The sequence below is a fragment of the Diplotaxodon limnothrissa genome, linkage group LG7 (assembly GCF_057381915.1).
Source record: "Diplotaxodon limnothrissa isolate DT_005_m linkage group LG7, D_limnothrissa_male_GT1.1, whole genome shotgun sequence".
NCBI classification, from domain to species: domain Eukaryota; kingdom Metazoa; phylum Chordata; class Actinopteri; order Cichliformes; family Cichlidae; genus Diplotaxodon; species Diplotaxodon limnothrissa.
The window spans coordinates 20,229,823-20,300,489 of NC_140602.1; the positions used below are offsets into that span (position 1 = coordinate 20,229,823).

At 40.7% G+C, this 70,667-nt stretch overlaps 5 protein-coding genes across 6 annotated transcripts; 4 read left to right on the top strand and 1 right to left on the bottom strand.

The window, feature by feature from the left end:
- Positions 1-1,258: 1,258 nt before the first annotated feature.
- Positions 1,259-8,820, top strand: ppp1r3ab (protein phosphatase 1, regulatory subunit 3Ab). Its single transcript, XM_085359415.1, has 4 exons — positions 1,259-2,051; positions 2,597-2,661; positions 2,770-2,858; positions 3,612-8,820. Exons 1-4 carry the CDS (start codon positions 1,270-1,272, stop codon positions 6,537-6,539), a joined length of 3,864 nt encoding a protein of 1,287 aa, XP_085215541.1. The 5' UTR covers positions 1,259-1,269; the 3' UTR covers positions 6,540-8,820.
- A 1,261-nt stretch (positions 8,821-10,081) lies between these two features.
- On the top strand, positions 10,082-16,413 carry samtor (S-adenosylmethionine sensor upstream of mTORC1). The gene is made up of 5 exons (XM_085357646.1): positions 10,082-10,303; positions 12,819-12,960; positions 13,084-13,212; positions 13,566-13,680; positions 13,987-16,413. The coding sequence occupies exons 1-5, from the start codon at positions 10,144-10,146 to the stop codon at positions 14,617-14,619; spliced, it is 1,179 nt and encodes a 392-aa protein (XP_085213772.1). The 5' UTR covers positions 10,082-10,143; the 3' UTR covers positions 14,620-16,413.
- A 1,832-nt stretch (positions 16,414-18,245) lies between these two features.
- tmem168b (transmembrane protein 168b) lies at positions 18,246-22,415 on the top strand. Its single transcript, XM_085357648.1, has 4 exons — positions 18,246-19,719; positions 19,821-19,963; positions 20,111-20,385; positions 20,971-22,415. Exons 1-4 carry the CDS (start codon positions 18,595-18,597, stop codon positions 21,516-21,518), a joined length of 2,091 nt encoding a protein of 696 aa, XP_085213774.1. The 5' UTR covers positions 18,246-18,594; the 3' UTR covers positions 21,519-22,415.
- Positions 22,416-25,382: 2,967 nt separating this feature from the next.
- ptdss2 (phosphatidylserine synthase 2) lies at positions 25,383-48,972 on the bottom strand. 2 transcript variants are annotated; one of them, XM_085357650.1, is made up of 13 exons: positions 48,856-48,972; positions 48,013-48,347; positions 44,222-44,323; positions 39,666-39,748; positions 35,325-35,392; positions 34,537-34,671; positions 32,915-32,965; positions 32,557-32,670; positions 31,648-31,766; positions 31,439-31,553; positions 30,547-30,692; positions 29,380-29,565; positions 25,383-26,350 (listed from the first exon to the last, which is right to left on the bottom strand). In XM_085357650.1, the coding sequence occupies exons 2-13, from the start codon at positions 48,216-48,218 to the stop codon at positions 26,197-26,199; spliced, it is 1,479 nt and encodes a 492-aa protein (XP_085213776.1). In that variant the 5' UTR covers positions 48,219-48,347; positions 48,856-48,972; the 3' UTR covers positions 25,383-26,196. The 2 variants fall into 2 exon arrangements, with proteins under 2 accessions (XP_085213776.1, XP_085213775.1); XM_085357649.1 differs by having other exon boundaries at positions 48,013-48,972.
- A 6,605-nt stretch (positions 48,973-55,577) lies between these two features.
- On the top strand, positions 55,578-57,250 carry LOC146628210 (cyclin-dependent kinase inhibitor 1C-like). Its single transcript, XM_085357651.1, has 3 exons — positions 55,578-56,243; positions 56,406-56,523; positions 57,075-57,250. Exons 1-2 carry the CDS (start codon positions 55,733-55,735, stop codon positions 56,519-56,521), a joined length of 627 nt encoding a protein of 208 aa, XP_085213777.1. The 5' UTR covers positions 55,578-55,732; the 3' UTR covers positions 56,522-56,523; positions 57,075-57,250.
- The last annotated feature ends 13,417 nt before the right edge of the window (positions 57,251-70,667 follow it).

Sequence of the window (70,667 nt, forward strand, 5' to 3'; positions counted from 1 at the left end):
CTCATCTGCCTTTCTTTCAAGTTGACCTCAAAAAGATTTCTAGCTATTAAAAAAAGTATGATCAAGAGAAAGAGCATGAGCTGCCTAGTTATTTTGAAATATAATGTAGTATAATATTATCTACATTCATTTACAAATCACTACCTATTATCCATTACCTACTGATACATAATGTTTACAGTAAACATCTGTCGGGCTGCCCTTATCGGATGTTTACTGAGTTACAAATTCTTAGAACATGTTTAAAAGGAACAAAGAAAAATAAATGAATGCATACAAAATACAATACTTGTCTTAAAAGTAAATACTGCTTCATGTTTTGTTCTATAATGATGCTGCTCTCCTCTGTCTCAGGTACATGGTTAAAATCACTTCCTGCTTTTTTCTTCTATATTGTAAAAAGTGTCAATAATATGTAGCATGACGCTTCCTTCCTCTGTATTCATGGTTTATTTTCACCCTACCTTCCACGACTGAGCACTGCAATAAAGGTATTCTGTCTGCATCACATCCTCTAACAGCCTGGACAAAAGCCTTGTCTCATACGAATCAATCAAGTGCTTACCATTCATTCTTATTCATTGTTAAACAATATGTTTTACTCACTAATACTAAGCGCTCACCACTTTTTTGGCAATTATGCAAATTTGTCACCTATAAGATAAATACAGGAAATATTACACACTAGAGCCATAAACTGTATCATGGTATCTGCCAATGTGATAGGTGGATAATAGATAAATCTAATGTGGAATGACTGTTTCTCACCTTGAGACTTTCACAGCTATTAAATTATCAGATATTCACAGATTTGAAATGATTTTAAACAGGATGCAAGTGCAATGGAGCCCGTTGTGGGCCAGAAGTAACAAAACATAAATAGTTTCCATGGTAAATCCCATGTGGCTGTAAAAATAACATTATAACTCCTTTGGGAGTCATGGATTCTACAAAGATGTCCACAAAATATTTAGACTTTGGGGTGGTTTTGTAATAAGAAACTTAGATGATTATCAACTTATAGTTTAGATTAGGTCATACAAGCCCTCAAAAAACAAAAAAACAAATACGGCACTGGGTCATACATTCTCTTCAGGAGAAGACTTAGACTACTGCACATAGTTTAAGTCCCTTCTGGCCTATTTATAGTGTTGGCCCTCGCAACAATGTCATCTGTAATTTGACTCCATCTGTTAAGTCAGAGCATGAATGTCAGTTGCCAGAAGCAGCGCAGTTCATTTTCACGCTGAGTCTCTCACAGAGAGCTTCATGGATTTTTGGGGGCAGCCAAGAGGGTCTGGGGCCTGTAACTTCTTAGGAGTCCCAGTCCTCAGCTCCTGGGACGTGGACGATGATGAGGGCGAGGTGGTCATCGGCCTCAGGCCTAAATCCTCTCCTCTCCCACGGAGAAAGAGCTCTGTGTCTGATGAGGACTCGGAGCCTGAGCCTCCCATGTGTGGCTCCAGGAGAGTTTCCTTCGCAGATGCCAAAGGCCTCAATTTGGTTCAAGTGAAGGAGTTCGACACGTGGGACGTGCCCAAACTGCCAGGATACGACACATCTGATGGGGAAGGCAATGATGAAGATGAATACATTCTTTCACCTCTTAATTTTTCCCTCCCGTTATTAACCGAGGAGCTACTGACCAAGGTCCAGAAGCAGAAAGTAGAGCTGGAAAAAATTGAGTTACTTCCAGGGACCACAATAGTAAAAGCGGTGGTGCGCGTCCTCAACATCTCCTTCACTAAGGCGATATATGTTCGAACAACTTTGGACTGCTGGTCCAGCCACTTTGACCTCCTGGCTGAGTACATCCCTGGTTCCAGCGATGGGCTGACGGACTGTTTCTCATTCACGCTCACTTTGTGGCCTCCATTTCGGGAAGAGGGGGCCAGAGTTGACTTTTGTCTGCGGTATGAAACACCTGTGGGGACGTTCTGGGCCAACAACGCCAACAAGAACTACGTGCTGTCATGTTTCCGCAGAACAAAGGAAAACGATCAGCCACAGAAGGAAAACGTGAACAAGAAAAGCTGCCTCAAGACAGCCAGGTGAGAATACAAAGTGATTTCATAAAACATTTTTAGGCACATTTTTTAGGTTTATTTAATTATAGGAATTGTGCATGGTCAGGGGAATGTCCATTATGCTTGTTATGGAAGATTGTAAAGGCCATTTCCTGCCTTGAATTAAATATCGACTATTCATTAAAAATGTCCTTTGCTAGTTAGTTTTGTAACTTAAGTTTTTTTGGTGATGACTATGTGAGGTCTATAATTTGAATAACTCATATAAATAGAAGAAATATGCTTCTTCTTCTTTTCTTTCTTTTTTTTTTTTTTTTACATTATAACCAATCTAGACTTTGTGAAATGGACAACAGTCACAGTTAGAAAATACACAATTTCACATCTCACACATATAAATACTTACAAGTTTTTAACAATTTAACACTTTTTAATCAAAACAATTTGTGTATCTCAGCACTGTCACCTTACGTGGTTTGTTGATTGACGATAATCACCTGAAGCTACGTGAAAAAGAAAAGCGAATTAACCCTGACTGATCGCATTTTTAATTAATTAACTTATTACAGTTCGAACTCCAGCGTGGAAAACAGTTCAGGAAAGGAGTCGTCAACACAGGGAAATATTGCAGCAGGTGAAAATTTTCCTTTTCCCCACTGTGAAATGAAGAAATGACCTGAAATTGAAGAAAACTGCGTTGATAGCCCAGCAGGATCATAGATAAAATGTTTCTTGTCTCCAGATGTGGCCAACAGTGGACTAGAGGGTGACACTTTGAAATCTAAGAATGATCAGTCAGGAATGTCAGAGGAACATGGACAGAAATTACTGGTGAGTGGAAAAAAAATGTTGCCGATATGACTGATGACGCAACAGTTCCAGTTCTGTCCTGACATTGTAAATCCTCACATGCAAAATGTTGTAAAGCAGGGGTGTCAAACATAAGTCCCAGGGGCCACAATCGGCCCAGCAAAGACTCCTATCCTTTTATTGTAATTCTGAACATTCGTTACAACCCAAAGAGTAGTGCTGACAGATTCTTTTCATTTTACAGCAACGTTTCTTTATCATGTAGAAAAAAATGAGATGTATTATTAATATTGTACCTTTTTTTTAATAATATCTCAGGGATTAAACATGTAGTTCACTGGTCAGGCCCACGAAACACTGAAGTGGGCCATAATGTAAGATGAGTTTGACATCCCTGCGTTAGGGTTAGGGTTAAGTTTTCTACATATATGATGTATTATTAGCAGTGTAAAGGCATTTAAAGGATCGGTATGACTGTGAGGTGCAGGAGGAGCAGAGAGCTTAACATGACCCTGGTGCACTTTTTCAGAGAGGGTCACATAACTGGAGTTGGGTACCACCAGTATAACATAATGTGCTGTGCACCTAAAAAAAATAAATAAGAAGTGATACTTGCAGTTTGTGCTTTCTCACAGTTTCAATTACATTTAGTCAGGCATGCTTTGTTTTTTTTAATGTCTTCTTGTTGTGAGAAATGCAGCTTTAAATTTTACCTCACTTGGTTTTCTTTAAGGGGCATGTTGTTGAAATGAATCTATCTGTGTTGGTGGACAGATTGAGAGTGGAGTAAACGACAGCCAAAGGAGTCGCAGAAAGGCTGCACGGATGGCCCGGGTGAGGGACTACTTTGCTCAAAGAAACGGAGACGCCAACAACGCAGATAGAGACGAATCACCTCCAGGGGTACCACAGGCAGCTCGAGAAGAAACCCCAAAGGAAAGCCATACAGATGTGCAACTGTTTGCTGAGAGCAACCGCAAACCAGAAGGTTCCCAAGCAAAGTGCAGCAAACCCCTCCTCAGTGTTTCACATGTTTTGTCACCAGCACTTGACCGAACATCTGAGAACGAGCCAGAGAAATCTGAGAGCATTGCTTTGGCTGCCTCAGTCACATTAGCAGAAGGTGAGAGTGCCACGGACATCCAAGATGACCTGTTTGATAATTTTGCTCAAGCAGAACAGCAACATACCAAATCTCAGGACAGTAGTCAGGAGGCAGACATGGGTCATGAATACATTAGCAGAACAGCAGTGAGAAATGAAAGCCTTGTTGGCCAGACCAGCAGCTTCACATTTGGCACTGTGGTGGCTCCGCTGTATCACCAGGTGTTTGGCAGAGTGGGAAGTGAAAGTCAGAGAGGAGCTGGCTGGGAAAATCCTGCACGGGCTACACTGAATATTGGAGGCTTACATCCTCACACTGGCATGAGACAGATTAGTTGCACTGTTTCAACAGATATTAAAAGTAACAATAGTAAAGCACTTCGAAATGTGATTAATAACCAGAAATCAAACCAGGAATGCACAGACATAGCACCATGCAATAATCGTGTTGAAGAAGAAGAAGAAGAAGAAGAAGAAGAAGAAGAAGCAAGTTTAAGTCTGACATTAAATGCAGAGACTCTGCAGGTTCTGGCTGGGACTGAAAATACAGACCGGAGATGCACAAGCACACTTAAGGGTTCACAAACTTGTTTAGAAGACACATTAAGCTGTCCTGAGACTGTAAACATTTTATCGCAAGCAGATTTGTTGAATCCACAAATACCGGCTGAGAGTTTACATCCCTGGGGAGAAGCACAGGAAGACAGTGTAACACATGACCCCCAAGGCCAAATTACAGCAGAAACAACACAGTGTCCACTCCCAGAGAATCCATGTACACATGATAAAACTAATCTGGATGAAACGCACGCAAAAAGCGATACACATGAAGTCAGGACCAGTCCGCAAACATCATTTGTAAAACTTGAAAGCTCTGGGGACCTGCTGGGACATGTTAATGAAGAACCTGACCAACAGAGCGCCGACTTAGAAGAAAAACGCCATGAATGTGAGTTAATCAAAGCTCTGTGTCCTGGTAACGCATCTTTTAGTGAGGTTAAACCATGTGAAGACTTGCATAAGTTGAATTTGCACCACAATGACAATTCAGTTACAAAAGCAACTGTTCCTGACTGCAAACTTGTGGAGAAATCAGATTTCACAACACCCGAGACACTTCTGGAAGCTCGAGGAGAAACTAACAACATGGGAGAAGGCAGTAAAATGACACACGGCTCACTCAAAGATGAATCAAAATCCTCTGGTGAAACTGAGGTAACAGGGGAGTTGGCTGAATGCGTGACTACAGAGACACAGGAAAAAACAGAGCATTGCAAAATCAAAGCTAAGGAGGAGGCTCTCTGTTTAGGAGAAATCACTGAAGTGAAGGACTGGGAAATGATGGTTAAAGAAGAAGAAAACAACATTTTAATACACGAAGAAGAAAGGGAGATAGTATATTTAAATCCGGGCGTCTGTGAAGTAAGAGAAAAAGAAATTGAAAATGAGGAATTTGTCAAGGGGAGGGCAGTGACAGGAGTAGAAGAGGACAGCGAAACAATCGGAGAGGCTGTCTCTGGAGAAGATGGTGCCAGTACTGAGGTAGAATGTGCTCAAGTCATAAAGATGAACAAAACAGGTGGAAGGGAAGAATTAACTGAGGAGAACCAAGTACAAGAAACAGAGGGACCAGTAGAGACAGAGCTGCACACAAAAAAACACTTTGCAGGAAAAGAGGTCAGTATTGAATGGGCACACATCCAAGAAAACGAGGAGATAAAGGGAGATGGGAAAATAAACTTGAATAAGGAAGGTGAAGGCGGAGCAGAGTGGGAGAAAGAACCAAAGGAGGGAAACGGAGAGGAGCTGGATCCACGTTACGAATTCCTAAATTACAGAGCAGTAGAGGCGGAGCTTGTAGAATCACATTCACGTGTGGCGAAACAGGAACAAAAAGATCCAGAACTGTGTTTGGAAGAGAAGTTAGAAATTACAGGAAGCAAGGATGGAGAGGTTTTATCTGCTCTGGTGCACAGTGGGCTGAAGGATGGCGACGAGAGCGTACCAGTGAAAGAAAGTATAGGAGAAGAGCAAAGTGCACACATTCAAACTGAAAAACAATGTCTTCACACCACAAAAGCTCAGTCAGAAGATGGAAATGGTTGTGCCGCTGCAGAGGGGGGCGCTTTAACGGATGAACCTGAAAGTGATCAAACAAGCCAGGACAGCGCTTCAGCAGAGTCGGACTCGGGCGATGAGGTGGAGCTGTACATGCACTGCCTGAGGGCCGTCGGCACAGGAGGATGGTCCCACGAAGACAAGAGCACTGTGAGCAAAAGGCCCCGTCTAAGCAGAACCAAACTGCTGTCTGCCACTATGCCGCCCATCACTGAATATCACGATGAAGAACAACACCTCAGTTGCCTTCAGGAGAAGCTTGAAGACAGCAATGCCGCTGTTTCCCCTGCAGAGGAGCGCATGGGTCAGAGTGTTTTGTCCTGGACAGACACGTTTTCCTGTAGCAATATTGCAAAATCACTGCTATATGCAACCCTGCTGGTGGTGTTTTTAGTTGTGGCATACCATTATGACTTTTTTGCCTGTTTGGGCCTCTACTTGATATCTCTGGTTTGGCTCTGCTGCCGAGAAGAGAAGTAACCAGTTAAAAATGACAACACAATGGGCTGAATTAAAATGTAATAATAATAATTAAAAAAAACAATATGTTTGATTTTAAAGGTTTTCAGAGTGTACATGGTACTGATGTGATACCCAATTCTTCTTCCAGTGATGACTAATGCATGATTTAGACTGATTTTTGCAGGAGATCTATGCTGTTACTTATACTGTAAACTCCTTTAACCCTGCACCATAACCTTCCGCGCAACCTGCTGCAAGCCCACCGAAATGTAACTACATGTCGGGGTGTCGCAGCATCGACTCGAACAGCGTGGATGGATGTGGCGTAGGGGGAAAAGGGGCTTCCGGTTACATCGTGAGTTAGGAAGTAGATTTCCAGCAGAAGTCCAAATTAAGCTCAAGAAGACACAGTTAGGCAGATATCACACACGTTTGCTGTCATAAGTCATTATTCTCAATGCTTCACTGTACATAAAACCTACATTACAATGGTTACATTGATCAGTTCTGCAGCTTTTTCAAGGTGAAATACACTACTCACTGAAGCTAATGAGAATGTTTAATTTTAATTTTAATTTTTCGATCATGCTTTAAAAAAATGAAATATTTTTCTGTTATACTACATTTATTTTTTAGTGTAGATGTCATGCGCATGTTTTTTGTTTTTAGGTGTAGCCTTAAAATCAGTATCCATGTGCAGGTTCATCCAGGTCAGGGTAGTCTTGAGAGACTAAGGAAAGGAAGGAAATTGGATTTCTTTGGGTTTGTGATGATGTTTTTCTAATCATCCAAGAGGCTTCTTCGGTTCTAAAAAATGGTAGAGGGTCCAAGTATTTAGACTCTGGTAAAAGGTATGAGTCATTACTGTTACCAGGGATTAAGGGCTGAAACCATTATGAGACCTTTCCCCAATCCATCATGTGACCGACTGAGGTCACCTGAGGTGAGGTAAATGGTTCTTAAATGGTGCTTTTCTGCTCAAGCTGTCAAAACACCGTATGCCACACCCATTCACACACACACATGAGTTACATCACTTTTTTCCTGCATCTAAGTGCTTTTTAACTAACATTTACAGTCCAGTGAACGCACCGGGAGCAACTCAGCGTTTAGTATCTTCTTTGGCCAGGTCACACTCACCCCAATGGTTTGAGTGGGGTCATTGAAGTTCCTGGGATGAATGAATAAACCCAGATAGAAATCAAGTCACTTGGACCCATAACTTTTGTTTTCAACTTTGACTTTTAGCTGTGCAAGCTGAACACAGCTGCTGTATGACTTCAGGGAAAAAAGGATTAGCGTTCCCTTTTAAAAAGAAACACCATAACATTTATAAGCCGGACACACAAAAGGTATAAACAGGGGCTTCTTTTTGATTTGAAGTGTTTCTAAATAAAGACAGGATGGTTCCGAGGTATCATGTGAAACACGTTGTAATGCTGTCTTTTGTCTGGAAGCTCACTGACTTTGTTTAGTTTGCAGCCATGAAACTACCCAGTTAGTTGACCTAAAAAGGTGTTTCTCTCAGAAGTAAACCCTTTAGAGCAATAGCAATGCAGTTTTATTAGCATGGCTGACATGTTGACTAAACCCTATACCTCTTGGATTGTTTAATAACTTTTACAAAGTGAAAGATAGTCAGGCAACTGTCGTCTTTGTCAGACTAACAGGTGCCTATCTGACCTCTTTTTAGGTGTTTTTACTTGGATACAATTTATAACTACAACAAAAGTTTAAATAAAGCTACAGTTGTCCTCACTTCATATGAAATCTGTGTTTAAACTGAAAATAAATAGACACCCTCTCCAGACACTTCATAAAGTACACTGTACTAAAATCAGGTTGGACTCCCCTTATCCCTTCAGAGCTGCCTCAATTCACAGATTCAACAAGGTGCTGGAAACACTGCTCAGATAGTTTGGTCCCTATTAACATAGCGTCACACAGTTAGTGTGGATTTGTTGGCTGCATATCTATGATGTGAATATTCTGTTGCACGCTCTATTGGACATAGATCTGGTAACTGTGGATGCCATCTGAGGTCAGTGAACTCACTGTCATGTTCAAGAAGCTGGTTTATAATTATTTGAGCTTTGAGCTCTATTATCCTGCTGGAAGCGTCCACTGGAAAATAGGAATACTGTGGTCATAAAGGGACGGACATGATCAGCCACACACAACAGGAAGGCATCTAAAATTTTATTCATGTTGTAGAATGTAGTCCCTGTGATAAAACTGTAGATTTCTAATATTTGTTATTACCTCGAGTCCATGTGGACATGGTTCTGCTGAACACAGATGTAATAAGTCCACTACCAATGTGGATTTAGTGACTATTTTATTTTCATTGGGGTTACACAGTGTCCACCGTAAGGCATTACCTCATATTCTGAAATGACTGAACATGCAGTTAATAATAGATGTTGTCCTGCAAACAGCATTGACATATATGGTATTTAACTTTTTCCCCTGTTGTTCAGACAGTGTCAGTTTGTTTTCATTAGCCAGAGTCAAATTACCATCTCAGACTATAATGCTCTCCATCAGGATTTTCCAAGCCAATTTCCAGAAACAATAACCATGGATTGGCATCACTTGTGGGTTTTCAAATTCTTAGCCTATTTTAGAAAACATTGCATCATCTTTTCAAAGGTTTAATATCTGTACAGCTTTAGAAATGATCCTTCTTACACTATCCCATTTAACAGGACAGAACATCCTCTCCAGTCACCCTGTCTTAAATCATGATGGGGGTTGGAGGCGGGGGACTAGATCCTATATATGGGTCTGTTATAATATAAAAATCGTTTGGCTTCATGCAAAGAAGGGAAATGATATATAAGGATGGCACGTTGAACTATGTTCACAGTGAGATATTTCTGGAAGTGCTCCTGAGCTTGTGCAGTGATTTACATGACAGTGCTGCCATAGGGCATCCAGTTTTGATTTTCAGCCTCTTCCCTTGCACACAGAGATTTCTCCAGAGTCTCATCACCTGTTGGTGATACTGTATATTGTGATAATGATGACGTTGATGTCATTTTGCATAATATACAGTGTCCCAACTTTTTCAGAACAAGGTTTGTATACATAATGCTAGCAAATTTATTTTACAGGAAGGGCTTCCAGTAGTTTCTTCAACACATGTCCAATATTTTAATTGGAGAACTAATAAAAGAAAGCAAACAACGACAAAAACACACAAAAAGTTATTCAGTTCAGTGGGATATTGTCTAAGAACATACATTTTTTGTAATATACTATCTTTGAATAGTTTTAGGGGTTAAACGAATAAATCAGTTGGCTAAAAAACAAAGTTTAGTTTTCTTTTGTAGATAAAAACTTTTGCAAAACACAAAACAACACTGTCTGATGTGTTGTTTACGATTTTTCAGCAATTTACAGATTTCCAAATGCACCTGAACGCTTCGCAGCACGCACGCCAGCTCAAGAATGCTTCCACGCCTGTGATTGGACGACGCGCTGTCAGTTTATGACGCGTGTATGCTCCAGGTAGCCAATCGGCTTCCCTGTTGTTGGCTCGTGCGCCGGTTCGCCGGTCGGGTTGCAGCCTGGAAAAGGGGAAACGACTGGCGGAGGGTAACATCGGTGGTGCGGTGCTATGGACCCCAGGGACAATGTCGAGACCGGGGAGACGGAAAACCAGTCGGAGCTATTCTACGTGCCAATTCCAAGTGAAGCACCGTGCAAGAAGGAGCAGGAGAAACTGTCGGGAGTCGTCAAAAACGTCCACAGAAAACTGCGTAGGAAATACAGGGAGGGTAAGCAGCCTCAGTGGGCCCCTCTGTTTCTCTGTGGCCCTGCAGCCTATGGGCTGATACTGTTAGTTATCTCACAAATGTTGAAGTAACGTTAAAAAGTTAGCGGTTAATCCGGTAATCACGGATTTGTAAGTTTTTTTTTTAATTTTTTACTTCTGATTAGCTGTTGTGGTGGCAGACTCCAGTCGACAGCAGCGGGTTGCACCAAGCAAGCGAGGCCTTGATTAAAGCTCCTTAGAAATAAATTGTGGCAGCTTACACAAGGCTCTTCTGCAAACAACATCTTATCTCTCGCTCTCAAACCTAGTCAACACACATGGGACATTTGACTGGTGAAAGAAAAAGAGTAACTTCCGATTGGCTCCCGGTTGTCAATAAAAGATAACTCTGTAGACTGAACAAACAGTTGCCGCAACTTATACAACCTAATTAGTGTTGTTTCTGAGATTTGCTACCGTTCAGAGCCAGACAGCGAAAATAATTTAATTAAAAGGCACATTGGGATAGGCCAGAACTCCCCCCCCCCCCCCCCTTTCTAGTGGAGGTTTAACTGTGTCTTGAAGGATAAAAGAGCCAAAGGAGATCTTCAACTGTGGAGCTGAGATTGGGGAAAAGAACCTCGTCTTACTTTTTGCCAGGAGAAAAACCACAAAGACGACACAGCAGGTTAAATCCTGTCTGTGGCTGTTGCTTCCTGCTGTTTCTTTGCACACACGTCATGTAAAGAAGGAAGTTTGTGCAAGTTTGTGGAAGGTGAATCATTCACTTTCTTTAAATTATTGGGGCCACTACATATGAGAGACAAGCATGAGTCTTCTCCTTTTTTATTTTTTGATAAATATTCTCATTTTGGTCACAAGGGAAAACACTGTCTCTTTGTTTACCACTCTGATGAGTTTTATTTCAGGCAATTTGCAATTTGGGGATGATTAAAGAAGCAACAAAGTGTCTGTTTAATAGCAGATTACTGTGATTTCTTTGATTTGTTAATTTGGTGGGTATTAATGTCTCTTTGTTTGGCAAGCCTTGAAACAACATACAAATAAAATGACCAAATCATTATTGGCCCTTTTTATGCAAAACACAATGCAACCACATGCTCTGATGTTTGTGTTCAAGTAGATGAAATGGGAGGAGGTAATGGATCTTTTAGTTGCAATCACTGTATCAGTTCATAAGCATCCAACCATCTGTCTTGCTTCAATTTAAAAAAAAAAAGAAAAAAAAAAAGGAAGTTTGGAAAACCCCGATCTCAGCTCATCAGCATGCATACGTAGCATCTGTTGTCTTATTTTACAGCCCAATCAGTGCGGTTAACTCCATGTTTGAGTTAGCAGTTGAAAGATATATTGATGAAAGATGTATTTTTTAACGTCCTCTGAATTTTAAATTTAACTACAAATCCTACAGAAGCTAGGATTTGTTCTGGTGATGACGTTGTGCTGTGCATAGTGAGGGAATCCATGTGGGAGGAGTGCACAAGAGGTAAATTTAAAATATCTAGAGGAAATAAATCTTTGGATGAGTCAATGGCCAGGACACAACGGTTTGCAAGATTTCTTTATATTTTCTTCTTCCAGTATAAACTAAGAATATGAATTAATCTCCTGCTTGAATGCATGGCTAGTTTGTTTCATTTGAACGGCTCTGAATCAAAATTATACAGTTGGCCATTTCACTGCTCAGAAATATGAAAGAAATCCTGGAAAGTTTTTTTTTTTTTTTTTGAATAGTTAAAATAGTGTCGTAGTAAAATGCAGGCATATTAAAATGTCAAGTCTTGGTGTTATTTGTGTATGCGCTGCCCTACTTTACCACCATAAAACACTGCATAACCCTGGTAGTGTATTTAAAATGAGCTTGGATTAATTTGTGGTTTGAATAAGACCTCAGCACTGGAGAGAGTAGCTGCTTGTTTTGGAGCCTAGAAGAGCATAAAGAAGTCATCCTGCGAGCAGATCTCATGATTGGTTAATAAGCGAAGCATGATCTGGTAGGCTTGGCATGGAATCACAGTGGTCATGTTTTGAAAGCACTGCTGTTTACCACCAACTCCTATATAGTTTTCTTTTCTCCCTTCTGGTCATGGGATTTTTCCCTTGTTGGCATGTTTGCTTGTGCTACTGGCTGTCAACGTCTGAGCAGCTGCAAATGGAAAATTTTGTGGACATAACTTTTATTGTGAAATGACTGTTTTGAGGGTGGGTTTGTTTTGTTTTATTTATTTATTATTTTTAGATGCACAATTCTGCTTCTGTGCAAGCAGAAACAAGTGAGACATAGGCAATATTGAAGTACCAGCAGTGACCTGAGATTTTTCAGCCGTTTTTTTCCCCCCCCTTTTTTCCAAGATCCGGTTTTGGTGATTTAGTGGATAACCAAAACTTGCAAGTAGGTTGTGAATGTTTTTCTGTCGTCATACAAGAGTAAGACTTGAAGTACTTGAAGCTGTTTTTTGCCATGTTTTGGATATTGCTGACCTTATTTTTAAGGGGGGTTTGATTTTCTCACTTAGTGGGCGACTTTGACAAGATCTGGCGTGAGCACTGCGAGGATGAGCAGACACTGAGTGAGTACGCCCTCGCCATGAAGAATCTTGCTGACAACCATTGGATCAAAAAGTGTGAAGGAGAGGGCCGGATTGAATGGTGTCGCAGGTATGAACGCCCCCAAAGGTCTTTGGGCATCTTTTAGGTTTTATAGAGCCTGGTGAAATCGGACTAATCTGAGCCTGTAAAATGAGCTTCTGTAAACGCAGTGTTTTGATGCCACTTCCACAGCGTCTGTCAAGAGTACTTTTTGGATGGTGGAATGAAAAGAGTGTTAGAGAAGGATCAGAAAAGTGCCACGCTTGCTATGGGTGTGGGTACAGCATCTACGAGTGCCCAGCCGTACAGCACCATCCCCAGGTAAGATGAAGTAAGAGTGTTATCTGTCATGAGTATGACAGATAACACTCTATATCATATATATCATAAAGTCTTTGTCCAAAAAACAAGAAAAATGAATTGCTACGACCTGCCCTCACTCTATAGTAATAATAATGTGCAATAAACATACACTGATTCTTCTTTTTATTACTTAAGTTACCGTGTTGTGTCGTGTTGTACGTAGTGCCGATGTGGGACAGTTTTCCAATTTCATTGTACTATTGTACTATGTATGACTGTGCAATTACAAAGAGTTATCTATAGTGTGTGTAATGCATATGATTTTGTGTATTATACTCATCAGGCATTGCATGTTGTTGTTTGTGCTACAGTTCGATTGCTCAGCTGGGGAAAATGCGCCTTCTTGATGTGGGAAGCTGCTTTAACCCTTTCTTGAAGTTTGACGAGTTCCTCACAGTCGGTATTGACATAGTGCCTGCGGTTGAGGTACGAGTGCATATTAATTCTGTTTTACATTTTAATTGACTATGTGCTTTTATACCATTTGTTTATTCACATGAAATGGATACAGTTTCCCACTTGGGTGTTTGCGTTATAAAGCAAAAACAACACCAGAAATGAGTCATGTCCTTTGCCAGTGCTGTGGTTAGACTATGTGAAGAAAATCAGCAGAACACAGAAAAAGTGACGCCCAACAGCTGCAAGTCATGAAAACAAACGAGCTGTGTAGAAATGTTTGCTGGCATAGATCAAGTTTGAACCCTGATTTCTGTTAAATTTGTGCTTTTTCAGAGTGTGTACAAGTGTGACTTCCTCAACCTCCAGCTTCAGCAGCCGCTCCAGCTGGCGGGTGATGCAGTCGAGGCTTTCCTCCGCCAGCTCCATAACCCCATCGATGCTCTGCCCGCTCAGCTTTTCCACGTGGTGGTCTTCTCCCTGCTTTTGTCCTACTTCCCCTCGCCATACCAGCGCTGGATCTGCTGCAAGAAGGCCCATGAGCTGCTGGAGCTGCATGGCCTGCTGCTCATCATCACGCCTGACTCTTCTCACCAAAACCGCCACGCCCTCATGATGCGCAGCTGGCGGGTCGCGGTAGAGTCGCTGGGCTTCAAGCGCTACAAATATGTCAAGTATTCTCACATGCATCTCATCGCCTTCCGAAAGGTGTCTCTGGCCACCACCAGTGACCTGGTGTCACACAACTACCCTGAGATGCTTTACATCCCTCAGGACTTTAATTCCAATGAGGAGGAAGATTGTGAAGACATCACAATGCAGGCGCGTTCCGAGTTTGAGGATGACCAGCTAGCTTGGGGCTTCACGGAGCTACCAGACACACCCTATGATTCCGATTCTGGGGAGAGCCAGAGCAGCTCCGTCCCCGGCTTTCATGAGTTAGAGGATCCCATCTTGCTCCAGAGCTAGGCTAAACCAGCAACCCTCCCGCCCTTTTCTCCACCTAAAGCCCCTTTCAGACATGGAAAGCATAACATCGCTGGCTTCAAAAGTCTGTAAAAGCGATGGAATTATATTTAGTTAATATTCCTAATGCTTTAAATCAAATATACCCCTGACAGTGAGAGAGAAGGCTACAGTACAAGCATGAGGTTTGACACACAGTATTATCAGTGTCAGCTTTTAGAAGTGTAACCACGCTTTTGAAAGTTTAATGCATCCTCTGGTCAGCTGAGCAGCTCACAATGAAGCACGGGACACATGCAGACTTGTGCCGTGCCCGCGCTAATGTTTCAAGGCTTGACCTAGAAAGATTGGCATTGCCGAAGAGCGACCAGGATGCTGATTGAGATGTGAAGCCGACACATTTCGATGCTGCCAGGTTACCGTAAATGGAGAGTGTGTCTGAAAAGGGCTTAATTGTCGTCTCCCCTCCAACTGCTGCGCTGCCAAATTTAACCAGCTGCATTCTTACCCCACTTCTACTCCTTCTCAAAACAATGCAGTTTGCACAGTGTGAAAGAAAAGTTTACAGATTATTCTCTCATATCCACACACACACACACACACACACACACACACACACACACACACACAAAAGATGGATATATTTTGATAAATAGTTAGGTTTTTTAAGAGTTGGAAATCGAATACCCGCAAGATCTCTGAACTCCCCGCTCCTCTTAATATCAAAAGTCAGCTTGTCTACATTCTGTACTCAGTCTCTGTTTGAAATAAGCTAGAGTCGCAGGCTGCTCTGTACAAAAAAGCCAAATACAGCAAACCTAAGCAGCGCGACGGGGGTTTGATTGCACTGGTGAGACAGAGATGGAATAAGTAGACGGGCGTGTTTGCTTCTGGCACATACAGCTCAACTTCCTGAAAACTTTTTTTTTTTTTTTTTGATGTTCATTTTAGTTTTCCAAGACATAAAAAAATTGTTTGGAAATAGATATCCATAGTCAAACAGTCAAACATTGGTGTTGTAAATTGTGGCAATGCCTTGGTAACTTGGCATTCTATGAATGATTTTGTGTATCTTTTACCAAAAAAAACAACAAAAAAATGGTATTTGTAGCATTTGAAACATTTTCAGAACCATACAGTAGTATTAGTAGGTTTACTAATGTGAAACGTTAAGTGTTTACTTATTGTGTTTAAAAAGGTACAAGTGCATAGTAGGTACAAGGTTTTTGTCTTGCTCTTCTCTTAAAGACTGACTTCATTCTGAATGATCTTTTTCCTGCTGTTGCATTTAATCTTTTTTTTTTTTTTGTCTTAAGCAGCAGATTGGTACAACACTGCATGTCAGTGACTTTACACCAGTTTCCTTTGACACAGTTTTACAACTTTGATGTGAAAATACAGCACTCCACAAAAGCAGATGCAGAGTTCCTTAGAAAAATCACAGAGAGAAATTTACACTCACTTTTGTAAAAAAGGTGAAATATTGTAAAATTTAGAAAGCGAGGTCGGATCTGAAAATGCTGTATGCTGCAGGGAGGTTTTAGCTAAGACACTACCAGGTGAAATGTTATTGTGTGTTCCTGCTGGTTCCTGAATAGACTAAATGTGTGGGTGTGGCTTAGACTGTGTGACTGAAGAAGTGAATTTCTAGTGTGTGGAATTTCTTTTGGTTGGTTTTTTGTTTTTGTCAGTGGCACTTTATCATTGATCCCAAAGGGTGTCACAAAATGTTGTTTCTTTTCACAATTTTACAACCAATGTGATAGGCCCACAAAACGATACCAATAATAACTATAAGGTGCCTTCTGTGTTTTTGTTTTGTCCATCATATTAGTGGATATGTGTTTATGTAATGCAGTGTGCTTTTGCCATTTCCATATCATTTTCTGGTTAATGCATATCTCTGCTGTTTTGTTTTTTCTTCCTGATTTTTAACAGGAGAAAAAAAATTCACAGTACATATTCAGACTTTAAAGGGGCGTGTTTTGTGATTTTTGTCTTCCAGTGTTTCTTTTGGCCTATTTGCATGATATGGATCATCTTCATTATCAGCATTTTCAACAGTGCAGAACAATGTGTCCTTACAGTACCATTGTATTTCTCTTTTATAAATGAATGTAAATATAAGGTGGCGGTGTGTGTTCCTTCTTTTGTGCTAAGATTTTTATATTTAAAAAAAAAAAAAAAAAAAATCAGTTGTTTACAACTTAGAACGTCCACGGCTCTCTTTTACAACTTGGTCAGAAGTTCTTCATCTTCCTCTGATAGTACTATACAGAAATAGTAGTTGTTGTTTGCTTTTTTTGTTTTAAAAAAAAAAAAACCATTCAAACCCCATGGCCGCAGAGTTTTTAATTAATAATATTAAAAAAGGAGTGTTAGTGTTTTTGTAAGGAAGGGATGTCATATTTATTTTACATTGTGGGCCCCGTACAGCCCACTTTGATGGGGCTAGACCGTCGAGTAGGCCAGAGCAGTGAAACTCCCCTTTCTGTCAGAGCAGACACATTTAACTAAACTTTTAATCCCTGAGATTATGATAATATAAGGAAAAAGTGCAATTTCATGATAGAATGTGTAAAATAACAAAAGGTTCTTGTAGCTTATTGCCCAGATTTATAAAATCTAAAATTATCAGGTTTATAAAATTTAACAACTTTATAAAGTCTCGTTTTGTTAATTCAGATTTTTTTTCAGACCCACTTTAGAAAAACTAAAATTTCTTCAGTAGATGGTGAAGAAATTGGTGATGTGATGGAATTTTTGGTAATTTCATTATTTAACTATTACATGCACCACACAAAGATGAACTCCTTCAAAGCCATCCAGTTATTGTCTTTGCCAGGCTGGTTCTGACCCTCGCACCGTATGTTTGACACCCCTGTAAAGTGATGGGAGACCTCTAATCTCTAAAGGGTTATCTAAACATATATGTGGTCAAAAGAGTGGCTGGTAGGGTCTCACATTGAGCCCACACAGAAATCAGAACAACTTAAGTGTGCTTTAAACAATGCTCATCCAAAGTCTCTAAAGTTGTAGTGGAGAGAAGCAGAAATGCAATTGTTCATCTGGTGTTTTAATAATAGTAGCAGAGTGCACTGACTGGGACGTTGGTCCAAAGTCTTCCATAAGCGTTCAACTAGGGTTAAAATTTTGGGAATATGAAGCTATGCAACTCACATAATTTTCATGCTCGTCAAACCATTTAGCGACCCCTCGTGCCCTGAGGATAGAAGTAAAATCATGGAAGAGACCGCTTCCATGTCCACAGGAAAAAGGCGATTACTAAAAAAAAAGTTAATTAAATTGTAAATATCTACAAGGGAAAATGTAGGCCTAAACCATGTCGGGGGAAAAACGGCAACAAACTGGATTTTCTAAATGCAGGGGTCAAATAATCGGATCTTCCTTGAATGTGTCATTTGTTAGTTCCTGCCAGCACGGAGAAAGTTTACTCTACTGTTTTGGCGGCGGGGGGTCTTATCTTAGTTTAACTGAGCGAACTCAATAAATAAATAAATAAATAAAAGAAAAAAAACTGCATCAACAATACGGTTTGGACGTTTGAACTTTTCAACACCAGTTCTGACCCTTTATGCTTACCGTAGTCTTAGCACAATCATGGCGACTGTCATCTGACTGAAAAGTTTTGATGTGAAACTTTTTGAACTGATGTCTTTCACAGTCCCGCTGGCTGGCGTCAGAATAACCCAACTGCGATCGTTTATAATCGTGCCAAACGTCAGATGGAAGAATACAAACAAGTGACATCCAAGATGTGAGTGTTTTGACCGCTGACACTAACCGTCCTGAAGATGTGCCGCTGAGGAGCTAACGCCAGCTAAGCTAGCTACTTTCAACAAGTTAGCCCGCTGGCTAAACCGAGTTTGAATGTCACAGCGGACAGCAGACCGGGTAATATCTGACTTAAATGCCATTTTTTAGTTTCAGGTCGTTGGTATTTAATTTAAAAGGAAAATGTGTCGTTTTCTACGTTACTGTGTCAGTCACTGCCTTCACGCAGCGATGACCCGGCTGGAGGAAGTCAACGGAGAGATGAGCATGTGGTCATCAGTCCGGTGGCTAGGCTACTTGTCCGGGCTTAACCTGCTCGTGGCCCTGTGCATAGGTCTCTATGTCCGGTGGGAAACAAGCGCGGAGTCCGCTCTTCTTGTCATTTTTGTTTTGGCCCTGGTTGTCCTTGGAATAGCCATTGGCCTCTACTACTTCAGTATGGAGAGGATGAGCCTCAACATCCTCCACCTGTGGTTCGGTTTTTTGCTGGGTCTCCTGTGTTTCCTCAACTCCCCCGCCCTGGACGTCGACGTCAGGGAGCAGGTTACCAACTACCTGCTGCTGGCCAGCGTGGCTCTGAGGACACTGTGGGCACTGCTGGAGAGACTGGTTGGATGTGCTAGGTATCGCCCTGCCTTCTTGACCTCCGCGGAGCGCCTGGAGCTAGCTGGCTTTGCGATCGCCAGCACCGCGCTGCTCATTCAGAAGTCCCTGAGCGTGATGGTGCTCGTGGTCGCTCTGGGCACGGTCATGGTTGCGCTGCGGATGAAGGCGCTCCTGGCGCTCGCCAACCTGGCCTGCTTCGCTGTCATCACTGCCGTGCTGTTCTTTAAGTCTCTGAACATTACCACCAACCCGTTCGCCCTCTCCTGCTTCTTCAGCCAGCTCATCTGCGACCCTCTGCTCGATGTCTACTTCAGCGGCCTCTCTGTGACCGAGCGCTGGCAACCGTTTCTGGTGTGGAGGGGGCTGTGGCGCCGGGTCTCCCTCCTGCCCCTGCTGGCGGTGGAGGTGAGCTTCATCGTCCTTTCTGCTGTGAGACTTTTAGACCAGGAACAGTGGTACCGCACGATCCCAGCCTTCGTGGTGTGTGCGCTCTTCTGGGGTATTTGCCACATGGTGTTTGTCATCACTGTGTGGGGTTTTCACTCTAAGCTCAGCGAATGCCAGAGGCTGTGCTGGTCGGAGGTCAGCGGCCTGGACAAGGTGATGGCCTCCAAAGGCATGCGACATTTCTGCCTCATCTCTGAACGCCTGGTGTTCTTTACTCTGGTGTCCACGGTAGCTGTGGGTGCTCTGTGCTGGCAGGTAGGTCTGTCTCAAAAATGCTTTACTGCTGCAGCACACGGGTTATTCTGTTTCCTGTTTCATTTTTTCCTTTACGTGACTCTTGTAAATTTGCTCAGCAGGCCAAAAACAGTTTGTTTGTGAGCACTTTCCTGCTCATTCTGCCCCTGGAGTCTCTGTTCCATGGACTCTTCCATGAGCTCGGGAACACCCTGGGAGGAACATGCGTGGGCTATGCAGTGGTCATTCCCACCAACTACTGCAGGTAGAGGACCAGCGTTGTATCTGAGAATTAGAAACCTCTCCAATTTAGACCACATTCAGATTCATGTTTGGATTTACATCATTGATATTCTGTGCGCACAAATGAAATGGAATTCTGAAAGTGGCATAATTCTCCTTCCTGTTACAGTCCTGACGGTCAGCCGATGCTGCTGCCTCCAGGCCAGGTGCACGAGTTGAACAGGCGCTCTACGGGTATGTTGAACAACGTGCAGCGCTTCTTTGCCCACCACCTGATTGAGACGTTTGGCTGTGACTATTCCACCAGCGGGGTAACCCTGGAGGCTCTGCAGTCCAAGATGAAATCCTTTCTGGACCTCCGTACCCCAGACGGCCCACGCCACGACACCTACGTAATCTTCTACAGTGGCCATACGCATCGCACTGGCGAGTGGGCGCTGGCAGGTGAGAGAGGCTTTAAGTTGAAGCAGTCATGATTGGGACTCGCTTTTTTCTAAACCTGCGTATGTATTTGAAGGGAAAAAAAGTTTGGCACTTTCCAAAAAGGAAACCTGGGTTGTTGTAAAAACATATATTTTTAACCAAGTATTGAATTGAAGTTTAATTTATTTGAGTATAAAATGCTGTTTTGTTTATTAAATAGCCAGAAATATTAGGAAAATGGATATTAATGCATACTACATCCTAAATGTACAATCAGTCATGCATATGTCTGTAGGTACTCCACCCAGAGGCCAATTTTTAACTAGCAAAAACCCTGGCAGTAGGATAATGCAAAAAAAGAAAGAAAAGAAATAGAGACCTCTCCCAGGCCTCTGGCAGAGGACCTGAGCTTGAAGGATTAACCGCCCCATTTTTTATTTTTATTTATTTATATATATATATATATATATATATATATATATATATATATATATATATATATATATATATATATATATATATATATATATATATATATATATATATATATATATAAATATATATAAATAAAAAAAAAAATCAGCTGTTTCATGCGCACATCTTTAGGTGGAGACACTCTACATCTGGATCACATCTTGGAGTGGTGGAGGGAAAAGAACACCAACTTCTGTTCCCGCCTTGTTGTGGTGCTCGACTGTGACAACTCTCTGCCATGGGTGAAGGCGGTTACGAAGGTGGAAAATCTGTATGTTGCCATCCAGGGAGCGACGCTCTCCAGAGCGGCGGACGTCGAGCTGCATGACCTGCCGCAGCTCGGAGACTTCACCTCCGAGTGGGTGGAGTACAACTGCAACTCAAACAGCAACATCCAGTGGTCAGAGAGGGGCAGGGCGGTTTCTGCTGCTTACGGCATCTCCAAACACTGGGGCGACTACACGCTGCACCTACCAACAGGAAGCGACGTCACCAATCACTGGAGCATGTACTTCCCCCGGGTTACCTATCCCGTGGTCCAGCTGGCGCTGTGGTGCGGCAGCCTGAACCTGCTGTGGACCTGCAGCGCCTGCCTGCGATGTCTCAAGAGACTCAAGCTCAACTGGTTTCCACCAGCAATACTGGACACGGGGCAGGGCTTCAAACTGGTCAGATCATAGAAATATGTGTGAACCTGTTTTTATTTGAAGAATATATTTCTAAAAAATATTTTCTAAAGTTTTTGTTTGTTGTTGTTAGGTTTGGGGGTTTGTTTGTTTTTTTTAAATTCTTTTTGTATCCCAAAGACGGGCAGCTGTTGGATTATAAGATTGTTAACCAGAATCCTTTCAAGTTACTTTAAAATAAGCCAGTTACTGATTGGGATGTTGATAGAGTTATTATTTAAAGTGTCTGAAAAGCAGTTCTGTTAATGTGTGACTGGATTCGAAGGTCTTATTCTTTCTTCCCCAGACATTAGACAAATACACAATGCAAGGTGAGACTGAACATGGACCCTATTTTGCACATTTTAGCACCGTATTGACTGTTAGATCTGAGCCACCTCAGTTTTCTGCACATTCACACAGGTGCCTTTTAGCTTCACCAAAACTCAGACTTGCTAGGCTGATTGTTTTTAACCTTAAACCAAAGAGTCGACGGTACGTTTTCAGAGGAGGATCTCAGGCATAAAAGCTGTTCTCTGCACTCTTCAGCTGCAGGTTTTGCTATTATTATTCTGTTATGATTAAATGATTCCTCGTACATTTTTCTGCACTCCTACAAATATTTTGTCACTCGTTGCTTACTGCATGCTTGAATGCACTGCTTTGTCTGTTCTAAAAAATATTTTAGAATGCCTTTTACCAGGTGATCTTTAAATCCACTCCTGCTGCTGCAGGGAGTCCTCGAAGACTTAATTGTACCAATGCACTACAAGCCAGGTACCGGAAGACCTGCAGTCTCTCTTGTAATGGACCACAGGAATTTGTTTTCTTCCTGGGGGTTTATTACAGTTCACTGAACTATGCAACTGTATGCCAATAGGCTGTGTGTGTGTGTGTATAGAAAGGGATTCATGGGAAGAAAACCTGTTGGAGCTATGCAATAAAAAGTCAAATATCACTCTAATGTATGAACTTGCTTATCTCCTTATATTATTTTTTAAAAAGGGGTATCATTTCATCCATCTCCTTAGTCTTGTCCAGTTCAAAGTTGCAGAGGTGCTGTTACTCATCAGTGCCATTGAGTCCGCTTGGATTCTGCTTATTTATCAGTTCTGATTACTGAGGTACCACTGTTGTTCTTTCCCAAAAGGAACCGATAGTCGTCAGGATATTTTATTCTGGTGGATTGGATAGTTTGGAACTGACAAATGTTGAAGACTTCTTTTTTGCATGCCCACTATCTTGTGATAATTTGGTAGCAGCGCAATGGTGATACTATTTGCAATGTTTATCTTGTGTAAAATCCATAATCACAAGTAACTTTATAGAAAACTGAGGAATCTGGAAAGCTGGCAACATTTCAAATTTCAGAAGAGAAAAAGTGTGTATGCCACAGATGTGTGACAAAGCATTTTAGTAGTTGCTTCCCAAGTTTTGTGGCAGTTTCCCCCTTGTAGACGCACATGTCCAGCACGTCTAACGAGTACATCAAGAGCAAAACAGATAAAGATTTGATGGAATTTGTTTCCATGGTGACACTGTATACAAACTTACCAAGCATAAACTTTCTGCCCTTACAACAAAAAAATAACAAAACTAAAACTCTGGAGTAGATATTACAAAGGACACAATACTTACCTATAGTATTACTGATGGGTGGTCACTAACTGCATTGAAGCACCAAAAGTTAATTCAATTTGAGGCAGTTATAACATCTGTCACCTGATTTATTCAGAAAAAAAGACTGTGCAAAGTTCAGTTTTTATTATTTTATTGAAAACATTATAAAAGTACGTGTTGCAGCAGCATATTCACTTTTTATGATCAACATCTTCACATTTACACAATCCAAGTTGAAAATGGCATTTACAGCAAGCAGTCAATGATCAATCTCCAGGAGACATGACTGCACAGGGCAGAGATAACGAGGCATCTACTGCCCCCATGAGGCTGCAAGTGAAACTAAACTGAACCGCAAACACTAAAGTTCCTGTTTTTGTTCTTTTGTTTTTTATCCCACTTTGATCCACACTGCTTCTACATGTTAAAGTTATTTTTTTTTATAATTCACTTGTTTCTAATGCAGAGCTGATGTGCAAATTCATAACTTGGGTTTAAGTTTTCATTTCAAACAAAAAACAGCTTTGACCAATTCGAGGCACGAACACAGGTACACAGTGGATACCCAGCCCGTGTCTGAAAGTATCTGATAGAGAAAAGGAAAGAAAAGAAAAAACCCTCAAGCAGCCGAATTAGCACAGCACAGGTTAAATAAGCACAAAATCTGAAATATCAGCTAAACATTAGTTTGAAATTCACACAGAAATCGCTGCAGTCAGAGCAAGAGCCACAACACTCAAACCACTGACAGGTGAAGTGATTAACATCGGTCACGTTACAAGGCAATTGTCTGCTGGGAAACCCTTGAGTCCATCCATAAGTAACTCCATCATGTACTTCCCAACTAAACATTTCCCCCATAAACAGGGGCCTCCCTCAGAAGGTCAAACTGGAGGACCCACAAGACCCAAAGAAGACCTTATTAGCATCCCAGTGGTTTAAATGTTGCGGCAGGAGGTGCAGCCTTGCAGAATCAATGTTCAGTTTAGTGTTTGTGACCCTCTAATCTGAACATCTGAATCTGCTGGATTACATTCACGAGAAAACGACTGCAGCCTCACTAAAAACAGACCAGAATTTGGATCTCATTTCACAGATATCATTTATGTAGCACAGAGTCACCGGGACACTGTGAGGAACACAGATTTAACTGAACCCCAATAGTCACAGGACACGCACGCAATGTTTTGGTAACAGTGAGAGTTTGGAGTGAAACTGGAACATGCTGATATTTCCAGCTTTTTCAGTTTGACCACCTAAATAATTTTAATGTAAAGCTTATTTTTTATTTTGAAACACTTTCATGTTTCACTAGAGCAGCAATTAACACTTGTGTTCATCATCAGATTAATCTGCTGATCATTTTAAGAAAATGTGTAAGCAAGTAGTGATGGGATGTTTTCAGGATGAATTCATTATCAGCTGACTAATCGTGGCAGCTCTACATTTAGCAGCTGTCACCGACACAGATCAAAAGCAACTAAGACAATTCCTCATAATTAGGACTTTTTAGCTGTAATCGTGGCTGTACAGGTGAATTTGGTTTTAGCCGCCTGACCTCCAGGTGACCTTTTGTAACACTATAACTAGACGCAGACACTGACGATGCTGAAACTCAGAAAGAATCAAAACGAGCAGTTTGAGGTGCATGGTACCTCATGGTGGATGGTACTTATGGCTTTAGCAAGAACCAGATCTTAAGCTTTGGCTGATTGCATGTGCAATATGGTGACCCTCGCAAAGCTGAGAAGAAAAAAAAAAAAAAAAAAAAAAAAAAATCATAAAAACCCCCAAAATGTAAAACTGGAAGAATGTTTGGCATAAAAGGAATCGAATATTAAATTCTAAAGTGACAAATGGTAAAAAGTGTAGAGGAACACCCACATCTCTGCCATTTATCCTTTTTTTGTTGCGGGGAACAAACGCGTCACAGTCTGAGGAAAACTGAGCACAGCTTCCCATCAATGTGACTGTTGTGGATGTTAGTGCTGCAGGTTTCTCTGAACCTCATTTCACAAAAAAGGAATCTAGTGTTTAGCATCGAGTTACCCTAAAGAAATAACAGTGATAAGAAAACAGCTACAAAAAAAAAAACAAAAACAAAAAACAAACAAACACTCAAACTATATCCCAGACACCAAGTATATTATTTTCACCAGTTAAATAACTAGAATATAGTACATCTTGATTTTATTCTTGTTGTTCTTGTCAAGAACAAAGTTTGAGAGGAAAGAAAGGCTTTGACCAGTTTTCCTCTCTTGTGTGTGACTAAAGGAGGATCCTGAGCAAGAACCCTCAAGGCTCAGTGCTTCTAGGAATGAACGCTGAACTGTAAATGAAAAGAAAAAAAAAAAAAGCTTCAATCGTCTTCCACATGTAAACAATACATCATGTACCTGGGACTAAACCTAGTGTAAGCTGTCAGATTGAATCAGGAATCAGCTGGTAAAGTAAGTGTCACTTAAACTAAACTGAACAGCCATGTGTTGTTATCATTACTTGCGCCCAGTTTGATACTGAAGATTGCATAGTAGTGGATAGTAGAACAGAATCCAGATCAGTCATTACACCTTCAGAAACTCCTCTAAATGCTCTCCTTTTTCTCACCTGCACTGATATGACTGCACAACACAGGGTTAAGCATATTTACAGTGGCAGATGTTCCTCCTCCATTCTTCTTCTCTCGCTTTTTTGTTTTTAAAGACAAAGTGCAGTTGAGAAAATGGAAAAATTATTGGTCACATCTACTTTCCAGTTCTGTACTGATTCACCTCATCACCAAACATTCAAAAAATATATATTACTAATGCAAAACTATCTTGTCTGTTAATCCACCAAATGTTCTTTGAAACAGAATGAGGTAAATACCAGAAGTAGGACAATAACTACACATACACCGAATGAAAATTGCCCCCTTCACCCCCTTGCCTGTGTTATATAACTACTTGGTTCATGTAGGCACAAGAACAGTATGTGTCCATCCTCTAAGTGTCTTCTTGTGTTACATTTCTCCTCAACTCCTCTCACTGTCCCCCTTCATTCGCTGCAGACAGCGTGACTGACCGGCTTCCTCTCAGGACTTCCGCTGCCTCAGCGTCTCGGAGCTGCCGTTCAGTTTGCTGCGACCGGAGGGGGCGGCTGTGCTGCCGTTGCCCAGCGGGCGGTCCCAGTCAGCGGGGGCTTCCTGTTTACGCCGGCGCGTCTCTTTGTAGCGGAGTGTGATGTCACTGTGAGAAGACAGAAGGAAAAAAAGCACACGCATTATTTATAGTGCGTCATCCCTGAGGGTCATGTCTTCCCAGATGGTTTCTGGTCCACTAACTTTTCTCACAGAATGTTTATTTGTTATAATTCCTACGCCTACACTATACACTGGATTATATTAAAAGAAAAACAAACAAACGAAACAGCTGATTACTTTAACAAACATCACAAACAGAAGATAAAGCTCTGCTCTCAAAGTCTCACGTGAGCTGCATTTCTTACTTTTTGAGAATAATAAAAATTCCTAGTTTCTCTTTGTTAAATAAATCCATCACTACAGGAATCGATTAGTCAGTCTGTATGAAATCCCTGCTTTTAGGAAGGTCGGGGGGAAAAAAATGAATAAAACAGAGAAGACCACCGACAGAGAAAACCAAATCAAACGACCCCTTTTAAGCAAGCACTTGGTGACAGTGGGAAGGAACTGGAAGGTAGATCCAGGCTCAGGGATGGGCAGACATCTGCCACCACTGGTTGAGGGTGAGGGCAGGGACCTTTTGTGTATTTGACAACAAATGTCATTTGTGTGTCCCAAAATAAGCTGGATGCCATTCTAACAATAATAATAATATACTTTTTTCATTATATACGCTACTACTTGGCCACATTATACAGTGAAATAACATTTTGTTTCACTGCTATGCTGATAACCCACTGCTCCATTTCCCAGTAAGGTTCAACAAGTTTCATCAACCTTACAAACTATTTAACCAACATCAAGAAACAGATATGTGCATTTAAAAACAATAACAATAACTATTATTATTATTATTATTACTATTATTACTATTATTATTATTATTAAAAAATTTAACTCCAATAAAACAAAAATTCTTAGATCTGGGTTGGACAGCCTGCATCCAAGTACCAACTTTACCAGTTTACCGAGTTGCCAGAAATCTGGGTGTGTTGTTTGATTTTAATCTCATTTTTTAGGAATAGTGCGAGGATATGATCAACACTGAGTTTTCAGTGACGTTCATTTTCAGTTTTACCTTCTCTCTGGTTAATGCAATAGTTTCTTAACAGGTAACAATCAGAAATCAATACACAGACTTCTGCTTGTGCTCAGATTGTGCAGCAACAAGACTTCCTACAAGAACCAGGAAAAGTGAACATATTACTTCAACCCTAATGACTTTTAGAATCGATTTTAAGATTTACTTATTTCTTTTAAAGCATTTCATCGCCTGACTCCAGAATATGTACTTCAACTGCTGCATAGCAACCGGGTCACGGTCTGAGATCCCCTGGCAGGAACCCGTTAACTGTGTCCATCTCATGCTTACAGATGAAAGGCGATCGCTTCGGCTCTTTATCTTAGTTTTCTTTTGATACTGAACTTATTTTAAATGATATATAAATACATTTTAACATTTCTTTTCGTGTAAGTTTATTCTGTTTCTGGGAAGCACTTCACAAAAACATACAAAAAGTACTTATCATTGATACTATGTTTATTGTTAACATTAATATTATTTTGAATGCTCCTCATGAGGACCTCTGTAACACTTAATGGAAGAGCACCAAGCAGTTACACACCTCAAAACAAAACATGCACTCAGCACTTGCCTCGGTCCACTCATACTAAATGAAGCATATTAGGTAACAGACTGGGAGTGTGCAATAGGGTCAAACAGTGCTTGCAAATTCTTAAGGTTCTCGGTTAAAAAAAAAAAATAAATAAATAAATCACTTTGATCAGAATAACTGGATAATGGCACACTTTTGTCTTTAGTAGACCAGAAGAAGTGGTTGAGCGGATCTCATTGCTCTTGTCACGTGATGGTTAGTGTCTGTGTGTGTCTGTGTGCGTGTGTGTGGGGGGTATCAGTTCCTCTGGGTTTCACTGCCCTGACTCACTTAAACAGTGTCAGCACAAACTGAATGCCCTCTAGCGTCACTAAACTGACTGGAACAGAGTAAAAATGATGTGAAGGGAAATGAAGATGATAAAATTCACCACAGACGTTCTCTAGAGGATCTCATAGATCCTCTAATAATGATTATAGATCCAAATGGTGATGTGGTAGAAGAGTGGAAACAAACAAACAAAGAAAATAAAAACCCTACACTTTTCCTATACCTAGGACATTACTGCATTATTGCTGAGCAAGAGCAGGAAGTAGTAAGGAAGGGGAGGGAAAAGGCAAGGGGGGGGGGGGGAGAACCGACAACAAGCCTAACATGCCAGGGCAGGCTGCACCTAACAACACAGTAAAGATAAGGCAGCTCAAAAATTTTTTAATTACATTTCAAAAAAGAAAAGAAAAAGAACACACTCCATGAGCTCATGAGGAATAACTAAATCAAATACAGGAGCACACTGGATGGAGTCTCACATGTGTGAAGACATCTTTCTTAAACTGTAATTAAACTGTATTTCCTCATCAGTCACCATGAACAGTGCATTTAAAGTAAAAGTGAAGTGCAAAACAGCAGCATGGAAGCAGATTGTCATCTTTTCCTGCATGAGTGTATAAAGTTCATTTGGAAAACAGCTGCTTTTTGCCAATTTCCAACTTCCCTTTCTATAATTAGCATGTAAGATGTCTCTACAGATCCATAACTGGACTCTACATGAAACAGACCAGTGGAAAACCCACAGAAAGCTGACACACACAAAAACAATAACTTAAAAGAGAAGAGCGACCCAAAGGCAGACTGGACCTGTCTCAAATAGACTGCACGATGTCCAGTGAACCAAAATAGAAAAACAGAGCGATACTTTGGACTTTGGTCCCAATGTAGTTATTGTGTTTACTAGACACAAGCTAGAAATGGTTAAGAAGCTGAAATCTTTCCTCCTTACAGCCTAGCTGTTTTTACACGAAGAGCACAGACTTTCATTACCTTTCAACAAACATTGTTTGTCACCCTCAGCTTCCCCCCCCCAAAAAAAAACAAAAAAAAAACAAAAAAAACAAAAAACAAAACAAACAACAACCACAACAACAATTAAATAAATAAAATAAGCCATCCCACTACTTACCGGATGAAAAACCGCCACATGGTCCAGATAAGTATGAGGAGGATTCCTAAAAACCAGCACTGAATGATAAGAGAAGGAATGGGCAGCATGATGGTGTGGGGGTCATACTTGACCACTATTAGGAACTCCGTTACTGTGATTGCTGATACCAGCCACGCCTGCTGGCCGAGCTTCTTGTGGAACTTCCTGTTAGGAAAATGAAACAATGTTATTATGGAAAAATTATTCAATAGGGAGGATACATTTACTTTTTTAGGTTTATTTTTAATATTTACTGGTTACATGTATGCCTGTGATGTAACACCGTAACGCACAGCACTCTATCACTACCCATGCATGTGAATAGTCAACAGTTAAATGATACTTCCATTTCTAGTCTACCAGAAATACTACAGTCTGAGTAATTATACGAATTTTGTTAGTGGACAACACTGGTTAAACAGAACTAGTACAGTACTGCAGTACTTAGCTATAGCAAATGAATGGATGTATGTAGGCTGTTCTACAATGAACTGGAATGCAATCAGAGTAATTCCCAACAACATTCTGCACAGCAGCTGTGACGACGTTAACCTGCAAGTAAAGAAGTCCACTAATGCTAGTCATACTTGGCAAACTAATCTGACACTGTGCGTGAGCGCCACACATTTCCCTTCATTTGGTATTTAAACAGTTAAAAATGGCTTTTATATACATATGGAATACATGGACATATTTAATTGAGTTTATTTTTAATGAGACTATAATCCCTCAGGTTTAATCAGTTAAATCACTAGAAATATCTTCCAACACTAACCCAACACTGGAAAAATAGCAGAAAACGAAACATTTCTGTCTGTTTCTGTTACTAGTAACCATATTCTTATCAATGCACATGTTTGCTCATGGCTGGTATGTATGAATGGTGTTCTTACTAAATAATTTTGCTGTGTATAGTATACAGAAGACTCACACATTTCTTCACTGCTGTGCTTATCTAGTTTTCTGATTTCAATTTGCACTACGATAACCAGTTTAAAACTCAAGAGCAAACACTTGACTAAACTGAATCAGTGCTGAATGTCAACAAGTTCTTTATTCGGTGTGTATAAAACACATACAGTCTTTTATTATACACCCGGTCAAACTGTCCAACTCCCAAAAGAAAAGCTGCACATTGCTACTCACGGGTCATCCATGAAGTCGTAGATCTCCCTCATGGCTACACCCCCCACGTTGACAAAAAAGACAAGACGAAGCAGCACCAAGTAGTGTTCAGGAGGCATCCACAACACAAATTTCAGGTAGAAGGTGTTCAGCTCTGCCAACAGAAACTGGCGAGATAGGAGATAAAATATCTAATTTAGAAGCACCAAGAACACAAAAACAACACAGAAAAGAAAAAGTTACAACAATCAGTCCATGTTGGGCACGTCTTTCTTTTCCATTAGCTAACAAGAACTAGTCTTTTACATTTCGTGAACTAATTCAGGTGTCAGACAGGGAACCAAAAACAGAAATAGGGCCCAACATAACTACGCCCATATTTGATGAATTACAAATCTGATCTTTTTTCCTCTCTCCTCGATTCATGAAACACATTTCCTATGCGTCTGTTATGTGCAGTTATTTGAGTCCTTTCTAAGACGACAGGATAGTGCTGTTTAAGCTTAATGTTGATCGATTGTCACAAGTTGTGGATTTGATGTTTATGCTCCACCCGCCTCTGCTCACATCAGGTGGTTGTCATGTTTTCAGCGTTACAATGTGTTGCTAACAGGGAAGTAGCAGAGTGGCATCTGGCGGACAAACTAAGCAACGCCAACATTCAAACCATGGTTGAAGGGTGTTTCTATGATCTCTTCTTTTACTCTATCCAGTTTATCAATAGTCACAAATCCAGATAGAGATATATCAGCAATATATTAATCAATATAGTGGTTAGGCCAGTCCATGAACATGTATTATCTATATATCAGAGTCTAAATACATTACGCTTTCTGTGCATTGTTATTGCATGGTGATGTCATCATTTTCTGCAGTGAGACAAATGCTTTCCCTTCATGTTAGCATTTCTTACCATAAAGATGATGCCTAACACAGCAAGCCAGCGGCGAAGGTTTGAAGCAGGCTTCCACTCAAACTTGACCCAGCTGTAAGGTGTGAACTGGAATGCTATACGCTTTATCTTCCCCCTGCCAAGTACAGACAGAGATATCATTAAATATAAACAAATACAGAAGCCCAACATAAAATGTTTGCAAAGAAATGTCTTTCATAAAGTCATACTTGTATGTAGGAATGTTCCAGAGGCCCTGCCACTGATACGGTTTCATTGACAACCAGGCCAGGGTCTTCATGCCACAGTAGATCCCCAAACCATTGCACACCAACACATCCATGATCCACTAGATGGAGAAACAATTCAAAAAAAAGGGTAAGTGAGGTGCAGTAATCCTCCAAACCAACTATCACACACCTCTCCTCCACCTTGAATATAATTTACATTTACTATAACTAAGGTTTTTTTGTGTGTAACAAGTAGCAACAGCAACCGCAGTATTTATCTTTACAGTCGTGATTATAATTACATAATACCTATACCGTCTGTTTATATTTGGAGTTTTTCCTGTTGCTTTCCAGCAGTGCTCACTTGGCTTTACCAGCTACCCCTTCTGTTAATTAGACCACTTTGTTAGTTGTTGGTATGAAGTTCTTATCATGCAAACAAATGAGCACTTTGTTGCCATTACAAATATCACTAGCAAAATAATCACTCGCATGCTTCCACTTTCTGTGCTTTTACTTATCAATGTGCTGACGAGCAAGAGATCTGTGAACCTCCCAACTTAACACATGATGAATATAATGTGTTCTGCAAAATGTCCGTAAAACCCTTTAATTTTACTTTTAAATTTACAATGCAATCCTTGTTTTGAACATTTTATCTATTCACACTTTGGTTCAAAGAAACTTCTTGTCTAATATGGACACATTTAAAAAGTATGTCCACATTAGGCAGGATTATATCTGCAGTAAACACTGTTACACTTTAAAGAGAAGACATCTTGATCTTACCATTTGTGCCTTATTACAAAAGACTCACTCAGAAAACTAGACAAAAAAACAACCAAAATAACCTCAACGTGTGTCACACAGTATTTTGTAATTAGAAGAAAACAGCACAAATGTACGTACATGGTCCCACCAGCACTCCGAGAAATTAGGCAACTGGTGCTCCAGGCTATACTCCAAGAACTCAAACATGACACTGATTATCATACACATCCACCAATCCCGGATCATTAGAGTCTGGAGGGAAATAGAGTGTGAGAAGGTCAGCAAGATAACAGACAAACAATAAAAAAGGTGCAACTTTATTTGTCAATAAATGATCACACGAGAATGGGAATGACCTCACTTGGCACTTATTGACTAGGTGCTCTGTAATCATTGCAAAGTCAAACCATTTAAATCTGTGATGTGTACATAACAGCGAGGACAGCACGCTCAACTGCTTTTATGAAACATGTCAGACAGCTAATTCCAAACCTACCTTGATATACCATCCGAGAAAGTGAGCTGGCACGAAGCCATCCATCTTGTCCTGCAGAGACAAATGATGTTTAACAGCAAGCCCAACTACAATTTTGCCCCTAAATCTTACACGTGAAAAGCCCTTTCATTAAACCTTTGATCGTGTTTAATGATCGTGTTATTGCATTTCTAAAGTTGGGTGCCAACAAATACCCTCTCAGCCTTTTACGACTGAGGGGTAAAAATAACTTTTTTGTTTTTAGGGTCAACTGGAAAGAAAAACAGATGTGAAAATGAGAAAGGGAGATCAGAAATCAAATGTGACATAATCAGATGCAAACTATAAAGTGACATTTAGAATATGCAAATATATCATTCCCAGAAAGCCTATATGTTGTCAATACAAACAATTATTAATCACTCCAAGCCTGTATATTGACTGCTCTCCATTTATCTACACATAAATACAATGCACTGTAAGAAACTGCACACAACTGCTCCTTCAGTGTTTTATATCCCAGCAGCCACATGTAGGCACCAGAACCCTGATCTTGATAACCATGCAGCCACTGATTTGTGAAATTCCACATCTGAGTGCAGTGCCAACCATCCACCATATTTACTGCAAAGTAGCCCATTTAACAGGGAGATGTGTTGCATTACACTGGTAGCGGATTATGATAAGCATCCTATGGTTTCTAACTTTCCATTAAAACACAGATCTGTGACTGTGTGCATTTCTTAACATTTTCAAACTGCATTTCAGTTCATTGAGCACTGTTTTAAGTTTCACTGCTCCACTGATATAACCCAAAACAGCAAGCGAGCTTGGAGACACACACAGCCTGTGCTCTAAAAAGTCCTGCTGCTTTCCATTTGTGCTCGGACAGTTAAAATAAGACCATCTGTGTTCAAATAAAGCATCGCATCTAGTTCACACTGGAAACAGGAAGAAATGAGCACAGAGAGTACTGGGTCACTGAACAGGACAAAGCCTCTTTTGGGCATCACGAAGCACAAATAAAATGCAATTAAACACACAGTTCTACCCTTACTATTTGGATCATATTATTTCTGCTTAGTAACCCAACACATTTTTATGTATTAAAAATTCCTACAACCAAAGTAAAGTTTATTGATAAATATGTGGCTTTAATTTGACATTTTAAAAAGTCTATTCACAGAAATGGGGTTTTAGAGGCCAAAATCAGACTATTAGTGGAGGTGGGCTCTGGGTCATGGCAGCAGACAGAGGAAGGCCTGGTTCTATTGATGGACTGTAATCTGCCCCAGACTCAAGCTGCTGCACACCTCCACAGTAACTGTATTCTTGTGTGTGTTTGAGAATGAAAGAGAGATAAAGCAGAAGAAAAAGAGATAAGAGAAGTTTTACAAAAGGCCATATTTCTTTTCTGTATCTGAGCCACTTCCTTATAGCAATAATTGAGGACAATATGCACAAAATTATAAATGCATGACTGGACAAGAAATTTTACTTTTAGGAAGGCGGCCTGTTTCTTACTCAGTTTTTTTTTTAACGGCATAATACTATCAAAAATTCAAGTCTTACAAACATTCCTACCTGCAAAGATACACAGGAGAGAAAAGTAACATAAAAAGCAAAAAAATTCATTCTCTCACCCAGATGTTGTGGAAAGGGTCTGTAGTGTTTCCAGGGTCATAAATGAGGCAGTTTCCCCCATAATCACGCTCAGGGAGAGGAACCCCCAATTTGGGGTCAATGTACTTCATGAACTGTCGTCCATCGTGCACCGTCTGGATAAAGGAGGATAAGAATAAGAGCAAGCACCACCAGAACTTACATTTCTACACAGGCTACATCAGACGGTGTCCTCCTTCAGTTAACGGCAGATTTCTGTGGCATAAAAGTAAAATTTTATTGCTTTTTACCTAGCAACAACTTAAAATTATCCTTTTACAAACAGGAAGTAGATGGTTAAATATAAACCCCCCCCCCCCTTTATTCTTCTTCTTTTACAGTGTCCAGGGCTGTCTGAAGGGCCTGGCTCAGTGACAATTTAATTAAATTGGGAGAGGGAAAAGAGACTTCCAGGGATCACAGCAGAAAAAGCACCAGAGACTGGAACAGACATATTATCATAGTGGGAGAGGGGGGGGGGGAGCCCGATATTTTGCCCAGGCTTGACTACACTTTTAAGAAGTACTTATGGACTCCATCTGGCCTTCTTTTTGGAGACCACGATTATAATTAAATGTCAAAGCAAACGTCCAGAAAACCCATGTCATAAAAATCACTGAGTAGAAATCTCAAAAAGAGAAGTTTGATGTGGGAGGGAAAATTGTCATGTGATTGTGTACAGAGTTCCCATGAGTTAAGAATTTGCATTGCACGTGTTGATCTGACATGTTTTAGCCTTTCCAGGAAGCAAAATTCTCACCACACCAACCTGAAACAGGATGAAGATGAGGAACAGTTCATAGACGACAGTGACGCAGAGCCAGAAACGCCAGTAAGCTAGAGCGAGAGAGAGAAATCAGTTACACTGAATACAAACTAAATTAGTACTGTTTTTTAAACACAATGAAAAAACAAATAATAAAAACGTTACATGACAATTTCCTATTTGTGCTGAACATTCCACGTTCCAAATCTAACTACTTCTATTCCCTGCAGTTATGAACATTTGACACTCAGTCCAGACTAATATTTTACTGCCCAGTTACGTAACTTCAACGTTGCTGCCCCAAGTTTGACATTTAGTTCCCACTAGTTTTCCAACAAAAACCACCATAAACAAACGTATAATGTGGGTTTTGGTTAAAGACATTTAAAAAGAGCACCTGACGACACACAGAAATGAGCTGCTAGGGGTCCTGGTTAGGGATGGGTATTGATAAGATTTTCACAATTCTGATTCCATTTTCGATTCTGTTTAACGATTCGATTCTTTATCGATTCTTTTTAAAAAAGGAGAACACACAGGTCGAGTAGCTTAGAACTTTGTTTTATATCTTCTCTTTGAACAAGATAGAAATTTAGGAGTAACATGGCCTTACAAACCCAACAGTAGGGATGGGTATCGTTTAGGTTTTATCCGATACCGGTGCCAAACCGGTACTTTTGAAACGGTGCCGGTGCTCAAACGGTGCTCAAACCGGTGCTTAAAGAATGGAGAACACAAAATTGGTCCAAAAACCTCTCATGTTCAGCTGTTTTTTGTAAAAAGATAACAATGTTAGCCTTTTCTGCAGCTATGGGGCATATATGGTATCATTCTTGGCTGGAAGCAGTGCTTAAACAATGGAAAAAAAAACAAAAAAAACAAAAACAAAAAAAAACACAAACTTTGTCCAAAAACCTCTCATGTTTAACTGTTTTCCACTTTTTCTTTGGTCATTTTAGCCTTTTTGGCCAGGGTGAAGGGAGTATCTGCCATCAAACAAGAAGACAGCCGCATGTAGCTATGACTATGTTTTAATAGTTCACCTTACATGCATTAATGTAATAACGTGGTTAGCCTACTCAACGTAAATTACACACGAACAACATTAAGCTACTCACGCAGAGAAGAACGGCTGCTGCTGCCATCATCATCCGTCATCATTTCTGCTACACTGGCAGGGCTAGGGGCCAGGACTCTACTCTTCATGTTTTTGGGGGATGTTGCATAACAGGCAACCCACCCGCAGTAGATGCGCTCGGTGTGAGGTCTCACAGCAAGCTATCAAATACAGCGCATTTCTCGGCTTTAAAAACAAAAAAACAAAACAAAACAAAAAAAAACGCTATGCGTCGCCAGGTGTTTCATCGGATTTGAGGGGTTACCTCCTTTGCACAGTATCACCTTAAAGCACTTGTTGCAGGCTGCTGAGTTTGCATCTTTTGCTGTGAAGTACAGCCAGACTTTTGACCGCTTCGCCTTGGGCATTTTTAATCTGTAGCTCTGCTCTAAAAGAACGTACGTACCTGGGCCCGCCTACTATCCTCGGAAACGTAAAATGATTGGCTAGAATCTAAAGTGTATCACAGCTCAGGAAAAAAAAGCACCGAAATAAAGCACCGAAATGTGCGCTGCTTTTCGGTCTGGTTACTACCGTTTATGTCAGAACCGGTGCCATGATGGCACCGGATACCGGTACCCATCCCTACCCAACAGTGAGATCTTATGAGATCCACAGCCCACGGCTCTTCAATGGGGTGTCACAGAGTCCCCGGGGAAAAAAATTGTAAATGTAAAATAATAAAATAAACATTCTTCTGTAGCAATAACAAAGTATAACATAAATTATTCTGTAGCAATTGCACAAGAATATCCAGTAATGTCCCTGCCTACAATTAAACACATTCACTACTGAAAATCGGGGCATCTGCTGTGGCAAGCCTTTGACCACAAACTTAGTCACTGCTCGGTGACATTCGTCTATCCTGGCCTGAAAGGAAACGCTACTGGTAGACTGCAGCGAGAACTGCCAGCATCTGAGCCAGCCAGACTCTGTCTCTCTCATCATGGTCACCTAAATGCACAGTAATGGCAGGTTTTGTAATAAGCCAGATCGCGCTAACATAATATGCACTGTTAGTTGATTATTTACCTGCCGCATTAACGGGAGAGGACGTGCAAACGTTACCGCTGCTGCTGGGTTGAGATTCACGAGTCCGGAGCTGAATTAAAAACACGACATTCATTTAAGGTCATCGTGTGTTTTGTGAGCAAATGCTTTTGCATATTCGTAGTGTTTCCTCCCTTAAATGAAATATCTACTTTGCAAGTATTGAAAGTTGCCCTGTTGTCATCCGTTCTCGTAAAGTATAACCAAACTTTTGAGCGTTTGAGCCGCCGTGTTTCCTGCCAGGTAAATGACGCTCCGCAACGTGGTGACGTCATTCGGGGCGACTGGAATCGATAAGGGAATCGTTTGCAAAAATGGCAAACAATTCCAAGGAATTGAAACAGTGGGAACTGGTTCTCAACAAGAACCGGTTTTCGATACCCATCCCTAGTCCTGGTATTTGGTTCAACCCCAAATCATTAGCTCATTTCCACTAATAAACATCTGCCTGAATTACCTCAGTATACACATAATGTCATAATGTGTTTCTGAAGATTTAAGACAGAGATACTGATTTTCATTAAGAAATAAAACATCAAGTAAAAGGACTGATATATACTGTGGTAAACACCAATCTCAGTCCTAAAGTCCCACATGAGGAGTGCTTTTATTTCAACTGCTATTGAGCTGAATTATAGTGGTGATTCACATTCACAAGCTCAGTTTCCTTTGACACACCCAGCCCGTGATTCAGCAGGAGCTACAGGTTTTAAATCTGAAGGAGGAAAAAAACAAAAAACCCTACTGGGTCTTTTTCCCATGATGGTATTCTATGGAGAGCCAACTGTAATGTGAATAACACCAGAACCTACCCTGCTGGATTAACAAGCAAAAGACTGAAGCAATTGCATACACACACAACCACATCCCTCGAACAGCCCACAAAGGTGCGAGTAATGCAGTCAAATACTCGCTCGACCACTTCACGCCTACCTACAACCGACAGTATTGAGCATGTCGCTGCATCTGCCTTCCACGCCCTGTTTTCCCTCCTTCCTTCCTCCCTTTCCCGCTGGAGTTAGCTGTTGTGTGTGTGTTGTGCGGGAGATGTTAAGTGTTTTCTGCATGAAAGCTCTGTTTAAAAAGCTGTGAGTGCTCTTATTTAAATAGTAGCACCTTTTACAAACTGCATCAGATTTAAAGAAGGAAAAGATTCTGTTAGGATGCAAGTTTACAAAAGCATTAGAGCAGAAATCCAACTGCCACAGCTTACGTGCTGCAGTCAGGCACGTAGATTTTTCTACCCGAGCAACAGGTTTTAGTACAAGCATAATCAATTGCTTTTCACATGTCCTACAACAGCTCTGCATTTCAGTGTCATATAATGCAGACAAGTAACAGATTGTGCTTTCTCTCCCTTTTCCCATGCATATGCCCTGAAAACCCTGCATCTGTATTGTAATGAAATGTCATCTCTTTCCATCCTCTCCCGCTTGGATGACAAGATCAAAGATGTTTCATATAAATTCGATTGCATGGCACAAGCAAAAGCCTCTTTGTGGAGACCTTACCAACAGTTTGATTACATTAAAAGGTAAAAAAAAAAAAAAAAAAACTGTATCAGATGTGAGCTTGTCACAAACTGCCATTTTCAGTGGTCACTGACTAATGCCACTGCAATGCCTAAAGCACTGTTTATTTACTAGAACCATACAGCCCATTATAAATTAGTCACTGAGCTTTAAAGCCTCATAAAAATGAATGATTTGGGATCGTCCGTACTGTCTGCAAACTCATTTAAATTGATGACTGTCTTCAATCAGCTGCTGATTCTAACCAGGATGTGTATTTTCCATTAGGAGGATGAGAATGTTATTACTACCGACTGAACTGCTGACGCAACTGTCAGCTGCTTTTAATGCAAACATATTTTTTATATAATCAGTTTTCACAATCCCCTTTTAACCTTTGTTTTAAAGCATTTCAATCATTTCACTTATCTGGAAGCTTTAAGAGGCAAAACAAATGTCAAACTGGCATATCCTGGATGTTGTCCAGTATTTAATGAAAGGTAATAAAACAGACCAGGGTTCAATAAAAAGAGCACTACATGGCTTTAATATGAACTTTGACTTGCATTTCCAAGTGCCAACTTTGTTAACTTATGCTATATTCTCAATATAAAAAGAGATCCGACATGAATTACTTTAACCTGGTGATAAATGTGCTTTTCATACCTGGATGCGGTCTGGTGAAAGGTCCATCTTTGGCCTGTGTCACTCCAAAACAGAGGAACACCAGGATGCTGGCCACAATACCCCTAGAGGACACACATTTGGGAATTCATTGGAATCACAAAGACTTCTGTATCAATTCCTCATACATGTTCTTACTGAACCACCAACAAACAAACAGCCTATTTTCATGTCTTTACACTAGGAAAAAAGTGAACCTCTATGCGAACTACTTCTCCAAAAACCTGGAATCCAACATTCAAATTACAGATATCAGACTGGAATGTGGGTAAATAGAAAAAACTGTTTGTCCTGTGTAACAAAAAGGGTCCAGCTCTGTGTCTGAAGGAAAAACAAAAGGATAGTAAGTGTTTACCCAAAACAAATTAGTATGTGAGAAAAATTAAATCTTGTCCTTAACCCAATTGAGATGTCAGGCAATGCCTTAAATAGGCTTTTTAAAGCAATCAGAAATATTGATGAACTCACAGCATTGTAGGAAGAATGGCCTACAATTCCACCACATCACTGTTCAAGTCTCAGAAGTAGCTACAGGACACATCTAAGGGCGATGGCTCAACATGTTCACCCAGCGTGTTCAATAAAGACATGAAGTTCACCTGTTTGTGTTTATTAGCTCAGTCAAATTGTGTTTGTCCATTACTGTAACTTCAATTAAAATCAGTATGCATTTCAAAGGGGCCGGAAGGCTTTTATTACAGCTACACATACAAGTCTCAGCATTTCAACCCCGTAAACCTTTAAGATCTGTGATGTCAGATCAATCAGACAAGGCATGAATGGGAGCATAATGGCTTGGAGAATTAATAATTAAATAACTTGAATCTGGAGGTCTGGTCTACTGCTTCTATTTCAATATTACAACTTCATTTGTGTTTATTAAGAACCAGCTAAGACCAGCCAAGTTGAGCTTAAGTTGCTGTTGATTTAAGCTCTGAAAACCGGATGACCAGACTAGAGATGGACCGATCCGATATTACGTATCGGTCCGATACTGACCTAAATTACTGGATCGGATATGGGAGAAAAATAAAAAATGTAATCCGATCCATTAAATATCACGAAAGCACCTCACAAAACTTGCAACACGCCGTAACTCACCTCAGAACGTTAGCACTCGGAGCAGTATGCATCACATGATAGAGCGGCTGTGGCATGCAGGACCTGTCGGTGGTCTGGATAGCATTTGGAGCTTCGCTAGCAACCCGGCATTTCATCTCCGACAAAGTTATCCCCGAGAGAAGTAAAGCAAGTGTGTAAGTCCATCTCTGAATGTTTGTAAAGCATTCCTGCGTTAAGCTTAACCGACTGCCTCTTCTTGCTGCTACTTCAATCATGAAACTGCTTAACGATCAGCTGATCGGCTTTTCTGTCGCGAGTCCGTGTCTCTTGTTTGCTTTTGGCCCACTTTGCACCAGAAAGAGGAAACCAGTGGATAAACAACAGCAGCACGTTTAAGCTTGATCAGCTGTTGTTAGAATTTATTTATTATTACTTTCTACTCCAAGATCTTTTTCTACGTAGCTGACGCTGGTAACTGTGCAGGGGCGGATCTAGGAAAGTTTAGCCAGGGGGGCCGATAGGGCATGAACAGGGAAAAGGGGGCACAAAGACATACTTTTCTTTCTTATTCTCATTTAAAATGTCGAGCTTTTAATTATTTAATATTTATCTGAATCTTACACCCAAAGTTTTAATCTGATGTAAAATGTATAGAAGTCCATTATTGTATATAGTAACTGTTAAGTCTAATATACCCTAGTAAGCTATAGTACTTTTTCCTTTGGGAAGGTACCATCTGTGCAGTCTGCAATTTTGTTGAAGAAAGATGTTGAATCTATTTAATATTTCTTGAAAAATAATTGATTTCTGTGCATTTTTTTTTTTCACACTGCATCAAATTAAGGTTGATTACGTCGATTAAGCATCATGAGGTGGAGCGTGAGGGGTGGGTCCCTATTTTTTATTTATTTATTTTTGTTGTTGCTGGGAGTTGGAACCCTATTAGTTAGGTTGCTTAATATTTATGCTAAGTACTCTTTAAAATACCAGAATAGGGAGGATGGTGTAGGTTTAAGTTTATTAGATTGATCAGTATTGCTGAACTATGAAATATTTTTTTTTTGCATACAGGTATAACAGAATAGCTTTAGTGTAGTTGTTGTTTTAAACTTGAGTATGAACTTATACAAAATGCAGAAAGATATTTTAAAAACAGTTTTGTTGATTAAAAAACACTATATCGGATTCATATCGGTATCGGCAGATATCCAAATTTATGATATCGGTATCGGTATCGGACATAAAAAAGTGGTATCGTGCCATCTCTAGACCAGACGAGGACCCTGTCCTGACCTTACAAGTAAACAGAGCAGGCTTAAAAGACTGAGCATACAATGGGATTACAGTGCGTGCTAGCCAACAAGCGTAGGAGCATGAGCATGTGAGATTTAGGGATCAATTTCTTCGCTGTTTGAGTCTGGAATCAAATGAATGTGTGTTCAAAGAATACAACACACAAAGTGAAGTTGTGTGTGAACTAGTGAGAGTGGTCCCGGATTGCAGGGTTGACTGGGAGTTGAGGAGTAACCAAGCAGTGCCTGAGAGTGAGCTCCGCTTCCAGGGTGAAGCTCTTAGGGTATTTATCCCAAGGAGCCAGACTACGCTGATGGCAGCAAATCCTGTTAAGGAGCATCCACACAAATGCAACCTACAAATCACCCCATCTGTCGCAAACACACATCACTGATAGAGCCTGTTTTATGCCTGACCTTCTCAATACACCTAAGTACAAAGTAAGAACAACTAACTATAACCCTGCTTTGTGTCACAGATTTTTAGCTGTAACACACGTAAATGGGAGTTTTAAGCCACATGCAAACTTGCCTTGACTAAATCTCCCTGTTTGAAATACAAGAAGCTATAACAAACACTATCAGGGACAGGTCTGATCATTTCCATATTTATTCAGCAGCATGGCAACAGCTCCAAAAAAAAAAAACTTCAGCCACAAGAAAAACAAGTTCTGCAACAGCTTATGTATTACCATAGGAACACTGCTTTAGTGCACCTCCTACTCCTACCTGCCTTTTCCTACCAGGAAGCACAAAGTAGCTGGCACAACTTCCAGCAGTCGCTCTGCAACTTTCTGTAGTTTGCAGTAATAAAAGAAACTGAAATAATTTGGCATTTATCCAAGTCTCTGTGGTTTAATAAACGTGATAAAGTTGGATATATATTTCTCTCCAAAGTTTAAATAAAACCCATTAAATCTACTTGCTAAATGCTCAACTCGTATTTATAGTGTTCTTTTCATGGCCATGACTGTTTTATACATGGCCTTGTAAGCTCAAGGTGAGTGTGACTGTAAAGGCTAGTGACTCATCTCAAATGGTGACTTTTGCTCCTTGCCCATGTTTATAGGAAATAAGTGGTTTATTCCAAATGTTGTTTAAAAAAAAAAAAAAAAATCAGAGTAGCTACTGGTTGGTTGGTTGCATTGCGGCGTTACCCCCACATTTAGATTTGATCTATTCTCCAAGTGTGTCGTGACAAAAAAACTGAGCAATAAAATGTGCTGTTCCTCACGAAGCAGATGAACTCAAACCTCAGCAGTCTGCACCTGCTGCTGTTCCAGTTAGACTGTCTGACTCGTAGCCCATCTCCAGAACAGAAGAAGAGCTGCTGCTGCCAGTTGCAGTCTATAACGGTGGAGATAAAAGTATGTAAGAGATGCCCTCTGCAGAAGCAGCAGAATGACATGGAGGATGACCACAATAGCAACTTAGTTCAAGACCCAGCCAGAAGGGAAAACACAAGGTAGGAAGGGCTGTAGCTAGCTGGTTAGCTGGAACTGAATTTCCAAGACTTTCAGCGAGTAAAGCTTAAATGAGTTGTTAAATATACAATGGGCCGACACAATGGTAAAGTTCCATATAATATCCCGCATTATACGGAACTTCACTTTGGAGATGGTACTAGGTCCAAATAATCAGGAGACTTGGTTTTGCAGAACATCACCTTGACATTGCCTTGCCCTATCCAGATCAGTCAATTGTGCCATGAAGACACCAACAGACCGCTGTAGCACGATCCATTATTGGCATCTGATTAGCAGCATCCGGCGTTCCAGAAACTCAAAACAAGATTCAGTAGCAGAATAAGCTGTCTGGGATTGGCAGAGAAGATTGGCATGTTTTATTTCCATGGTCACAACCTGCATATTTAACTCAGCTGCTCAACCCACAAATGCTTGTTGCTTCAAATTGTGGCACCATTTAAGGGGAAACAAACAGTATAAGATGCATTGTCAGCAAACATTGTTACAACAAAATGACCAAACACAAATTTCCTAATGCTAGTTACCAATAAAATAATCTCTCTCTCTCCCTCTCTCTCTACATAAACTGGTGCAAAAATGATATCATGAAGCTTCAGTTTAAAAGCCTCCTGGGGTTAAAGTAGATTTTTGGGTGCCTGAGTTTTGGAGTGTTTTGGCTTTGGTGACACTGAGGAAAGGAGAAATGCAACCTACTGACCTTTTAGTGTTGTAGGCCGTGTCCTGAGGAGTCTCCTCCAACAGCGTGACGTAGACCAGAGCGCAGGTCAGAATGAACAGCACTGTGACAGTATGGGCTCGCCTGCAGGGAAAGTGGGGGAAAGGACAGAGAGAAGGACGAGAGTACCATTTGTAGAACAGGAAAGTCAAATACCAGTCAGCACAGGACATAAAAACACAAAACAAAAAAAAAAACCACAACAACAACCAAAAAAAACCCTAGATAGGCTGATGTTGTCTGACATCACCATGAGACAACGTTAAGCAACACTGAGATAACACTACAACACTGGAACGGTCTAAACAAATCTGAACGTAAATCTGCTCGTTGCTAAAAACATCTTTGTTGCCTCCAAATATCAAAAGGCATATATAGGGGTAAATCAAGGACAAAATAGGAGATGAAATCTGTTGGGAAACTGAGTTGCTACAGCTAAAAATAGTTACAAAGTTTGTGATAAGCTTCAGTTCAAACCTTTCTTTAACTTGAAGTCAAAAATAGCTTTTGCATCAAATGTCTTGTGCCTGACAGTGGATGGAAAAGCTTTATATCAGGTCTGTTTAAACAACAGAATTTGTATGCTCTGGCAGACAAGGTGAGCTGGAGTTTGATAGCCATGTTGTTGGCTACAGGCCCAAGCTGTATCTTCCATCACCCCATGTCAGCAAACATACTTTGGCCTCTGTGGTGTGACATTCTAGTTGTTTAGATATACGTCCACGCAACCTGAGGTATTTACCTCAGCTGACAGGGCAAAGTTTTACGATAATGTCAGGGTCAAGAGAATACACGCTATATAATGGGAGATTTCTCGATTAGAAATAGACAAAAGGACCTGAATGGTATTTGGAATGCTGACAAGTGCATAACAGTTGATAAGTTCTAGAAAGACAAATGGGGTGACTGCTGAGAACAGTGGCAGAGTCACCGAGTTTCCTTATCACTCCTGGAATGTTGACGCTGATCAGGCTGCAGGTGGACTGAGCCAGTATTCATTAGGGAGGAGGGATTTCTGGGAATAAAGCTAATCCAGATATCTTTAAAACTCATTTTGTCTGTTGGTTAAAACCCCAAAGTAATGGGTTATATACCCTGACACCAAGTAGCATCCAAACATGCAACATGTAGGTGAACTGTTAAGCTTAAGTAAATAGAAAACAATCAACACAATCAACACTGGTGTCGACCTGTTTACATGACAGTGTGTACCAATGACTGATCTGAGTGTTACTCGTACTAGTTACAAAGCACTTACAGGAAACATTTGTACGATACCTTTTTTGTTACTTAACCATTATGTGAATACCTAAATATCTGTAATAAGCTAAGACAAAACCGTGTGACAACCAAATGTCAATCATAACACATCTTACACGACAGATGCCATCACGCCTCAAGTTTTAAACCTGTGGAGAACAATTATAGCAAGTGTATTTTATTCCTGCCAGCCCTCTCATTAATGAAAGGGTCACCAGCTGCAGTAGCCTTAATATTTTGGGGTAAACAGCCAAGCGACATATACTTTATAAATCTATCTAATCTAAAACTACAGAGGCAATGTGCTGCTCTGAGAATTTAGATTAAAAGAAAAAAATAATTAAAGGGTACCTGAAAGTGAGGTATAGCGATTCTGTAAGAAGTTTTTTAAAAATAATAAAGTGCCAACTTTGAGTCACATTTCTTTTGGCTGAAGCTTGATGTGCAAGACAGCACACCAGGTATTGTCAGCCTTTTTCCTGTTCCACCTCCTTATCCAACCTGTTTGGCTGGAGCCACAGGGGGAGGACATGATTTCTCTCTTCGCTGACAACGATACACCACCAAGAGTGGAAAGGTGCAGCGGAAATACTGGTTTTGTGCAACAGAGCAACCAGCTAAGCTTAGAAACAAAGTGCACCTCTAAGCTTGAAGTTAAGATTTAAAAAAAAAAAAAAAAAAACAGAAGAAAAGATTCTGCTTTATGCCAGCCTCATGACTAATCAGAATCTAGATTTAAGGATGAAATTGGATTAAAATAGCCTTCGACTTTAATGACAAGCAGAGACAAACTAACAATTTAATACAATGCGTCTTCTTGTCAGTTTCATCTAATTAAACATTTGCCGAAACCAGTGTGAACAAAACTGCCATTATTTTGAAATGCCTCAGCACTAAATCAGTTTAAGGGAAAATAAAAGTGGAACGCCAGCACAATCACATTTAATAAGTCAGAGTTCTTTATAAGGCATATTAAAACTTTACCAAAAAAAAAAAAAAAAAAAAGTTTGCCATTGTCAGTTCCTTCCTGTGCCAGTGATGCAGGCTGAATACCATTTTTAACCAAAAGCTGCTGCCATACAGCTTTCTACTATGAACTCTGAACCCTTGGGAGACAGAGTCCATGTGGTGCCCTACCACCTACACACTTGGAAATACACCAACAACTGCCATCTTTTTCCTAACCTGCTTCATACATGCAGGTTTATCATCTGCAGTCAGCACTTGAAAATGTTCCACAAAAAAGGTTCAATCGTACAAATAACTGCAGAATGTAAATTCAAATGACTCACAGGAAGAACCACTTTCCGTTCTTGTTTTTTTAATGCGTTCATGTATGTAATACTAGACGGCAAAAATTCAGGATGCAATCAACAACACCCACACACTGTTGTTATGTTGACCCCTAAAGCAAACAGCTAAAAAGCCCTTGTAAAACTCTAAACTTTACAATGCTACGTCGTAAGACTGCATCTGGATGACTGCCGACACATTTAATTGCCACATAAGTGGGTAAAACCTGGTTTAGGTTCAGTCTAATACAGCAACCCTGCCCTCATGTATTTGTCAATATTGTTCTGGACAAGTGACCCTGATTATTAATCCACATAAAAACAAGATTCTTGTATTTTCATAACTGCAACAGACAAAGGTATTTTAGCTCCTGATAACACCTCACTACAGAAATCTGATGCCAAGGCCGTACCACAGTAATGAGAAATTCTCATTAAGGTTCCCACTGGGAGGACCAGTCTCCTCTGCTGTCAATGATATTGGATAGCTTAGCAGATTCTTATTCAATCCATATTTTTTTGTACACAAAGCAGAAATGAAAACCGCACAGACACTCAGAGAAGCTTAAATATTCCTCGAGTGACAGGCTGGAAAGCTAACGTAGCTATAAATTAAAAAGGGCTGCAGAAGAGAATGTCACTTTTCCAAACTAGCTGCATAGCATATCATAACGAAACCCGTGTCCTGCAACATGCGTGTGGTATTCCCATTGTGCATGCTTTTTTCTTTTTTAGTTGGCTCATACATACTTTTGTTTACGTAGTGAGAAATAAAACATGCGGTGTTAGGAAAGGCTAATGAAGTATGTGCTCATTTCTACACTTTGCAGGACAGGTATTATACCTGGCACATCTTCAGATCTGTTGTGAATGTCAAAGAATCTCTCAAGTGTCATATCTGAGCCCTGAGTTTGGATGTGCAATGTGAGCATCCATGACAACACTGCAAACCCCACAACACCTCCAGAAGTGACATTTAGTGGATCATGTTTACTGGAATAGTTGCACCAGGATGGAAAAACAACAACAAACATTTCAGTTTGACCTGGCATTTACAGCAAGGTCACATTATCTGCTGTCATTAATGGAGGTAGCTCTGGGCCTGTCTTTCAGTTCACCTTGAAGCACATATTACACCCTGCTGTCAACTAACAAATGTTTCCTCCCCTTCTATCTCTGCAGGAGCCGTGAACTTGCACTGACACCGACACAAACACTCACCAGAAAAAGGTGTTGGTTCCGTCGTCGTAGACTTCGCACTCTGTGTTTCTCCGGTGCAGATTCTCCCTGGAGGTCTGCTTCATCACCTTGGCTTTGATCGCTGTGCTCTGATCCGGACACGCTGGATCCACGGAGCCGTTGTTAACCTGCTCGCCGACGCTCTTGCCCGCAGCCACGCCGCTTTTCTTCGACTCCGGCTTGGTCATGGTTCTCACCGACCAGCCGCCCTGCGCTGCTTTAAAAAAAAACTGATCCCGTGCGCTTTGGTTTATCCCTGAGCTTTCCTCCCGTCTACTGTCATCCGCGTCAGCCCCACCCAAGTGGCTGTCAGCATCCTGTGGTGGTCGGGGGAAATGAACGTTACCAGGGCGACACTTGAAGGGTGGGGAGAATAACCTGAAAATCACGCCCTGCTGCTGAGCTGACCTGCCCGGCACGGACAGCCGCACTCACATGCAGATGAGAAATGCAATTGAGTCAGGTTTGACACCGCCTACTTATTTTAAAGCATTTCTACATAACCTTCAGAGTAACACTTCTATGTGTCAGCAATGGCGACCACTTTCCCACATGCCCACTGGGGAGAGGAGGGGTTGGTGGGTGGGGTATTACACGGTAAACAAAATCACTGTGCCTGCACTTCGATGGGTGCGTAGCGTTGATATAAGGCAGCTTGGTGAACTGCGTTAGCTATTTGTAGCAGTTTGACCTTGCCAGCGAGACTGCGGTGACTGACAAGCTCCTTATCAATTAACCAATCAAGGCAAAACCGTAATTACTTATGCCATTATTGATTAGCTACCTATTCCTTGCCGGGAAAATAATCAAGCTAACATTACTTACCAGCTGAATTTACGGGCTTACTGACCGGAGTCCGAATGTATTTTGCCATTAGAAAAAGCTACATTTGTATAAAAGTAAAAGAACCAGAGGAACAAATGAAGTATACTGGTGTATTACTGTAGCCCGTCTTCATTGATACTACTAACAGATAAACCGCATCAGCTACCTTACCGTCTACGCGCGTCACGTGGGCATAGCGAAAGCGCCGGTGTGTGGTTGAGCAATCAAGCGGCTTCCGGTTTATTCGTTTCACCAACAAAGTTCTCTACGATGCGATACATTGACGCAATCTTATTTTGAAATACAAATATTTCATTCGGAAGTTAAACTCTCGTTACTTACCGTAAATTTAACACATTGATAGCCTGACCTATTTGGCGGGTTTAGTTAATCCGTTTACATGTAATATTGATAAGTAAATGGTAAGTTTTAGAAATTTCGCAGTAACAGTAAGTTTTAATGCAAGTAACTGCAAAAAACGGCACTGTTAACTTGGTTAGACTATAAAACTATTATTAAAACCGCATTGTTTTGGCTAGTGCTATATATGGGTATTTGGTATGTCGTCATTTCCGCCTAGTTTAAAAGTGACGTTATTTGCATACAGAAATGTTTAAATAATCAGTTAAATATAAATAAACAAAATGGTGTTTGTACTTATTATTTAAAGCAAACTTTTTTTTTAGTTTTGTTTTTCATATGACAAAATGATATGCGTAATTGTTTCAGAGAGCATACAAAATCATTGCCAGATTATTCAGTAAAACTCAACTGCGCTGACTTTCTGATGACGTGAAGCACTACATTCATAAAGTCAGTGAAAAACATAAGAAGCATAAAATGCAAACAACTTTCCACAATTTCCACAAATAGTGTTTATAATACTCACCTCTGACGTTAATAGTCAGTTACTTATTAAACAATATGTTTCCTTTTTTGACCTTCTTGAAATTGCAGGTTTACTATCCGATAGCTCATACTTTTATTGATTATTATTATCATACTTATTATTGCTAAAGGTCCCAATTAAATATTTTGATTTAATTGGGACCTTTAGCGCCTGATACACAAGATCTTGTCTCTACTAATCAATGTGGTGTAAACATACCCGTAGATGGAGCAGTCTGCCAAGATGTTAACATGTGCCTGTACTGTCTGTTCTCTGACAGCTGTTACAGAAACTTTTAAAAGTTTGCCACAGTGAGGTTGGTATAATATTTGCTAAAACGTCCTCACCGAGTTTTTTTTAGTTCAGGATCGTAACAGAAGCTCCTCCTTAAGACGTCCCTCTCAACATACCTGACTGCACATGGCAGCTATTATTATGTGTTGTGTAACTAGAGATCTTGCCAAAGGTGAAAAAGCAAGGTGGGAAAGCTGTTCTGAACTTTATGTTTTCAGTTATTATTGAAACTAAACTAACAATCCCTCTATTTTGTATATATTCTTTTTTCTTTGTTCTTTTTAAACATACTTTAATACGTTTGTGAAGCCGTAAAAATCAGATAAGGGTAGCATGAAAAATACTTACAGTGATTACACAAACATTATGCAGGGGTTAGTAATGGGTAAAAGGTACTGACTTGTAAATAAGAGGACCTGAATAATTTAGCTTATTATATAATATTATACAACAGGATATTTTAAACTAACTAGGCAGCTCATTCTTTGTTTTGACGACACTTTCTTTAAAGATATAAAACATTGTGGGTTCAACTTGAAAGAAAGTTAGATGTGAGATGTAAACATGAGGTCAGAGGTCAAATATGATATGATATTTGGATGCAAAATATAAGGTGATATTTAGAATACCCATATATCATTGCCTATAAGCCTATATGTTCTCAGTACAAACAATGGCAGTAATAAATCTGTATAACATTATGCAAAGCTAGTTAAAACTTGCTTATTATCACTTTGACCTTCAGCTCAGTCTATTGGCTTTGAAGGAGAGGTCAGAGGACAAATATGACATATTTTAAATATTAGTATGGTACTTTGTATTTGTTGATAAATTGACAACACGCACTACATGTCTACAAAGTTTCACTGGAATTCATTCAAAACTTTTTGAGCAATACAACTACCAGTTGTATGTTTATAGTTTTCAGTGTAAGGTTTAGTGTAGCATCACTGTTTCTAAAGACCTCACTGCCCAAAGTAGCCATCATATGAGTGCAGTGACTCATATGAGTGAAGCATGTGTTTGGCTTTTGTTTTCATAACGGGAATAAATGGTGTAGCCTGAAGCTTTAAGCATTTCTTGGAAACAGTTTGATTGGCTGGCTTTTAAAAACAGTAGCATTAAAGTATATATATTGCTTTAAATAGAGCACTCTGCCTCTCTATGATTAAGAACATGTCATGTTGCACTTTAACCATAGTTATAATAAAAGTTTTAAAATTATAAAGCACAACATAAATCAAGGAAGTAAAGCCCCTTGCAACTAAAGTAATGGAGAGGCAGAGTTCAAAAAACGTTCAGGGGTCATGTAGATGAACTATAAAGTCTTTTGCCTGAAGAGAAATAGAACAAGTCAGCCACAAACCGCAGCACATTTTAGATATTTACTCATGCATAAGTGCTATAAAAACACTGAAAGCACTATTTTAACTTCTGAACAAACAGCTCGGCACAGAATGTTTTAAAGGACTGGACACAGGCTTATATAATTACAGCTCACAATTTGGCAGAAATGTACCATCCAGTTGGATGGTAGCTGGTGGATTAACTAAGCAAATGAAGCATGTACTCCTTCAATTTTCTGTCAGAAAAAGAAGTTGATTTCGTGACATAACATTTTCATTTTCAAGTTTGTTTTCTTTTGCTGACATGTAATGAGGCAATAGTCAGTAATGGGTAGTATTTTCAAGGTCCTGACAGCAATGCACAACTTTAAAAATAACATATGCAGATGTTTGCTTATGTCGTGCTGTTGCAAATGGATGCATCAGTAGCACAGCAGAAGTTTGAAGTGTCTCTATGTTTGCATTTCTCTTTGTATTGTAGAATATGCATTTCTTGTAAAAGGTCTGATGATCTTAAATGTCGTTTGACGGAGTGGCTCATCACTCTTGGAGTGGGTCGTCATGGGTGTGTCACATGTTTGCCAGCTTCAGTCTTCAGAGAAAGCATGCAGACAAAACAGTTTTATAGCTGTCATGTGGAACAGCGGGCCTCGATGACCGTATATTCATCTGCTAAAAGTCCCAGCAGTGATGCCTGCAGACACTCTGCAGGATCAAAAGGATCAGTTTGTTCAGGTGAGGGGTCTGCGTGTGTGTGCTTTTTAGTTACTCAAGAGCCGCGACAATAAAAACAGAACACAAACAATGTGTTTGCACAGTCAACCTGAAAAACACACAAGTCCCTAGTTAAATACATCAATTGGGATTAATGCACTCATTATAAATCAGTAGACAGCTGTTTTCTTCCTATTGTGTTTACATTTTTTCCTCTTCAGTTAACTTTAAAAAAAAGACCATAGCTGTTGGCCTCTTTTTTTTCATATACTACATATATGCACATTTGTTTCACTGCTTTAACGTGACCAGTGGAAAGGAAACATGTTAAAACAAATAAAATCCAATCCAAAAACCTACTGCTCATATGCACTTTTTAATTAAATGTTTTATTTGAGTTCAGTTTAATTTCACATTCTGTTCTATTTGGTTCAAGGCCTTCCTTTGATTAATCAAGTATTTGACAATAGCTTAAACACAGTTAGAGCTCAACCCTCTTTGTCTGTTCCATCAATCAACATGTTGCCCACAGTCTAGTGAGCCTCCGGGGTTTTTTTATTTTTTATTTTTTTTACTTCGATTGGGCCCTCTGGATATTTCCATTCAAGTCAAAGAGCAAGTTAAGTCATCTGTACCGTGTGTGTGTGTGTGTGTGTGTGTGTGTGTGTGTGTGTGTGTGTGTGTGTGTGTGTGTGTGTGTGTGTGTGTGTGAGAAGATGAAAGAATCATACTCCTGCATGTGTCAGCTAAATGAGTCAGGCTACATAGCTGACTGACCACTCCTGATGAAAGAGATTATTTTCCCCTTTGAAAGACGAATGAATCCAGACTTTCTCTTTGCACTTTAATTGACTTGAAACCATCAGGTGATAGTATCAGCTGGTGGAGTACACCCGAGGAGCAGAAGAGTTATTCCCACAATCAAAGAATTGTGAAGCAAATCTGTAACCAGCTTGGGACTGAGCGAAGTGATGAGATAAGTTTTGGTTTGCACTGAGTTATATGTAAATAACCAGCAGCAGAGGCACTGATCAACCTTATCTGTGATCTGCTTAGGAGGATGTTGTGTGTGCAGTTAATTGGTTACCATCAGTATAAGCAAAATAAAACCGATTTATGTGTTTATTCATTTACATTGACTTTACATGGCTTCAAATTAGGTTCACCAGCTGGGTCAAATTTTAGTAAACTTGTATTACCAGCAGGGGGCGCCAAAAGACAACAGTCAGATTTCTGCCCGCTTACGTTCATTTTCACTTTAATCCTCAAGTGACCATGCTGTTTTTGTGGGTTGACTGATTTGTGGTTTACACACACACACAAACAATCTTAGTTCACTACAATACAGTGTAGTGAAAAGAAACTGAAAATTCCACTAAACATTGAACAAATACCCGTAAAATTTTCAGGAGTAGACTGACAAATTTGTGCTATGCAGCATGTTTATTAAACAAAATCACTAAAGCACATTTCAAGCCAGGATGGCCACTTCAAGGTTAAAAGACTCAAAAACAAATCTGTTTGTTGTTGTTGAAGAGCATTGTTCAAGCATGCGTGCTTTAAATGCTTCTTCTTAATAGACAATTAATTGTTCTTGTAAAAAGAAAGCTAATTATTTTCAAAATCATTAAAAAAAAAAACCTCTAATGAACGTTACACCCTTATAATATCGTTTCAGTCCTCATGGATTCAGTTTACAGTCCCGAATCAGGAAAAGTGTCACATATTACTGTCGCTGTCACATGAGACCACCTGACCTTTACTGGAAGTGTTTTAGGAAGCCTGCACACATATGGCCAGACCCTGCGTCCCTCGGTCTTCTTCATGCTGCTTTGATGACGCTCACATGTAAACCTCTTGACCTTATGTGACATCACGTTGTTACACAGAGCTTGCATTCACCCTCCTTTTCAGGATGAATGTGGATAAAAAAAAATTTATAGAGATTTTCCCCTGAATATGTTACCAGTGTCACTTAAAAATATCTATGTGCACATGTGTAAACTAGGAGGTGATACACTGTAAGTCTTGCTCCTTTATTTTCTTCTGGGGATGATGGTTGCGTTTAGTTTGAGGTTTGAGCTGCAGTATCAGACTGGAACCTCTACGGGACGCCATGCACCCATCATTGCTTGCAAAAAGGCGTTGCCCGTCTCTCGTGACTGTTTCCCTGCTTGTTAAGACAGCCGGTACCCTGAAGTCAAACTTCTGGAAGTTGTGCTTCCAGTGCCTGACTGTCAGCACGACACGAGAAAAATAAAATATAAATAAATAAATACAGCGGAATTTCTGGAAACTCGTTTGTGTGGTGAAACACTGGCAGCTGAAGCACTCAGTACATTTTGGTGTGGATCCGGATCATTTTCTTCAAAATTGCCAAATATCGCATTGTCTTCGGCGGAGAATGAGCTCCCCGAGTCTCCCCTTATAATAAAGCTTGCTATGATATTTAAAACGTAAATCCTGTATTGTAGTAAATGCTACTGTACATATTTTGAAGTTATTCATAAGTAATAATGACTATTTACCAGTAACAATCCCCAGAGCCACACGCACACATTAGTGATAACAGGCGGATTGTGACCTGCGTGATTTATGCATTTGTGAGTGGATAGACGTACATGTTTAATTGCCAAAAATAACACGGCGTGGTGCTTAAATTCTCGATTTGCTATATTATATATTAAGGTAAAAAAATGAATAAAAAAATGCAACAAAACGCATTTAGAAAAGAAAAAATGATTTCGAAAAGTTGCCTTGCTTTATTAAGTAAATGAGAAAACACATTTAAGAAACTGCTAAAATTGTGGTTTATTGAGGTCTCACTAATGTTTACGTTGCTTCTGTACTGCAGACAGAGTTGCTCACTGTGGGGCAAATCCCCGCAGACTGGAATCGCTGTCATTGCGATCGGCGACAAAAAATAAATAAATAAACGAAAACGTGAAGAAATCGAAAAGTGGGTGGATTTATGTGCCGGATGATGGCAGGGTCAAACATCAGTTAAGTGGTTAGATCGGGTTTCAGCATTTGTTTTTCTTTCCTTACACATTAAAGAATAACACACTGAAGCTGTTCAACTGCTGAACACTAAATATGAAGTATGAAAATAATGTGATGGTGCGTTTTTACGCCCTTGGTCGGAGGCATTTACAACTAAACACGGAAGACAAAACCAAAAACCAAGGTGTCCGAAAGTAGAATCAGATACACAAATGCGAAGTAAAACACATTCCTGCTGACACAAGAAAAAAACTGCTCCGTTTTCCCGAGGGTTGACACTCAGAGAGAGAAAAAATCAAAATGCTGCGCTCTGGTCGGCACGAAGCCAATAGGTACAACGGGAAATGGGAAATCAGGGTGGGGGTTTTGGAGAGGGCTGGACTTCAAGGCAACCAATGAGAAGGGCGATCAAGGTGCCCGTTAGGAGGTTATATACTCCAAAGACTTACTATGAAAGCTGTACATTTAAACGGAACGGTGCGGCGTGCATAGGCACGAGCGTAAGAATTAGGATACACATACAAACGCACTTCGGGCTGAACGTCAACAACATTTATCAACATACAACCTCAGCAGGGATCAGTCTATCACTTTGGATTCTTTTTTTTCCAGGGGAAATTTGTTTTTGGAGATGTCCCACGTCCAGTTATCAACCACGCTAGAGAGGATGGTGGCCAGGAAGACCTTCCCTCTCCAGAGGCGCACCGGAGTCTGTCGAAACCTCTTCGGACCGGTGGATCACGACGAGCTGAACCGGGAGATGAAAGAAAAATTGCGAGAGATTTCCGAACGGGACCAGCAGAGATGGAACTTTAATTTCGAGGCCAACACCCCGTTGGAAGGGGATTACGAGTGGGAGGCGGTGACTGCGGATAAGACCCCGGTGTTTTACCAGGACTCTGTGCAGGACGGCAAAATCCGAGTGCCCGTGCCCACGTCGGATTCTGCTCTCCCGGAGAGCCCTCGTGCGGACGCACTGGATCGCCTGGCCGTGCCAGAGAGCAGCAGCTCTCCTTGCGCGGGGGAGATCAACCAGGAGAACCGCATAGACAAGATCAACTCAGGGAAAGCGACCACCAGGCAGCTCCCGTGTGTCAGGCGCAAGAGAACGGCCGCTCCTGACAGCAACACACACATCACAGGTAAATTCAGCGGCTTTCGTATTTTGAAAATCGAGCCTGCTATTGGCTCCTAGACCAGCATCCACACCATCCTCCTTTCCTCCCGCTGTGCGCAGCGCATCATTTCATAACGGCTCATAAATCCAAATTAATTTTTCACTATTGTTGTTTCTTTTGTCACAGACTTCTACGTGAAACGAAAGAGGCCTACTGATATAAAACCGAGTGACATGACCGCCTGTCTCCTCTCCAAGTCTCCAATCCAGGTGGAACAAACTCCGCGGAAGAGGATCCGTTGAAGGTATTTTCTAAATCAAAATCAAAATTGTTTTCTTTTACACACTCAGAGGAGACAATGAAGCTTTATTATAAAGAGAGTAACAGATTCTCATGTTCAGCATCCTCGGTTTTTTTTTTTTTTTTTGGGGGGGGGGGGGGGGTGTCTTTGTGTGTGTGTTATGGTTTTTACGCTTTAATTATTGAATTATTGCAGCGGATTACGTGAGCCAAAAGGCACAGACAGCCTTATCTCTGTGTGTGTGTGTGTGTGTGTGTGTGTGTGTGTGTGTGTGTCGGGGGGGGGGGGGGGGGGTGATGGGGCGAGACTGCGGTGGTGAAATCGCAGTAGTAGTGATAGTAGTTGATGTAACACCAGCGGTTGGGGGAGGGGAGGGGTGTTCGTGCGTCACGATGTGGCGGGAAAAAGGGCTCTGGCAAAGGGTGACGCCTTCTGCTGAGTGCGAGTCTCAGGTTTCCTCAGAAAGCTGACTCGCCGTCTTTCTTAGGAATGGCCGGGTTTTTTTCCTCTTCTTCTTTTCTCAGAAAACTTATTGCGTTTTGTTTCTTCCTCAGGTGTTTTTTGTTCGTTTTGCACTATTTTCCTGCGCATTTTGAGGATCACGGGAGACTGTTTCTCCACCACCCCGTCAACCGACCCATCCACTCAAGCAACTGAAACGCAGGAGAGAGAGAAGAGGACGGTGTTGGGGGGACAAAGAAGTCCGAACGGTCGGCTGTGGCTCGATGCGCCCCGGCGGAGCGCAATCCGAGCTCCTGACCAGGCTCAGGACTCTGAACGGTTTGGGGGTGGGGTGGGAGGGGGGGCAGGAGAAAAAGAAAGAGAGAGGAGATTTCTCCGAATGACTTCTATCCAGTACAAATGTAGCATTTCATTGTTGCTTTTGCATACAGCCACTCGACAGTGTTAAATGTTTTAACATCTGTGCAATTATAAAAAAATTCTTTAAAAGAATCGTCTACACTGGCCAAAAGTGTACAGCTTTATAGAGACAATACCTTATAAATGTTTATTTCTGTTCTCGTTTGTGTATGCGTGCGTGTTTATTATTATTTGTTTTCCCTTTGTTCGGTAAAATGTATATTTTTTTAAGTCTATTCTAACTTATAATTTATTTATGTTCGTTCATATTTGATAAATGCCTTGTTGATTTAGCCAAAGGGCATATTTTGTAATTTTAATTTTATTATTTACATTTTTCTTTTGAAATTTTGTGGGGTTTTTTTGGTTTGTTGTTCTTAACTTTCGCAATCAAGTAGCTTCCTCATATTAGTCCCACACTTGAAAAAAATAGTTTTCTTTGTGTCTCTGAGCCGGTTTCATTTTGTGTGTATTTTTTCTATACAAGTGACCTAATTATGTCTTGCGAATGACGTGAATAAAAATTTCTTTCTTCCACTTTAATTTTAAACACATTTGTTTGTGTGTTTTGTTACGAGAGTAACAAGAAAAGGGAAATTGAAACAGAGATAGGAGGCAGATGACGTCTTTGTGTGGTTGCCACAAAGCTGCCATCATCAGCGGCCGGGTTACTTGTGAAACTGCTTCGTGCTCCTCGATCACTCTGAGATTGGGTCACTCAGTTGCAAAGTTACACAAGAAACCCTGCGAAGAACACAAGAGCACACATGCTGTGGTGACAGACACGTCTACCTGATTTCACCTTCCCCCCAATGGAAGTGTGTCCTCTTCACGCAGACTCTTGCGGGAGGAAAACGCATTGAGTCGCAGCCGTATGCTGCTTGGCAGCTGCGGGATATAAGGCGAGGATTTAAAGGCCCTTTCGCTCCCTAAAAGAAGCAGCAGCTGCCTTTGGATCCCGCTTTGTCTGCCACGAAGACACCCCCACATCCACCCGCACTCGACAAGCCCCTCTAAAGACCCACTCTCTCTCTCACACACACACGCACACACACACTGTTTACCACGGCGTAGATACACCGGGCGTGGAGGCCACCTGCCAGAGCTGGAAAAAGAAAACTACTAGTCTTTGTAATTGTCCTCGTCTATTGAAACAAACCATTCAGCAGGTCATACTTGCAAGTTTACCCTTAATTGAAAGAAGCCAAATGCTGTGTCTGTGTGAATGCGCTCCGGGCCCTTTGGGCTGTTTTCACAAGTAAATAAAGCCACATTTCATAATTTTCCACAAGTTTCTCCATTCGTTTGAGCAGCTTTGACTGCGTGACACGAGTGTTTCTGACAAAAAAAAAAAGGAGACTTTTGATGGCCAGAGTGACTTTGTCATTTCCATGCAGCCATAAGCTCTGACGGAGCTTGTTCTGATTTCCAACACAAAGCGCTCTCCGGCTCCATTCTTTCTTTTTTGTTGCCATATGGCAAATCCATGTAGACATAGCCAAGACCTATTCAGTCAGCCACAGAATGTCCTGCATCACGGAACAAAAGACACTTTGTCTGCCTGGTCTATTGATACGAATGGGCGAAAAAATATTATAATTAATCTATGGCTATATCCAGCTAATTAACGCCCATATGCCCACGGGGAGCTGCGGGGGCCATTCAGCCGCAGTTTTAAATTCTCAATAGTTTACATGTTAAAGACAACAGCTGTTTATGTGTTACTTTAATGAAGTCCCAATGTTGGAGACTGGACACATTCTGGGGGCTCCAATACCCCACCGTGCTAAAAAAGGCTCATCTTCCTTTATTTGTCTCTGCAGCTGTGTAACTATATAAAATTTGTCGCAGTAAATAGAACTTAAATTCGTATTCGTCTTTTCAAACAGCTATTGAACTGGATCCATTATGGGAGAGGTCACGGGTTAAAGCCTGAAAATCAACTGGTAGACTTCCGTTTAAGCAGAATTAATTATTAAAGTGATAATTAGTTGTATTTGGAGTATATATATAGAAAATCAAAATAATTTTATCCGACTACACATAAATAATAAGCTGTATTATATCACATTTCATTCATCAGCTTCAAGGTCAACACCTAAAACGGTGTTAGTGGATATTTTAAGGTTTGAGCTTCACAGAAATTGCTGTTTGGCAGTTATGACTTCATTCAATTGAGCCCAGATATGATGGACATAAAGGAAAGAGATGACAGCCAACATACAGACCCCATTAACATGAATATCATTAAACAGCCAGCTGCTGATGGAGAGAATCAGCCTCAAGGGCCCTACACTCTCCCGTCTGACCTTTAACTCACATCAGATACATTTGCCTCAGTCACGAGCAAAACAGTGCGCATGTGCTTCATTAGGCCCCACAATACACGGATAAAAATGTAGCTTTCTCTTTACATTAGCTATGAGCTACGTGATTATGTGATATAGCAGACTTTCGATCATTACACCAAAATAAATAAATAAATAAATAAATAAAAATACCATAGCCATTTCTTGCGATGTTGTTATATGTTGAGCATTAAATTTAGCAATTTCCTAATGTTGTAAACCTGCTCAACATTTGGCAATAAACCCCTTTCTGATTCTGATTCTGATTCTGATATGTTGAGCATTAAATTTATATTACGATTTATCATCATTTTCTCAAATCTTTAAAGAAATAAAAGTAGATCTTACTGTCATTTACCATATTACAATTACGATTCGAAAAACACTTCACCCCAACAAACGAAAAAGGAATACATTTTATTCGTCCTTTAATGTGACACTAGACAATGAAAATATGTAAGTTGGCAAAAAAAATTTATAAGTCTGACTCTTATTTGATGTTTTTTGATTAATTAAGATAAGTTAAGTTTTATAAAATTGAAGGATTGGTGGGCATACGGGTTAGATTCTCGCATTCGTGACTTTGTTATGAACTATATGTTAGAAAATGCGTCGGTGTTTTGTTTAAAACGCCCTGCCCTATTGTTTTCTATCTATGTGCTTCTTTAGTAGGCCTATATCTTATTGGTTTCGAGCAATGTAGCAACCAAAAATATAATTCCAGAGAGCACATTTTCCACTCAAAACACACAATTAACGGGGCAGTCTACAAAGACTGCAATTAAATATAGAAAGGAGGAAAATCAGTCAGGGGGAATTAGCATTTTCCATGACCATCTGGCATCGGCGCAGGCGACAGGGAACAAAGGCAAGCTGGATGGAGAGGAGAGGCGAGTGTGCCATCGCATTGACCTGCAAATGAGGCTTTGTCACCGAGTTAAAGCTCCCTGACCCCCTTTACCCCCCTCCCGTACAAAACACTTTAAAAAAAAACCTATAGTGTGACGAATGGGGGCCTAAGTCCAGGCCTGTGTATGTTTAAGAGCTGCAGACCAAAACTGTCAAAAGAAGGAGTTATTGAGAAAGTGCAAACAGTGCAATATTGCAGGTCTGTTCGTCTCTTTATCATTAAAATCTGCGTGTATTTCAAAGAAAACACAAGTTCAAATTAGTAGTACAGCTGTGTTTATGTTCCCTGCTATAAAATAATTATAATTATTGAACAAACACGAGGCTTCTGGTTTATGTGTAGATAGAAATGCAAAAAGAAAAAAAAAGAGTGACTCTCGATAAGCTCTGATATATCTTTAGGCCTTGTCGATCTTTACTCATGAGTAACTCTTTAAGGAGTCTCTGCATGTTCTCCTGCGCATTGCTTGTATTTAACGATGATATATATATATATATGTGTGTGTGTGTGCGTGTTTTCCCGGAAGCTTGCACCCTGTTGTCTTCCGTGCGACCAATAGCAGGAGTGCTCTGTGCAGAACGTATCTGGGGGGTGAATAAGACTTGGACAGCTAGCTGGGACACCTGTCCTCCTCCACTGAGTGCGGATGAGTGGAGTGGGTAGACACGCATGTGAAAGGTGATTGTATTGTTGTGTAGGGCAAATTGGCTGTTTGTGTGTATGTGTGTGCACGTTGTGTGTGGGGGTTAAAGCTAAAGTAAGTCTTAAACACAATGCTCGCACAGTTAGAACAAGCAGTGGATCTTCGTGGACCGTTTAAGTCACAAAACATCACGCACACGGTGAGATGCAAACAGCCTGTTGGATTACATCAAAAATCAGAGGCCTTTAACTAAGTTAAAAATTAATGTTGAGACAGTTTCACGGGTTTAAAGGAGAAAATTCACGTGAGCATTCTCACGATGATACCATTCAAAAAACAAATACCAAATAATATCAGGGCTGTAGTGTTATGTCATGCATATGGTGATGACACAACAGGGAATTTCCGTATATTAAAGTACAACAAGATAATTCACAGAAAAATGTAAGTCATGTGATTTTCAATTTGGATTCTACCATATGCAGACATATCCGTGTTTCCCCCTTTCCTCCCTCCTGTCCCTGGCCTCCCCCCTTTACATCCACTCAGTATTCATGCCTGTAGATAACAAAGAGCACGGCTCAATCCACGCAGGAGGCGGTGTGACAGGGAACTCGTGGCAGCTTTTCAAATATCTTCTTTCTGTGTCTCGTTCTCTTTTCTCTCTCTCTCTCTCTCTCTCTCTCTCCTTTTTGCATCACGACTTTGGTCTCCGGTGGAGGAGGCGGAGGGAGGTGAGGGTAGAGGATGGGGTGGGAGTGGGGGTGTGACTCGGGCTGGCACCTCAATCTCTAATTCACTTTCCTCTCCGCACGCATCAAGGGGATCGGATTTAATGCTGCGCAGAAAAATAAAGGCTCCTCCTTCGCAATGTTTCACAACAAGAAAGAGGGAGTGGCTCACATAGGTTTTGGACTAGAGTCTGGAAACATGTGCAGCACAGTATGATATCAATTTGATAAATATATGATTTTTGTAGCTAATCCCAATTTAGGAATTTTGTAGCTCAAGGCCAGTTTTAAGTGTGTACAGGATGTACAAGTTCGGCACAATTCAAGTAACCAAAAAAAAGTCCTAATCACTATAATAAAGTTTAATATGTGATTTTTATCATAAATGTTAGTTTTTTAAAAATCTTGTCAAATTGAATATTTTCTTCTTTCCTTCCTTCTTTTTTTGTAGGCTTGACAAAAAAGTCTTAATTTTGGTATATTTATATAAACGTCCCATATGATGCTTCTCTGACTAGAGCCCATTGTGGGTTGTAATTTTAAAGGTAAACATTATACAAGACAAAAATAGTGTAAAAGGTATAAGGTCTAAGTTAAAGCCTCTCTATTTAAATAAAAGGTGGCTTGTTTTTCCCCTGAAAAGGTGAAAAGGTCCACCACGTCTGGCACAACAACAAACCGTCTTCATTCCACCACTGAAAGGCTCAAAATTAGTCACCGTGTTTCTCACCGCATGCCTGTCTCAACCTAAATAAAAGCCAAATCTCTATTTGTCTTGAGTTTGTCTTCAGGCGCTTATGTTAGGTGCACAGATGAGGCCTCTATATAACATGTGTCTTAAAGACTTGGAGAAAACAGCAGCTGGATTTGCCCAGCAGGAAAAGCAAGTGTAACTAATAACATTAACAATGGCACAGTACCATTAAAGTGTCCCTGTCAGCCATAAGAATGAGTGAGGCACCTCAGTACAATACCAGGATTCTTGTACTGGCTGAAAAATTTGAATGGAGGCATAACTGATGTTGTTAGCTACACCAATGTCATATTACTCCTGCGTATTTGTACTGTTGCTTCTAATTTCTAAAGTAAATAACAAACAATTGACACTTGTGTGTGTTTTATGTTTGCCTACTACACTGTGTTATCATTTTTCCCGATTGCTTAATTCCTTTAATAATAATTAATTCAGTACTGTTATTATCAATAGTACGCAGCTACAATCTGCTAGGTTGTGCTAAAACTTAGATCATGGACGTGTGATGTGGTTTCCATTATTTGTGTGGCCAAGAACAGTGTTAAAGCTGAGCTTGGCCATCATAACCAACACTGCAGTAATGATTAATCACTTTTGGCCTCAGTTCAAGTTCAGGGCTGTCAAAACATTAGTTACAGTGACAATAAATGAGAAACTTTCCATGACACAAAATGTATCTTGTCATCCACAGTCAAAGTTTTAGCATAGCATTGTCATGGTCCTGGGTCTTTTGACCCAGCGTTTTAAGTTTGAGTTTATTTTGTTCATTAGGTTATCTAAGTTCATTTGGTTATTAGACTCCTTGTGTTTTCTTCCCCTGTATTTAAGCGTCCCCTCACCCTTCGTGTTTCATGCTGCGTGTCTTATGTTATCAAGTTTGTATTATTATGCCTAAGTGTTTCTAGTTCTTATTATTTCCCCCTCAGTTTCCAACCATGTCAAATCTCCCCTGCTCTTCATGCGTTTCATGTCTGTGTCTTACGTTGTCAAGTTCTGGTTGTCGTGTCTTAGTCTGCATGTTTCCTGTTTTATTTTGAAAAGGGGTCTTGTGTTCTGTGCTCATGCGGTTAGTTTTACTCTTGCCTGTGCATCATTATGTTTATCCTAGTCAGCTGTTTCCTCATGTGTCTCCACTTCCCCTAATCACCTCCTGTGTATTTAAGTCCTCTGTTTTCAGTGTGTGATTGTCAGGTTGTCTGTTGTCCACGCCATGTTTCTGATGCCATGCTTCCAAGTTTCTTGTCTAGGTTTTTCTTATTGTTTGTTTAGATTCCCCAGTTTAGGTTTGTGTTAATTTTGCTTCAGTTTGCCTTGCCCTTTGTTTGTACCTTTTCTACCAGCCATATTAAACGGCTCGCCTTTTGTTAACATTTCAAGTTCTGTTCCCTGCTCCTTGGAGTCTGCGTTTTGGGTCCTTTTCTCAATTTATACAGTCTGCCCTCGCCAGATTGTGACAAGCATAAGAGATTGTTACAGTTAAGTCAGGAATACTAAAGTCTATTAACAATGTTAAGCAGCGACCTCTTACTTACTAAATCCATCCATTTCCTTAATGGGGGCAGCAGACTACAGCCCCCCCACATACACACAACACGGTGGGGGTGGGGGGTGGTGTCGGGGGCTGTAGTCTATCTCAGCTGTCATAGGGTGAAAGGCAGGGTGCACCCTGGATAAGTCGCCAGTTTATCACAGGGCTAACACAGAGGGAGCCACACAAACGCACACCCTTACATCTACATCTAAGCCCAATTTAGAATCACCAATTATCCTGACAAGCATGCAGAAAGATCGCACACAGGACCAGAACCGTCTTGCTGTGAGGCAACAGTGCAAAACATTGTACCGCTGTGCCCCCCGACACTCAGAATGAACAGTCTGATGCAACTTGCTGCCTCAAGTTTTCTCAAGCCTTAAGTAAAGCACACCTAAACGTGACAGTGTATGTTGTACATATTTGCAGCATTCCGCAACTTAAAAAATGTCTAGTCGAGTGCTATGTGGTGACCTCTCAACCTTTTGTGAAAACTATAGTTTGTTTCTTTTGCTTTTTTTAATCAACACAATATGATTAAATGTCATTTTAAAAATAATTAAATAAAGCAAAGGGCAACATGGCTGTGGTTAACTGCACAAAGCATTAGTCTCTGTGGAACCATGACAGATTACCATGAACATATGGCATATGTTGCATTCCCACACAGGACACACACCAGTGATGCTGTGTGAGTATCAAGTGCCTCTACAACATGAATGACAGATGGGAATGTTTGGAGTACTTACTTGTTATCTGGCAGTAGCTTCATTAGACATCAAGCAGCAACCTGTTGAACCTGGACTGTGTGGTATCCTCGAATCAAAATAGCATTACCATCAATCAGTTGGCGGGTAGATAGTATATCTTTATTATCTACCTTACTGTCAGTCATCCTAACAAAAAGCAAACATACATACATACCCGAGGTGGGACTCATCAGAAACCCCATGATACGATTTTATCACAATGCATCACTCAGCACCGTCACTAAAACCTGTCGTAAATGTACAAATGCTGGCATAAGACTGCTATCAGCGGCTCTGTGATTGAATGGGATCAAGTTGGCACTTACATGCAATCGCTTTCTGACAATCCAGCAGGTAAGTGTAACAAATAGTCAGAAATCACATGCGTTGCTGTCTACATAAATTGACAATGAATTACTCCATTTGTGTGCAGCAACATTTCTGTTCTACAGTAATTTAACCAAAATACAACCAGGTGACAGGCAGTTAAACCGAGTCCCCTCAGGTTGCACATGTTAACTCTTTCAGACGGAAAAATGCCAGAAATCTGTTTGCATTTATCAATTATAAAGTAGACAGCAGTTAGTTTTAAACCTTAAAAAAATCTGTCCGAGAGTGATTGCAGTCTGGAGAAAGGTTGCCTCCTCTCAGTTCAATTCAATTTTATTTATATAACACCAAATCACAACAACAGGCCCCTCAAGGTGCTTTATATTGCAAAGTAAAGACCCAACAATAATACAGAGAAAACCCCAACAATCAGATGACCTCCTAAGAACAAGCATTTTGGCAAAAGTGGAAAAGAAAAATGTCCTTTTAACAGGAAGAAACCTCTGGCACAACTAGGCTCACGGAGGGGCAGCCATCTGTTGGGGGTGAGGGGAAGGAAACAGGACAAAAGACATGCTATCAGGTGAGATGAGACCTTGTGATTGTACTATACTGACAGTTGTTGCTCCTAATATCCTAATATCACAATGCAAAATATTGCAATTCTTTGCTGTATCGATTCTTCTCCCCCAGCTCTAATACATATGCAGAAGATACTTTAATCCTACTCAGTTGTCGTAGTCTGTGATAGTGTTTTCTCATGTTAGCAATTCAGAACACATTGTGTTAGCAAGAGTGTCCCAGCGGCCGCTCATGCTAGGTCTAACAACAACCTACTGAGGCCCTTTGAGCTTTGCACATACTGTACATATCAAAAAGTGCATAGCTTTGCTTGGGAGTGATGGCCTTACAACCAGAGAGCCATATGCAGCTCCACGGGAAGAGGTCTGCTTCATTGTGACAGTAATTGGACAGAGAGGAGAGAGGAGGAGACACAGATAGTGTGATGACACTTGAGAAATGAGATCTAACTCCATCCCAGCGCCAGTCCTGACAGACAGAGTCCTCTACCTCCATTCTTTTCCTTTGTCCCTTTGTGCGAATCCCTTTCAGTGCGTCTCAGGCAAACCTGTTCCCCTTCACATCCCTTCTTCCGCGGGATGTGAGTCCTCTGTTGAGCGGCTGCTGTCTACGTTTTATCTGTCCATCCATCCATCTCTGAGGCCTCTCCTCCCTGCTCCTCTCTTCCCCGGTCCTCTCTATTGGACGTGCTGTTCTCTTCTCCTTCAATCATCTTGGCTCATAAAACTTAGGGAGGAGGGCTAGCAGGCTGTGTTTTCAGGGCTGGCTACACTGCTATGGGTGCACTGACTTGGACTAATGCTATTCACGCCTCACATTTGCTCACCAGGTCCAATGAAAAGGGATGGCTGTGGAAGCCTTTATGGGACACGTAACAAAGGGCCATCATTCATCAGGCAGCAAAGCACCCAGCGGTGGCAGAATTTGGGTTCATCCCGCTAGCACTCAGTCGCTCGCTTTAGCCAACATCGTGTTCAGGCATGGGTGTCTTTCCTCTAATCTTCCGCACTCTTTCATGGCTCTTTTATCTTTTTTTTTTTTGAAGGCATTATGCACAGATTCAAACATCTCAGGTGTAGGTATTTTAAAAAAGAACGAACCATACATGCATTAATAAATTAATGTTGATTCTGAGCAAGTGCAGCGTGTAGTCTTCATTCTTCAAGGCTATTTCTTTAAATTACAAATAAAGCATCTTGCAAAGTGTTAAAAGCTTATGTTTTGTTTGCACCAATTCTGTTCTGTGCTGAACTTTCACATTATGTGCGTGTGTGAATGTGTCTGGTGTCGATATAGATCTACAGCCATGCTCCCAGGTCACCAAGCCACTATTAATCTTCACCTTTCCTTTGGCTGCCCTTTCATACAAGATCTGAAGCTTTGGAGGGCTGTTGGCAGCTCATAACAATATCCAGAATGCCTCAGGGTCTTGTCAGCCTGTCCTAATTTGTGGCTGTGGTCCTGGGGTTGAATTCAGCCATTGCTGGCTGCTTGACCTGGCGGATTAGCAACATCTTTTACTCTTCTCGCTGGGCAGCAGAAATGGGTTGATACGCAGTCTGCAATTACACAGCAGGAAAGGCCTGCTTGGACACACACACACACACACACACACACACACACACACACACACACACACACACACACACACACACACACACACACACACACACACACACAAACTGTATGGATGGAAAGACAGATGGATGAATAGCTGGCTAAGAAGGAAAAAAGAAGCAGGTGATGTGACGGAAGGCTGCTTTGAAGAAGAATTGAGAAAGGGAGAGGGCAACTGAATTGAAAGGGAAACTGTCTCCGTGTGTGTTTTGGTGCTTTGTACTTACACAGTGGGAATTCAGCCTACATTGTGTACATGGAAATCAATGTATCGAGGAGCTGAGCAACAGCTTATCTTCATAGCGACCACGCTTTAACCCCAAAGAGGATCAGAATGTCAAATATGAAAATGTTGTGTTTTCCTCAGCAGCCAAGATTGTAGCAATGTAACAACAGTAAATGTTTTTGGTCATTATTGTTTGTTTAAATTTTAGAATTGATCATATGCCAGTCGCTCATAAACTGATTATGGATTTTTTTTCACACATACTTCTAGCACAGGGGTGTCAAACATAAGGCCTGGGGGCCAGAATTGGCCCAATGAGTACTCCAGTCTGGCTTTGGAAAATATAACTCAAAGAGGATTTTTTATTTTTATTTTTTGTAGTTTTAACTGTATTTAACACACGTTTTACAGCTTTGATAAAGAGCTCCCCCATGGTCATTCATACCTTACCAAAGTAAGCAAGTTCTAGATTTCTGTAACTTCACACATTTAAATTTTTTACAATATAAGCCCAAAGAGTCGTGCTGATTTCTGATTTCTTCATCGTGCAGAAAAACTCGGACATATTGCTGAAATTGCACTCCCCCCCCATGTTAAGATTTGTCAGGGATTATATGTAAGTTAAATTTCCATACACTGACAGAAAGAGAGTTTCATGGGTCCAGCCTGTATGTGGTAATCGACCTGAAACAAGTTTGACTGTCATGGTCCTGGGTCTTTTGACCCAGCGTTTTAAGTTTGAGTTTATTTTGTTCATTAGGTTATCTAAGTTCATTTGGTTATTAGACTCCTTGTGTTTTCTTCCCCTGTATTTAAGCTTCCCCTCACCCTTCGTGTTTCATGCTGCGTGTCTTATGTTATCAAGTTTGTATTATTATGCCTAAGTGTTTCTAGTTATTATTTTCCCCTCGTGTTTCCAACCATGTTAAATCTCCCCTGCTCTTCATGCGTTTCATGTCTGTGTCTTACGTTGTCAAGTTCGGGTTGTCATGTCTATGTCTCATTATGTTTCCTGTTTTATTGTGAAGAGGTCTGGTGTTCTGTGTTCATCATGTTCAGTTTTACTCTCCCACTGTGACGTCATTATGTTCATGTGTGCCAGCTGTTTCCTCATGTGTCTCCACTTCCCCTAATCACCTCCTGTGTATTTAAGTCCTCTGTTTTCAGTGTGTGATTGTCAGGTCGTCTGTTGTCCACGCCATGTTTCCTATGCCATGCTTCCAAGTTTCTTGTCTAGGTTTTTCTTATTGTTTGTTTAGATTTCCCAGTTTAGGTTTGTGTTAATTTTGCTTCAGTTTGCCTTGCCCTTTGTTTGTACCTTTTTTTCCAGCCATATTAAACGGCTCGCTTTTTGTTAACATTCAAGTTTTGTTCCCTGTTCCTTGGAGTCTGCATTTTGGGTCCTTTTTCAATTCATACAGTCTGCCCTCGCCAGACTGTGACATTGACATAGTCTCTTTAAGCATTGCTTTTTTTCAGGCACTTTCACAAAATGAAAAATTCCTCCTGCTGTTGTTTTTCTCTCTCTTTAGCTTTCAGCCCAAAGATGACGTACTGTGGTTGAGGGCTGTTGACATACCCTGTCAAATTGAAGCCACAAGACAGGTAGTTTGTACAACACAGCCTGCTGAATTAATTAATTAATTTTTTGACGTAGAAGGTCATTTTCACTACTTTGTGGTCTCCCCTCCCCACTTATTAACTGCCTTCTTGCTAATTAAGGAAGAGATTACAATGCACAGAAAGGCCCGATGTGTCACAGTGTGATGCGTCATAGTTCTCAGCATCCTGCATGAACAGACAGAAGAAGAAAAAAAAGGGAACCGCTGCAACAGAGTGCATTTTGAGAAATTAATTCTAAAGAATTACTGCACATCTTCAGTTTGTTTTCATTTATTCATTTAGCTTGGTCACCTCCCTTGGACTGTTTTGCATCCTTTATCTCTTGGAATTCAGAGATAATTATTACCAACTTCTGCAGTCGGCAACTTTGTTAATTCATTACAAAAGTTGTTTTCAGTGTGGTCGATATTATGGTAGTAGCAGAGGTTGATGTCCAAGAAGTAGTAAATATTGTATCTGGATTTAAGAAAAGAAAAAGAAAAACTCTGCAAAATACAACACGTCTCCAGAACTATATACACAGATGCATTTGCAGAGCTTGAGCAAAACAAAAGAGTAGACCTAGATAACAACAGGCAGATACACAGCAGGTCAAGCGCAGATCAGAATTGGCAGTGGCGCAGAGCATCTTACAATGTGCACAAAGCCCTCGACGATGGGAACAGGGAAATTGGCAAACCTAACATGGTATCCTGCCATCATCCCTCACTCCCTCCCTCTGTTTCACAACAGATGCTATGTTCCATGAAGACACTGTCAGCTGCACAGGAATGGGCCCAAAATTTGTCGACAATGACAGCGGACAAAAACAAAAAAAAAAAGAAGAAAAACAAAACACACACACACACACACACACACACACACACACACACACACACACACACACACACACACACACACACACACACAAAGAAGCATTCTCAAAGTCAGCATCCAGAGTTAACAATAACCACACCGCACCATGGAGGAGGGCACCGTCCAAGTGTATGCACAGACCTCTCTCTAGGAATAGGACCTATCGCTATGGAAACACGCCCCTACCCCTACTCCTACCCCTCCCCACTACTATTACTATAGTATACACATACACTCACACACTTGTCAGCTGCAGTCCAGGCGCTGTCTGAGCCCAGATGGTGGTGAACTGCATAACTCACTTATCTGTCTCTGGCCTCTAAAGGAATGCTTAAAGGCCTCTTCAATTCCCAGTGGACGTCACCAAAAGAGAGAGCGAGAGGGAGA

What these genes read in the sequence shown, in the direction of transcription:
- ppp1r3ab (XM_085359415.1), top strand. Translation starts at nt 1,270, where the DNA reads ATGGATTTTTGGGGGCAGCCAAGAGGGTCTGGGGCCTGTAACTTCTTA. An exon ending in ACAGGGAAATATTGCAGCAG is followed by an intron (nt 2,662 to 2,769) that starts GTGAAAATTTTC and finishes TCTTGTCTCCAG; the next exon opens with ATGTGGCCAACAGTGGACTA. An exon ending in AACATGGACAGAAATTACTG is followed by an intron (nt 2,859 to 3,611) that starts GTGAGTGGAAAA and finishes GTTGGTGGACAG; the next exon opens with ATTGAGAGTGGAGTAAACGA.
- samtor (XM_085357646.1), top strand. Translation starts at nt 10,144, where the DNA reads ATGGACCCCAGGGACAATGTCGAGACCGGGGAGACGGAAAACCAGTCG. An exon ending in CGGATTGAATGGTGTCGCAG is followed by an intron (nt 12,961 to 13,083) that starts GTATGAACGCCC and finishes CCACTTCCACAG; the next exon opens with CGTCTGTCAAGAGTACTTTT. An exon ending in CCGTACAGCACCATCCCCAG is followed by an intron (nt 13,213 to 13,565) that starts GTAAGATGAAGT and finishes TTTGTGCTACAG; the next exon opens with TTCGATTGCTCAGCTGGGGA.
- tmem168b (XM_085357648.1), top strand. Translation starts at nt 18,595, where the DNA reads ATGTGTCGTTTTCTACGTTACTGTGTCAGTCACTGCCTTCACGCAGCG. An exon ending in ATTCCCACCAACTACTGCAG is followed by an intron (nt 19,964 to 20,110) that starts GTAGAGGACCAG and finishes TTCCTGTTACAG; the next exon opens with TCCTGACGGTCAGCCGATGC. An exon ending in TGGCGAGTGGGCGCTGGCAG is followed by an intron (nt 20,386 to 20,970) that starts GTGAGAGAGGCT and finishes GCACATCTTTAG; the next exon opens with GTGGAGACACTCTACATCTG.
- LOC146628210 (XM_085357651.1), top strand. Translation starts at nt 55,733, where the DNA reads ATGTCCCACGTCCAGTTATCAACCACGCTAGAGAGGATGGTGGCCAGG. An exon ending in CAGCAACACACACATCACAG is followed by an intron (nt 56,244 to 56,405) that starts GTAAATTCAGCG and finishes CTTTTGTCACAG; the next exon opens with ACTTCTACGTGAAACGAAAG.
- ptdss2 (XM_085357650.1), bottom strand. Translation starts at nt 48,218, where the DNA reads ATGACCAAGCCGGAGTCGAAGAAAAGCGGCGTGGCTGCGGGCAAGAGC. An exon ending in TTTCACCAGACCGCATCCAG is followed by an intron (nt 35,393 to 39,665) that starts GTATGAAAAGCA and finishes CTCTCGCTCTAG; the next exon opens with CTTACTGGCGTTTCTGGCTC. An exon ending in ATGTGGCGGTTTTTCATCCG is followed by an intron (nt 26,351 to 29,379) that starts GTAAGTAGTGGG and finishes GTCTTCTCACAG; the next exon opens with TGACATCACACTCCGCTACA.